At 44.7% G+C, this 60,948-nt stretch overlaps 1 protein-coding gene and 1 long non-coding RNA gene across 2 annotated transcripts; one reads left to right on the top strand and one right to left on the bottom strand.

The window, feature by feature from the left end:
- The first annotated feature begins 285 nt into the window (after nucleotides 1-285).
- On the top strand, nucleotides 286-38,932 carry LOC308579448. The gene is made up of 4 exons (XR_014004486.1): nucleotides 286-356; nucleotides 8,159-8,282; nucleotides 36,365-36,576; nucleotides 38,367-38,932. It is a non-coding gene; the product is annotated as an uncharacterized lncRNA (long non-coding RNA).
- LOC308578916 (uncharacterized protein) lies at nucleotides 31,971-33,739 on the bottom strand. The gene is made up of 3 exons (XM_081179508.1): nucleotides 33,164-33,739; nucleotides 32,713-32,821; nucleotides 31,971-32,269 (listed from the first exon to the last, which is right to left on the bottom strand). The coding sequence occupies exons 1-3, from the start codon at nucleotides 33,572-33,574 to the stop codon at nucleotides 32,166-32,168; spliced, it is 624 nt and encodes a 207-aa protein (XP_081035634.1). The 5' UTR covers nucleotides 33,575-33,739; the 3' UTR covers nucleotides 31,971-32,165.
- Nucleotides 38,933-60,948: the final 22,016 nt, after the last annotated feature.

The raw sequence follows: 60,948 nt of genomic DNA, 5'->3' as shown, positions 1-60,948 counted from the left end.
GAAATGTGTCGTTGGGGGTGGCTACAAATAACAGGACAGGACAAATAACCCCCCCAAAAACACCTAGGTCTCCCCCAACGAACAATTGAGACTAGCTCCCCTAAATCTAAAAGATGGATCAAACTGCAGGGAGAGCAGCTAATCATCCACAAACACACACACACACAAGAAAACCCTTTTGCTCCTCCTTCAGCTGCTGCCCTGCAAGCTCTGATAAGCTCCTCCCACAGCATTTCTTAGTGCAGAAAGTACTGATCTCATGTGTAAATATCTTTCCTATTCTTATTCTGTTTAATTCTAGAAGCTACTAGAAGCTTCTCTGTGAGAGAAGCAGAGGCAGAAGGTTCTAGATTCAGGTAGGTAGCCGTGTTGGTCTGAGGCAGTGTGTATATATATGTAATGAGTGTGGGGTTGCTCGTGCATAAGTTACCGCCACTCCTGGCTGTGTTGCCTTGTTAAACCTTTCTGTCTGGACAGCCTTTCACTTTGTGGCTGCCTCAGTCGCTAGCAGAATCCGTCAGTGGGCATTTCTTAAACCTTTTCCAACATAAAAGTTGTTTGACACCCAGTCTCCTCCTACTCTCTCTGCGTGGAAGTCTTCTGCGCAGGGGGGGCGTGGGTAGCGGAGGACCCGTGCTCTCCCCGCTGGTGTCCGGTGAAGAGTCCTGAAGCCCTCTCGCCGATTCCCCCATCAGCCCCTCTATATCCCTGGTGTTGTGCTGATTTGCTTCCCCATCTGCGGAGCTGCCTCTCTCCCTGCTGGGCCCTTCTCCAGCATCATTTGAGAGCCTTCCCTCCGCCTCTAGCTCCGATGTCAGTTCCCTGACATCCACCTCCCCCCCAGGACCCCCTCCACCCCCGGCCCAACCTGTTGACCCAACTTCGTCCCTTTCTTCGGCTGACGATGCGGGGAACCCACGGAAGGAGCTGTCACCATCCTCTGAGGATTCAAAACCCGCTTCTCACCTGCTCTGATCCCTTCCCGTGGGGTGGGCCTCCCAGTCTGATTCTTCTTCCCCCGAAGCCTCTTCTCCCTCCCCTTCAGAGACAGAAAACCCCACAAAATCCTCTTCATCGTCTGTGGTTCCAAATTGCTCCTTCCAGAATCTCGCTAGTGGTTTGGGTTTGTCCGGGAACAAGCAGTGGAATTCCTCCACCAGATACCCGTCAGTGATTGCCTCCGCGGGAACCCACGTGTTTTCCGACCCGGGTTCTCCCTCCCAAGCCACCAAGTACTCCACCTGGCGTCCTCGCCACCTTGAATCAAGTATTTCCGTGGCCAAGTTGTGGTGCTCCCTCTCTTCTTCCTGCGGGTGTGTGGTCACTTCTCCCTCTCGCCCCGGGAATCCCCGTCCTTCCCTGTACGGTGAGAGTAGGGACCTATGGAACACCGGGTGTATCTTCATGCTGTTAGGCAATATGAGCTTGAATGCCACGGGGTTCACCGGCTGTGTTACCTCAAACGGTCCCAGCCGCCTGGGCTGCAACTTCTTGCACCCCCCCTTAAAAGGTAACCCTTGGGTTGACAACCACACTCGATCTCCCACCCGTATGGTCTCCCCTTCCCTACGGCGCTTGTCTGCCTGCCTTTTGTAAATTTCCTTGGCCCGCTCCAAGTTCATCTTAAGTTGCTGGTGCAGGGCTTCCATTTCTTCCGCAAACTGCTCTGCCGCCGGTACGCTCCAACCTTCCTCCCCACTCCCCGGGAAGGCCCTGGGGTGACACCCATAATTGGCCATGAACGGGCTCATTCCTGTGGACACATGTTCAGCGTTATTGTACGCAAATTCAGCCAGCGCTAGTTTCTCTACCCAATCGTTCTGCCTCTCGCTGACGTAGCAGCGTAGGTATTGTGGAGTATACTGTTCGCTCTTTCTGCTTGCCCGTTGGTTTCCGGGTGTCTCGCCGTTGAGAAGCCCACTTCGACCTGCAGCAAGCTCATGAGCTTCCTCCAGAAACGGGAAGTAAATCGTTTCCCGCGGTCGGAGATAACCCTCGAAGGAGCCCCATGCAACCTGAAAACGTGATCTACAAACAACCTGGCTGTTTCCTCTGCCGTGACCGCATGTGAGCAAGCTATAAAATGGCACATTTTTGTTGGTAGATTGACCACTACCATGACCGCTGTCTTCCCCCGGGACTTGGGCAAATCGGTCATAAAATCAATGGATACCACCTCCCAAGGTTTCCCCGGCGTGGGTAAGGGTTCCAGTAATCCTGCTGGGGCGGTCCGCTCCCCCTTTGCCCTTTGGCAGCAGTCGCAACCCCGTACATATTCCTGTACATCCTCCCTCACCCTGGGCCACCAGAACTGCCTGGTGACGAGCATCATGGTTTTGTGCTGTCCAAAGTGCCCCGCTGTGGGGTTGTCGTGGAGTTGTTTGAGTACCTTCCCCCGTAGGGTCTCCCCCGGTACATACAGCTTCCCCTTTATAGTACAGCACCCCTTCCTTCTCCTCAAACCCTCCTTGGGTTTCTCTTCCGTCTCGGAGTTCCCGGATTTTAGTTTGTGCGAACACGTCGTTTCTAGTAAGTCCGGCCAGTTCTCGTTTCCCCACCAAGGTTCCCCCACACCCCCATCGGTCCTTGGGGATCATGTGTCGTATCTCCGGCGGCCCCTCTCCTTCCATATACTCCGGCTTCCGGGAGAGAGCATCTGCTCTCACGTTTTCCTCTCCTGGCACGTATCGGATTTCAAAGGAAAACTTGGAGAACTCTTGTGCCCATCGAATCTGTCTCTGGTTGAGCACTCGTGCGGTCCTCCAGTATTCCTTTTTTTAAAAAAAAATATTTTATTCAATTTTCAAACATAGAATAGAAAATCACATAACAAACACACAAAATCCCTTCACCAAAGAAATAACAAACGAAAAAACATACAATTACACCAACGAACAATGTAAAAAAAGAAAAAAGAAAAAAAGCACAACTGTTCATAACGTTTTTAATGTAACTAACTGGACTTCCTCACATCTCCCTACCCTGCATTCTCTGTAATAAAAGTGCCAGCAAATTATTACCTTGTTTCTTTTCTTGTTTTGTACTTCTCAAATGTTATATTTCTAGACTTAAAGTATTTTTTGTCAATTAGTTGTAACTTAGATTAAACATAATATTGCTTTAAGCTTCGACCTTTTCTTACATATCACTTAATTTTCTATATCTTACAATCAAGTTACTGGAACCATATTTTTCTGAATCGTGCAATTTCTTAACATTCATACAGTTTGTACTGTTTTTGTAGATAGTCCTTAAACTTTTTCCAATCCTCTTCCACTGTTTCTTCTCCCAAATCTCGGATTCTGCCAGTCATTTCGGCCAGTTCCATATAATCCATCAGTTCCATATAATCCATCAGTTGCGTCTGCCACTCTTCAACAAAAGACGGCTACGCAGTTCTTGTACAGCAGGGACCCCAACACATGGTGCATGAAAGCTTGAAAACAGGCGGAGCCCGACCGTGATCCAAAAGGCATAACTAGGTACTCAAAGGCCCCCAGGGGTGTGAACATTGTGGTCTTTCATTCATCCCCCTCCCTCATCCTAATCAAATTGTAGGCTCCCCTGAGGTCCAGCTTGGTAAAAATCTTTCCCTGCCTCACCCGTGTTAAAATGTCGTCAATCCTGGGCATTGGGAAGGTCACGGGTTCTGTTACCAAATTTAACGCCCTAAAATCTACGATCAATCTGGGCTGGTTGGTCCCTTTTTTGTCCACAAAGAACACCGGACTGCCCCCCACCGCCTTTGATTCCCTTATGAACCCCCTCTTCAGGTTCTTGTCAATAAACTCCCGCAACTCCTTCATCTCCCTGTCCGACATGGCATACAGTTTACCCACCGGTAGCTGCGCCCCAGGGAGCAAGTTGATTTGGCAGTCAAAGGGCCTATGTGGGGGTAGTCTATCTGCCTCCTTCTCGCTGAAGACCTCCTGCAGGTCAGCATATTGTGGTGGCACCTCCCCTTTCGGCTCCACAGCTATCCCAGCCACCCTGGCCACGGTCATCCTTGGGGTTTCTCCCCCTAGACAGTGTTCCAAGCAGTAAGCGGACCCAAAGGTGACCGTTCTCTGATGCCATGCCACCACTGGATCATGTTGTGCTAGCCAGCTCATCCCTAATATTATTGGGGGCCCTGCCAGTGAGGCTACGTGAAAGGCGATGGTCTCTGTGTGCCTGGAAACCCTCATTCTCATTGGTGGGGTCTGGTGCGTCACTTCCCCTCCCAGAAGCTCCCTGCCATCAATGGTGGTCACTTGCAAGGGAAAATCCAGGGGCAGCAGGTGGAGCTGGAGCTCTAGTGCAAAGTCCTTGCTGAAGAAATTGCAGGAACTGCCTGAATCCAACAGCCCTTTCACCTTGACTGGGTGCCCATTCGGGAGTTCTAGCACCACCTCTATGGCTATAGCCGCCCTGGGGGGGTCTGGTTTGGGCACTTCTATTGGTTGCTGGCCTGGCTGCTGTGCCCGCTGAGTGGCAGCCAAGCTTTGGTGTTTCCCTGCTTCTTTACCATCTCCTCCTCACCCCCTGCAGCTCCCACCATCCCTTGCCAGGCCTTTCTTTGCGGGCAGACCCTGGCAAAATGTCCTGGCCGCTGGCAGAGAAAACACTTCTTGGTGGTTTTCCCATCGTTTCCCTCTCTCTTGCGACCTTCACTGGAGTTTGAAATCTCCCGTGCGCACGCCCCATCTATTTCCATGGGCTCCGCCGGTGGGGAAGGCTGCCTTGTTATTTCAGGCATGCGGTAGTCATGGTAATGTTCCCCTCTCCCTTCCCGCTTCTCCTGGGCAGGCGCTTCCTGTCTTACACCAATTGCAAGCACAGCCTTGGTCAGCTGATCCATCGACTGCGGGTGGGGTGCGCGGGAAAGCTCGTCCTTCACCGTTGGGGACAACCCCTCCTCGAACAACATTTGAATGGGTTCAGAGTCCAATTACCACCCTAGCCAGTGGACTAACATGGCCAAGCGTGACCAGTAGTCTCTAACTGACTGGTTCCCCTGTTTGCAGCCCATCAGTTCCTGCCGAGTCACACTTTGCTGTACATCACTGGAATACATTGCATCCATCGCCTGGAAGAATTTCCTCAGGTCTTTCAAGGCGGCATTCTGCGTTGCCATTAGGGGCCTGATCCATTTCCTGGCCCCGTCCTGCAGATGTCCTGCAATATAGGCCACCCGTTCCCCATCGTCTGCAAAATCATTATGCTGCAGTTCCAAAGCGTACTCTATTTCCGTCCGGAACGCGCTGTAGTCCTGGGGCTTCCCCCCAAAGTTGTGCACCAGTCCTGGTACCTTCCTTGCTGTGGGGGTGGGTCTGACCTGTGCATCGTGAGTCCGCCTTTCTTCCAGCTGCGCCGTCAGAAGAGCCACATGCTGTTCCAAATCTCGGTTCCTCTCCACCAGATTTTGCACTCCAGCTGCTCCCTCCATGGCGCCGGTTTCTACGGTTTGGCTCATGATGCTGCCTGCCTGCCGCTGCACACAAGCAACGTCAAGGACTGACGGATTGCTGTAATGAGTGTGGGGTTGCTCGTGCGTAAGTTACTGTCACTCCTGGCTGTGTTGCCTTGTTAAATCTTTCTGTCTGGACAGCCCTTCACTTTGTGGCTGCCTCAGTCGCTAGCAGAATCCGTCAGTGGGCATTTCTTAAACCTTTTCCAACATAAAAGTTGTTTGACGCCAAGTCTCCTCCTACTCTCCCTGCGCGGAAGTCTTCTGCGCAGGGAGGGCGTGGGTAGTGGAGGACCCGTGCTCTCCCCGCTGGTGTCCGGTGAAGAGTCCTGGAGCCCTCTATCCGATTCCCCCATCTGCCCCCCTTTATCCCTGGTGTTGCGCTGATTTGCTTCCCCATCTGCTGAGCTGCCTCTCTCCCTGCTGGGCCCTTCTCCAGCATCATTTGACAGCCTTCCCTCCGCCTCTAGCTCCGATGTCAGTTCCCTGACAATATACGTGTGTGTGTGTGTGTGTGTGTGTGTGTGTGTATTTCTCCAGTAGCACCTTAGAGACCAACTAAGTTTGTTCTTGGTATGAGCTTTTGTGTGCATACACACTTCTTCAGATACACTGAAACAGAACTCACCAGACATTTATATACAGTGAGAGGGTGGGGAGGGGCCCCACCGTATGCCAACATCTTCATGGCAGATTTGGAACAACACTTCCTAAACTCCTACCCACTCAAACCTCTCTTGTACCTGCGATACATTGATGATATTTTTATTATCTGGACACATGGTCAGCAGACCCTGGACACCTTCCACCAGACATTCAATGACCTTCACCCCACCACCAACCTAACAATTCATTGCAATTCCAATCTATGCAAGAAATACATTTTCTGGATGCTACTATAAAAATACAGGGTGGGTGCATAGACACCACCTTATACCAAAAACCAACTGACTGACAAACATATCTACATGCTTCCAGCTACCATCCCAAACATACCAAACAATCAGTTGTATATAGCCAGACTCTTATGTTACAGCAGCATCTGTTCCAACTCTACAGACAGGGATTCTCACCTAAGAGATCTATAGCAAACCTTCTTGGAACTAAAATATCCGCCCAATGAAGTTAAACAACAGATCAACAAACAGACTGATACCCAGAGAGAACTTGCAAGACAGATCCCAAAGAGAAAATAACATAACATCACTGGTAATCACATACAGCTCCTAAGTTAAAACAGTTCAATGCATCATCAGAGATTTACAACCTTTCCTAGACAACGACCGTTCTCTTTCCCAAGCTCTGGGAGGAAGACCTTTCATTGCCTGCAGACAGCTACCCAATCTTAAACAACTCCTCACCCACAATAATACAACAACCAGACTTAACATGGACACTGGTACCAGAGCCTGCAATAAACCCAGATGCCAACTTTGCTGCCACATACACCCAGACAACACCATCACTGGACCCAACAACATCAAACATACCATCTCAGGCCTATTGAATGGCTCATCTTCTAACACTGTGTATGCCATCAAATGCCAGCAGTGCCCTTCAGCTCTCTATATTGGACAAACAGGCCAAACCCTGCACCAAGGGATAAATGGACATAAATCTGACATCAGGAATCACAAGACAGAGAAACCAGTAGGAGAAGACTTCAGTCTCCCAGGTCATTCTATACAAGATCTCAAAGTAGCTGTAATGTTACAAAAGAATTTCAGAAATAGACTGGAAAGAGAAGTTGCTGAATTGCAACTTATTACCAAACTTAAAACCATGGAGAGACCTGGTCTGAATAGAGACATTGGATTCTTATCTCATTATACATGATAAAGCTATTTTTAGCCATCTCACCCCTTGCTTTTTCCTGTAAGACCAATTGTCATTAACAGTCATCAACAGGTTTACCACACCTATCAGCCAATCACCCATTCCCACCACCCTTCTGAGCAATACCCCTCCCCACCCTCTCACTATATATAAGGGTCTGGTGACTTATGTTTCAGTGTATCTGAAGAAGTGTGCATGCACACGAAAGCTCATACCAATCACAAACTTAGTTGGTCTTTTAGGAATTATAACAAATGACATCCCTAAAGACACGAAGATAATTTTTTTATATGCAACAGCCACCGCAAGGTTACTGATTGCAAAAAATTGGAAATCAGAAGAAGTACCAACATTGAAGGAATGGCAACATTTTTTTTTTAAATGATTGAATTAGCAAAAATGACGGCAACAATTAGAATGCAATCTAATCAAAATCACAAACAGGAATGGAAATGTGTAGAAGAATATATGACCAAAAGATGCACCAACAAGAATTTATTGATATGTATAAACTGATTTCACAAAGTTAAGTTAGGTTAAGTCAAGCAGATATATAAGAATGAATGTTTAATTATTAAGATACAAAAATACAATCTCAATAATAAAGTTACAAAATAATAGTGAGGAAGTCACGCACGGATGGAGGGAAGAGACAGGGCAAGAAATAAAGCAAAAGAAATGGAAGAATGTTGGTACATAATAAAATGTGAAAATGCGAATTTACAAATTTAATGTATGTGTATCACTATGTATTTCAACATTAATAATAAATAAATAATAATTAAAAAATAATATTAAAAAAGAAGAATGATCCATATGGATGATGTTGCATTGCACACCGTGCTTGAATCTCAATCTCTCTATACTAAACAGACTGAGTACTGGCCAGAAGATGAAGATGAGCTGAATATATCTGAGGAAACTGAAGAACTGCTCCTAGAATTGAAAGAAGAAATCTTGGAACTGGAGGATAAAAGCAATGGAAGAAGAACGCAAGGTGTGCTTTTATTTACCTTATACTCTGATTTTTCTCAGGACTGCGAGAGGACACAAAACAGACAGTCCGTTGATGCATATCTTTTGAGGATTTGCTTAATGTGACTTTCACTGGGGTTGGCTCTTGTGTGAAAGAAGCTAGTCCCGTTAAACATAGTGATGGGTGCCAGGCCCAGATGTTGTAGGGTGTGTGTGACTGATGCTCAAAAGAGCGGCCCAGCTCCCCCTCCTTTGAAGTCTACCAAATGCAAAAACTACCTCATGTTGTTTCTTTGCCCCACTCCATTTTTGTTTGCTGGCGATTGAGAAAGTGGGCAAACTGGATGCTGGTGGGGGAAAAAGAGGAAATATGTGATTCCCGTGTTCATTTTCAGGGCGGGCGAGCAGAGACACATGCCCTCCCTATGAAATCCTGGAGAGCTGCTGTGAGTCACTGTCTGCAATTCTGAGCTAGAAGGATCAGTGACCTGACTTGGTTTAAAGCAGGTTCCTATGCTCCCATGTGAAATAATGGCTTCATGTTGCAGGAAACTCTTAACTGATGGCAGCTCGGTGCCACATGTACACATAGAAAATGTGATTTTATAACAATGTGCGAAATGGCATTGAGTTGCTTTCTAATTAAGAAGTGTACAGATGTAAATGGATTGCTGTTAAATCCATTCTTTGGCTTGAAATTGGAACTCTTTGCAATGTCATTAGAGGCTGGGAGTACAAATAGTGGGTCATTGTGTCTCCCCCTGATCACCTGTATTGTTGTTAGGTCATCCTCTCTTTTTAAAAGCTGAGCTTTCTGAGAAATATTTTGAGTTGCCATGAACAAGGCTAGGTAGCTCAGTTGGTTAGAACGTGGTGCTGGCAGTGCTACGGTTTCAGGTTTGATCCCAGTAAGGGACAGCGGCATATTCCTACATTGTAGGGGGTTGGACTAGATGATTCTTGGGGTCCCACTCCCTTCCAACCCTATGATTCTATGAGATCTATGAAGCACCTTTCAGATCAGGGGTTGGGAGCCTCTGGGCTGTGGGCCCAATGTGGCCAACCAGGACTTCACATGTGGTGAAGACCCACCTGTCTTGCATCATACATTCAGGGGATACCACTTTTTGCTCCTGATGCTGTTCTCTGAAAACTGGAGGTTTAAAGAACAATGTGGGGCTGTTATAAAGTCTTTTCCCAAACAAAGCCCCTCACGAAGTCTCTGCTTGAAAGAGGTTTCAGGAGCAGCAGGGAGGTGTTTGAGGGAAAGGGCTTTCAAACAGCCTCATGCTGCTGCTGCTTCATTGCAAGTTGGAGTGCTTAACGCAATACTGAAGAAACTACACCTAGGAAGCAGTGCAGGATGCATTCAAAGGGCCGCCTGAAAGTTCTTTGCTGTGCTTCGAAGTCCCAAAGATCAGGACTTGAAAACATCATGGTGGCATTACGTCAGGTCTTCCCCAACTCTGTTCTGGACTCTGGTTTAGTAACTTGAGGGAAGTGGTTGTCCACAGCATGGTCACACACCTGTTCAATGACAATTCCAATTGTCATCAGTGATGCCTCCAACTTCTGTTCATTTCTCAAACTAGAGTCTGAAGCTGAAAATCCAAGAGCAGGAAAATGCCATGAGTGAATTAAGAAATTTCCAGGAGAAAATAAGGCTAGCCCTTTTGGCAATACAGTGGTACCTCGGGTTGAGAACTTAATTCATTCCAGAGGTCCGTACTTAACCTGAAACTGTTCTTAACCTGAAGTACCACTTTAGCTAATGGCACCTCCTGCTGCTGCTGCGCGATTTCTGTTCTCATCCTGAAGCAAAGTTCTTAACCCGAGGTAATATTTCTGGGTCAGTGGAGTCTGTAACCTGAAGCGTATGTAACCCAAGGTACCACTGTAGAGCTTAAAGTGCAAGCGTGCATGAATGAATTTTGGGGCTGTGTTAATGGAGATGGAGAACTCCTTAAAAACTCTACTCTCAGATCAACAAACTCTCAAGGTATGCACTGACTTCCTAAGAGAGCCGTTTCATGTTTTCCTGCTTTCTATTGCAGGTGGAAGTGAAGCTTCTCCAAAGGACCTAATATTGGGTTACAACATTTTATGTTCCCTCTACTCACCTTTTCCCCAATCTGCTCCAGGCAACATGCATGTCTTCCTCCACCTCCGTTTTATCCTCACAGATAGTAAGTGGCCCAAGGTGACCCTGTGAGCTTCATGGCTAAGTGGGGGTTTGAACCTTGATCTCCCTGGTCCAAAGCCAGCACTCAAACCCAGGCATTGGGAACCTCTGCCCCGCAGGGCAGATCAGACCCAGCAGGGCTCCCAGGTTGGCCCTAAAGGCTGTCTTTCCCCAAGCCATGCCACCTGTCCCACACCCAATGTCATATGTGATACTGGATGGGGGGGGGGGGCAGACAGACGCAGCCAGAAAAGAACCAGCCAGAAGCTCAAACTGTGTTCCTGGTTGTTCTTTGAGAGTGCCGCTCGGCAAGACTTCCGGGTCAGCGCCATCGGCGAATGGCGGAGTTCCTCTGATTGCAGGAACGAGCTCCGTGGAAATTGGGTCTTCCCGCCGCGGCGAATGCGGGGACCCGCTAGAAATCCCAGGCGGAGGAAGCCTGGGAATGTGGGGTTCGGCAGGGCACCAGGAGCGCCCCCCTACGCACTGGGAACCCCATTTTGGGGCTCCGGAGTGAAGTGGGGTGAGCAGCGCGGTGCTGCGAACTGATTGCTATTTTTACGGAGTGAAGCTGCACAGCCATTGCCGGAGAGCGCTGACTTTTTCCTGTGGACAATTGGATTTAAAACAAGTACCCGTGAGTAGAAACGGAAAATTGGATCAAGAAATATCTTAATTTGGCACCGAAGCGGGAAGGTTCAAAACAGGAGGTCCGCCTTCCGCTTTCTGTATATAGACTAAAGCAAAAACTTTGTAAGCTAAAGCCTGGAAAGCCGTTAAAAAAGTCTAAATTTCCTTCATCTATAATTACTGAAACCCCCTTGGAAGTAGGAGAAAAGGGGGGAGAACTTTGTTTAACCCCTGCAGGAGAGGGAGTGAAGAAGGATAAGTTTCCACCATCTCTAACCTGGAAACAGGGTGTCAGAGACAGAAATAGTTGGAGAGGTTCATTGACTGTGAATGGAATACTTTGACAGATAGCTAAAGAAGAGAAATAAACTGATTCCAATGTTGCCTTTTGCATTCTAAAGAAACAAAATATCTGAAAAATATCTGAAAAATGAAAGTAATTTTCCTTTGTTGGACTTGCCTTTAAAAAAATGGATACAAATAGAAATTGTCTCCGCTAGAGGGAGCATGTTAAATTGTTCCTGCAGTCTACGTGAGGAATCAACAGCTGTGAGATTAAGATTGACCACAGACTTGACATGAATGAGCCAACAGTGTGACGCGGCAGCTAAAAAAGCCAATGCAATTCTGGGCTGCATCAATAGGAGTATAGCATCTAGATCAAGGGAAGTAATAGTGCCACTGTATTCTGCTCTGGTCAGACCTCACCTAGAGTACTGTGTCCAGTTCTGGGCACCACAATTCAAGAAGGACACAGACAAACTGGAACGTGTCCAGAGGAGGGCAACCAAAATGGTCAAAGGCCTGGAAACGATGCCTTATGAGGAACGGCTAAGGGAGCTGGGCATGTTTAGCCTGGAGAAGAGGAGGTTAAGGGGTGATATGATAGCCATGTTCAAATATATAAAAGGATGTCACATAGCGGAGGGAGAAAGGTTGTTTTCTGCTGCTCCAGAGAAGCGGACACGGAGCAATGGATCCAAACTACAAGAAAGAAGATTCCACCTAAACATTAGGAAGAACTTCCTGACAGTAAGAGCTGTTTGACAGTGGAATTTGCTGCCAAGGAGTGTGGTGGAGTCTCCTACTTTGGAGGTCTTTAAGCAGAGGCTTGACAACCATATGTCAGGAGTGCTCTGATGGTGTTTCCTGCTTGGCAGGGGGTTGGACTCGATGGCCCTTGTGGTCTCTTCCAACTCTATGATTCTATGATTCTATTCTATGATTCTATGATTCTATGATTCTAAGATCGTGGGACCAGTCTTTTCTGACCTTGACTAAAGATGAGCTGGGAGGAAGACTGGGTGCTTGCTTTATGCAAGACAAGTGCCTTGCTGGAACAGATGCACGAGAAGATGGATTTGATGAATGAGAAAATGGACTTGATGACTGTTGTGGTTAACAACTCTGGACAAACAGGGAACATTGATACAGAAACCATTCAGGGACCAACTCATGAACCTGTACTGATTGGGCAAGTGCAGAAAATAATGGAGGAGGATGTGGTTGCACCTCAAATAATACAAATGGAGAAACCCGAGACCCTACAGGAGCATAAGCTGCTGCCATTGAAGATGGAAGTTGGATTGGGCCAGGGGGAGTCTGGAGCTGAGGAGGTTCCTAATTTTGGAGAGACCTTGAAATATGTTTTTAACTACTTTTTGGATTATACTGATGACTGTGGGGAGTGGGACTGTGGGGAATGGGTGGGTTTGATGAAGGGAGATGGAGATAATTTTGGGTTGGAACCCCCCAGAGACCTCAATGAGAAAGGAAAGAAATTAAGAAAGAGACCAACAAATGACAAGGAAAAGGGCACGTATAAACAACAACAAGAAGATCTGCAGAAGGGACATGGAAGAGACTTAAGGGCCTCGGACATAAGACTTCCAGGTTGATGGACTAGATGGAATGGACAGTAAGGACTGACACGACCCGAGACCAGGAACAAGAGACGGTGGATGAAGATTGGAAGAAAATTTATAAAGAATTTTTTTTATTTGGGGAATTAGCCTAAAATCAATGAATATTAAGGAAAATGTTGGAATGAAACTATATGACTCTAACAGAAATGATATCAGGAGCTATGCATATTTGAGCATTAAGATTCAAGCTTTAAGGTATTTTAGGGTAAGATAAGGTTAAATAAATTAAGGTAATTTAAATAACAGAATATGGGGAAAGATGGGAAGGATTTGTTGAGTAAACTATTAGGTTAAAATGTTAAGATAAATTATTTAACAAAAATTGAGAAAGATGGAAAGAATTTGCTGAAATAACTAATTAAACTAGAATACAAAAAGGGAGGTGTGAGGAGGTCAATGAAACAAGCAAATGGAAGTTAAAGATATGTAATTTGGGATTTGTTTTTTTCCCCTTTTTTGTTGCATTGCTGTATTGGTTTTTATGTTTTGTTTTTTTTTCTTCTTCTTTATGTATTGTAGTGTTGTTTTTTTATTTTTTTCTCTTTTTTCTATTATTCTGAAACTATTAATAAATATTATTATTATTTTTTTTAAAAAGAGAGTGCCGCTCAGCAAGCCCCACTGGCATCAGTGGCACTCAGGAATTCTCCCATTGGCTTTGTCCAATTGCAGGCATGGTTTTGAATTCATTTTTGCTCTGTGGGCAAAGTTTTTCATAATGACCGTCAGGTGATTGACAGGTAGGTGGCTTCATCCATCCAGCAGAGCCACCTGTACTCTAACCAACAAATTTAAATGACACAAGTTCAGCTCATTGCCATTTTGAATTAGTACATCTTATGAGCTTCAATTATCACAGCAATTAATGGTGTGTGTTGTGCTATGCTTTATACAAAGGCCCAGAGGCCTCTACCCACAAATGGTCATTCTCTTCTGAACAATGGTTTTGCCTTCCGGCTGTATCTAATAATTACAGATGTCTTGAAAACGTGTACTTGGTTGCAGCCATTTTTATTTAAACAGCTCTATAAGACTCACTTTTTCCCTCCTAAAAAGTAAGGGGAAATGTGTGTGCGTCTTATGGAGCGAATGCAGGCTGTGCAGCTATCCCAGAAGCCAGAACAGCAAGAGGGATTGCTGCTTTCACTGCGCAGTGATCCCTCTTGCTGTTCTGGCTTCTGAGATTCAGAATATTTTTTTCTTGTTTTCCTCCTCCAAAAACTAGGTGCGTCTTGTGGTCTGGTGCGTCTTATAGAGCGAAAAATACGATATTTTTTCCTCCAACAGACACAAAGTCTTCAGTGTCCAGTCCACTAACGCAGCAACAGACAAGTTTTAAGCAGCAATTTTGATATTTTGTGGACCCTGTGGGCAAGCCTATAAGGATGACTTGTTCACTTTTTCACTTCTGCACACTTATTTAAAAGAATAAATAAAAAACATTTGCACAGATATTTCTGTTGTTGAAACGGAAGTCATCTTTCTAAAGTTTGATGGTATAGAGATAAATTGAGATGTGTGTGAGCTCATCATGACAAGCTGTAGTTGATCCCTGAGCTGGCAAAAGCTGGTACAGTGGTACCTCGGGTTAAGAACTTAATTCGTTCTGGAGGTCTGTTCTTAACCTGAAACTGTTCTTAACCTGAAGCATCACTTTAGCTAATGGGGCCTCCTGCTGCCGCCGCACTGCTGCTGCTTGATTTCTGTTCTCATCCTGAAGCAAAGTTCTTAACCTCAAGCACTATTTCTGGGTTAGCAGAGTCTGTAACTTGAAGCGTCTGTAACCTGAGGTACCACTGTATAGTGGTCAGCATGCTGGAATTTGGATCAGATGGCTTGGATTTGGGTTATTATGATTACAGCCCTGTGCACTGTTCCGTGGAGAGTTAGCTCCATTTAACTCGGTGCTTGCTTCTGAATAACATAGGCTCAGCTTGTAGAGCTTTAAACAAAGGTCTTCAGCCAGCAAGCAGTCTTGCAAAGTGTTAAATGGTTAGCATGAAGCAGAAATCCCGTTAAAGGAAGTCTCTAGCCTCTGCTCAAATATTTTCCCATTTCCTCTATGCTAGCTTTGAAAGCCTTGTTATCACCTCAGTCACTTGCCACAGCAAGGAGAATCCATCAGTTTCCCCTGCCAGTTCATGCAAGAGACGGTCTTGAGTATCCCAGCATCCCCTTCACAAAGAGGAGTTCCATGCGTGCGCATTGATGAACGCATAGGGCCCTTCACATAGCTGAGATGGGACTGAGCTATCCAGCACGATCCCCTCATGTATTCTCAAGTGAACCCCCTCCCCTATTACATGGCAGGTATTAGCCTCTTGTGCATCCTACAAACACTTTTCCTGATGGTAGAAAGCTGTTGTCCTGAGTGTTTGTCTGGAATGACAGCTCCACTGATACTGGTTCATCCTTCCTCTAAAGAAGTAAAAATATGTGAAGTCTAAATCTGAGATAAGACAGGCAACTCAAGGTTACCAAGTGGTGAGTTACACAGCACATGTTCGCTTCCAGGGTCTCGTTGGTAAGCCCGCCATAGACAAAACATATGCATATTTTTTTAAGTTTCTAGATCAGTGGTTTCCAAACTTCCATGGATCACTTGAAAATTGCTGATGGTCTTTGTGGACCATTTAATGGCTTTTCTGCCTGTTGTAGCAATTGTAACATTCTGCGATGAGACAATGTATGATCTTTAATTGCATTTTTATTGTTGCTTTTATTTCTTGTGTTTCATTGTACTACAGTTTGCATTCCATAGAACTCAAATAAACTACAGTATGAGAAATAAAAGAAGCAACAACAATTACAATTAAAAAATTAAGTGAATATTAAGGCACACCATCTGAATGAAGCTTATGGACCACAGTTTGGGAACCTCTGTTCTAGATAATAATGTATGACTGTAAATTACTGATAAAAAATGGAAGCAAGGCCTAAGTAAGATTTTAATTTGGTGTGCAGATGGGCACTGGCAAAATATATGTGGATGTTTGCCTAAATGTATGCAAGTTGTGGAATCTGCTTGTTTCCTTGTGAGGTAAATGAGTTTAGCCTGGTATAGAAATAAGCTTCTTTTTTTTCTGACGGTTTACACAACCCTCATCATGGTCAGCATTCCCTAAGATTCACCTTGGTATAGCTGGCAACTGCCAATAAAATTAAATAAAAATAAAAATTGGTAGACGTAGCACTTCCTCAGTCATGTCCTTCCCAAAGCCAGTATTGTGGAGCTTGCACATCCATATAATATTTCCTTTTTAGAAGTCATTCAATGCAGTGGGCAGTATTCAACTGAAGGTGTGAGTGGAGCAATTTCAGATTGCGCCATGGGCTCCACCTGCCCTCCCCAAATTTGCTCCGGGTGGTTGAGGGAGCCACTAGAACAGGTTTAGGGGGTGCTGTGTTGAATACAAGCCAGTGCAATTTTATCCAATTCATTTGTGTTACACGACCAGCTCTACTGAACAATTGTAATGTTTTTTTATGCTCCTGGTTGGATCATCCCCCCCCCCCAACACTTTTACAGTCAGTTAAAACATTTGCTCCTGTAATGGTAGGATTCTATTTTTTTTTAAAGAAAAGTTGTAGGTTTTTCCACAGGATTCCCCAAAGTTCCCCCAGGAACAAGTCCCAACTTCTTCAGCTTCTTTTCTACAGCAGAATTTCATCCCTTGCTTGAAAACTCACCCAAACTTTGCTTTCTGGTGGGGAGAATATTGCCACTAGGAGGAGCTTGGAGGGTCTTCTGGGCTGGTGATGGGGTGCATGTGCAGGACCAAGGGTTGGGCATGGATGGTTTGGAAACACAATGGCAGCCCAACCCTCACCTCCTATAATGGCTTTGTAACACAGAGTGGCCCGAGCTGCAAAACATATAAGGAAAAAGTATGTTGGCTTATATTACATATGTATGTTCTGTATTATTATTTTAATACTATTGTTAAAACGTTGTCATGGCCCTTGGGTAGAACAATAAACTTATAACACTTGAACCACTTCACTATCATCTAAGTGTTCAACCATAGCAGTTATGGCTTCTGCAATGCATAGAAGGAGCATTAAGCACATAGCAAAAGTCAACCACAGTAAAAGTAGCTAAGTTTCCCTGTTGCAGCAGAATTGTATTGGGGTGTGTGTGTGTTGAAGCACATAGCCTCAGACTTTGCAAAATTTACCTGTAGGCAAATGATCACCCTCCCAAAATTAACCTTCCTTTTCAAATCCTCCCAATCTGGATTCCCCTAGCCCAACTTCACAAATGGCAGAAAAAATTTGCACCTACCCGGTAATTCAAAAATATACACTCAAACCCCTCTCACACAAAAGAATAATTCTCATTACAGCCGCCAACTACACCTTAAGCCACCCCAAACCTCTCTCACCACCAAGGAAATACAACAAGTGAATAGTAACACATACAAGTAACGCTGACACCCCCCAAGTTGAATAATAGAAGCATAACCACCCGACCACACACCCCTTGCCATTCCCCCTCCCCCTTTCCCCCTTTTTTCTTCCTCTTCCTAATTGTTTAAACCAATTCATGAACCAATAACTTATACATTGACCACTAATAATGACATATATGTTGTAGATATTTTTCCACATTTATGGTGCTATTTTTTTTAAAGTTTTCCAATTTAATAATCCAATAAAAGCCGCATTAAAATATTACAAATTACAATACAATACAATAAAAAAATTCCAAATATAAATGCCAAATTTTATATCTTTGGGTGACTTCCCATGCTCTGAATTTTGCAAAGTGCTGATATTATGCTATTTTTGTGATATACAAATGACATGATAAATCTTGGTATACTTATTTGTATAACATTATTCTTGTTTATAAAACCCAATAAAAAATCAAAAGCAAAACATGGGGGAGGTGGAGAATCTGTCTCTCTAGCAATGATGAAGATGGGTGGGGCAGGGGAGGATGGAATTTCCACACAGTGCAGCTTCACCCAGCGTGGCTGAATTGTAGAGTTTAAAAAATGCAGCTGCCACAATTACCTGCTTTGTAGAGTTCCCAAAAGCAAAAGAAAAGGAGGAGGACTCTCTTCACTCATGGACTTTCTGGTGACATGCATAAACTATGGCTGCTGCTTGATTCCTGGTATTTTCAGCTATTTGTTTAAAGAGACAGCTTGAGGCAGTATATACCCTTCAGGCTGAAGGAAACTCTTAGGCAGATTAGTTGTAAGCTGTGAAGCACCCAGCTGGGAGCAGCCTTAACAAACACAAACCTTTGCAATGCTACCAGTAGGAGTTCTCATCTCTCTCTCTCAATTTGTTTCCCCCTCTTTAAATAAGCCACCCAGGTCCCCCCCCTATAATCAGATTCTGGCAGACTGCACACAGACTTTGCAATAAAAAAGCCACAGAGAGAAAATGAAATATGGATCTATTATTTTTATGTTTATTTCCCCCCTCTGTACTGATGAGAAGTAAGGCAACCCATTCATTGAGGATAATGCGAGGAGCTGTTACACATCTCCAGCAGTAAACAAAATTCAGTTAATGAGTGGCATTCAAGTTTTCATTAGTTTTCTTGAGTATAATGCTTGCACTTTTCTGATGCTTCTTTCACACTACAGCAACTCTTGCTTTACGGAATTGTGGCTTTTCTGGCTGAGAGAGCAGCATGTGGCGCTCTCATTCAACCAGTGGCTATGGTGACACAGCCATAAGCCCCATTGGACCCCTGCCCTTTCCACACATGTGGGATTCTGTCTCCCCCTCACCATTACCCTCTCCCCCCCAGGAAAGGGCAGGAAAGAACTGTCTGCTCATCTACTGCCCTCACTTTACTCTGCCCTCATCTACTGCCCTCACTATCCTCACTTTACTCCTGTGATTTTCCAGATTTTTTGGGGAGGGGGAAACTGTTAACAGATTCCCCCCCCCCAGAATAAAACACCATGGAAGTGGGCATCAGATTTCCATTAGTGGAAGTGGCTTTTATGCCTTGCGAAAGCTCCGATATAATCTGGAAATCAGCAGTGAAACCTTGGGGAGATGACTGCTGCCTTCATCGTCATTGGTTGCTGGGAGACTAGAAATCTGGGAGTACCAGGTTGTATTCATAATGAAAAAAAGAACAAAACCTGTGAAAAGATCCCTTGTACTCTCTTCTTCATGTTCCTCACAGTCCCTCTCCTGCAACAGCTTCTTATTAGGCTTCCAAGGGCAGGAGGTGTTCAGAGTTGATTTGGGAGGGGAGGGGGATAGAGGAAGAAAGATGTTAAAGTACCTACAGAGGTGGCATTGAAGGGCAACTCAGAAGACACAAACCAAGTTGCGATTAAGAGAACTTTAATAAACATTGGCTTTTGAAGTATGTCTCTAAGCTCACAAAGAGTAAGGGGGGGCGCAAAGAAACCACTATTTGTTATTTCCTTTGCACACCCACACCCAGGTCTGAAAACCATTCCTTAACTTTCTTTAAAAACCTTTGAATCTCAAAATGTTTTGTACACTGGTGCAGTCAGGCCCATTCAGAACAGAAGCCATTGTAAGCAACACAAAAGATTGAATTAGCTGGTCATAGAATTATAGTATTGCAGCTGGGACACCAAGGGTCATCTATTCCAGCCCCCGCAGTGCAGGAATCTCAGTCTCAATCTCATCCCTGACAGATGGCCACTGCTTAGAAACCTCTACTGAAGGAGAGTCCACCACCTTCCAAGGTAGTCCACGCCACTGTCAAACAGAACTTGCCATCAGAACGTTCTTCCCAATGTTTAGTTGGAATCTCCTTTCTTGTTATCTGGGTGCTCCCCTCTGGAGCAGGAGAAAACAAGCTTGCTTCCTCTTCCACATGATGGCCCTTCAGATCTTTGAAGATTGCTCTCATATCACCTCTTTGTCTTCTCTTTCCAAGGCTAAACAAATGTACCCACTTCCCTCAACTGTTCATCCTAAGGCACTTCATGATCTTGGTCACTCTTCTCTGAGACTTTGATCTTCTCTGTTGCAGTTCTTGAACAGCACACAAAACCACTGGCAACAAGGAATCTTTTCTTTAAGTGTGTGGGACAACACCAGTTCCCCTCGTCATGCTTCTTTGTTGTGCCCATGCACACATTTTTATTATGACACTGTTTGTTAAATGCCGATTGCGTAGTTTTGATCACAAAGCTGTGCAATATTTGCAAGTGTTCCTCTACCAGATGAAAAATACTGTAGGTCCATGTTGCACTTGAGGGAAGAAACCCACAGTTTATCAGCTGCCTGCTCCACATTTCTCGGAGAAGCTTACAAGAGAAGCTCAAGGTTATATGCAGACAAAACAAGCAACTTCTCTTTGAAGTGAAGATGCTTCTTTTTTTTATATATAAAAATTATTTTTGCGTTTTCCATTTTACACAGACAAGTGAAATAAAAACATAAATATATAAACCTCCTTCCCCATTGTGGATCATAATAAGATGCTTCTTATTCATTATTTGGGGGGATAACTTTTATTAGGCTTTCAAGAATAAGAAGGTGCATAAGAAGCAGATGCCTGCCTGTGGAATGAAATGTTGTTGTTTAGTCGTTTAGTCGTGTCCGACTCTTCGTGACCCCATGGACCAGAGCACGCCAGGCACTCCTGTCTTCCACTGTCTCCCGCAGTTTGGTCCAACTCATGCTGGTCGCTTCGAGAACACTGTCCCACCATCTCGTCCTCTGTCGTCCCCTTCTCCTTGCGCCCTCCATCTTTCCCAACATCAGGGTCTTTTCCAGGGAGTCTTCTCTTCTCATGAGGTGGCCAAAGTATTGGAGCCTCAGCTTCACAATCTGTCCTTCCAGTGAGCACTCAGGGCTGATTTCCTTAAGAATGGATACATTTGATCTTCTTGCAGTCCATGGGACTCTCAAGAGTCTCCTCCAGCACCATAATTAAAAAGCATCAATTCTTCGGCGATCAGCCTTCTTTATGGTCCAGCTCTCACTTCCATACATCACTACTGGGAAAACCATGGCTTTTACTATACGGACCTTTGTTGGCAAGGTGATGTCTCTGCTTTTTAAGATGTTGTCTAGGTTTGCCATCACCTTTCTCCCAAGGAGCAGGCGTCTTTTAATTTTGTGACTGCTGTCACCATCTGCAGTGATCATGGAGCCCAAGAAAGTAAAATCTCTCACTGCCTCCATTTCTTCCCCTTCTATTTGCCAGGAGGTGATGGGACCAGTGGCCATGATCTTCGTTTTTTTGATGTTGAGCTTCAGACCATATTTTGCGCTCTCCTCTTTCACCCTCATTAAAAGGTTCTTTAAATCCTCTTCACTTTCTGCCATCAAGGTTGTGTCATCTGCATATCGGAGGCTGTTGCTATTTCTTCTGGCAATCTTAATTCCGACTTGGGATTCATCCAGCCCACCTTTCGCATGATGAATTCTGCATATAAGTTAAATAAGCAGGGAGACAATATACAGCCTTGCCGTAATCCTTTCCCAATTTTGAACCAATCAGTTGTTCCAGATCCAGTTCTAACTGTAGCTTCTTGTCCCAAATAGAGATTTCTCAGGAGACAGATGAGGTGACCAGGCACTCCCATTTCTTTAAGAACTTGCCATAGTTTGCTGTGGTTGACACAGTCAAATACTTTTGCCTAGTCAATGAAACAGAAGTAGATGTCTTTCTGGAACTCTCTAGCTTTCTCCATAATCCAGTGCATGTTTGCAATTTGGTCTCTGGTTCCTCTGCCCCTTCGAAATCCAGCTTGCACTTCTGGGAGTTTTCGGTCCACATACTGCTTAAGCCTGCCTTGTAGAATTTTAAGCATAACCTTGCTAGCATGTGAAATGAGTGCAATTGTGCGGTAGTTGGAGCATTCTTTGGCACTGCCCTTCTTTGGGTTGGGATGTAGACTGATCTTCTCCAATTCTCTGGCCACTGCTGAGTTTTCCAAATTTGCTGGCATATTGAGTGTAGCACCTTAACAGCATCATCTTTTAAAATTTTAAATAGTTCAGCTGGAATATCATCACTTCCACTGGCCTTGTTATTAGCAGTGCTTTCTAAGGCCCATTTGACTTCAGTGGAATGAAACAGTCTGTTGCAATTGCATTACACTGTGATACTTTGGCAAACTCCGCAAACACAGAACCAATATAACAAATAAACTAGGTAACTAACTGAAATAAAATCAAATTTCCCCTATGTCCTCCAAACCAACATAATGTTTGGGTCCCAAGTGTTTCCTTCTCATTTATCAGTCATACCTTGGGTTACAGACGGTTCAGGTTGCCTTTTTTTTTGGTTATGGACCGCCGAAACCCAGAAGTACGGGTTACTTCCGGGTTTCGGTGGTCGTGATGCGCAGAAGCACTAAATCACGCTTTGTGCATGTGCAGAAGCGCTGAATCGCAACCCGCATGTGCGCAGACGTGCTGCTGCGGGTTGCAAACGTGCATCCCACACAGATACGGTCACAACCCGAACATCCACTGTACTCTAACCACTGCACCACATTGGCTTAGAGGGTAAAGGTATCTTAAAAGTTAGTCATCATCATCATCACCATCATACTTTTATTATTTGTACCCCACCCATCTGACTGGGCTGCCTCAGCCACTATGGGCAGCTTCCAACATATAATAAAACATAATAAAACATCAACCATTAAAAACTTCCCTGAACAGGCTGCCTTCAGATGTCTTCTAAAAGTCAGATACTGCAGTTGTTATATACTGTAGTTACTTCTCTCCTTGACATCTGATGGGAGGGGGTTCCACAGGGAGGGAGCTACCACTGAGAAGGCCCTCTGCCTGGTTCCCTGCAAGCTCACTTCTCACAGGGAGGGAACCACCAGAAGGCCATCGGAGCTGGACCTCAGTGTCTGAGCTGAATGATGGGGGTGGAGATGCTCTTTCAGGTAAACAGAGGTGAGTGAGATTAATGGACAAATAAAGTACAATCATGATGGCAAGGAAACTTCATAGAAAACAGAAAGAATGTATGTATTTCATTTCACTTTTAATTTGTATACCACCTTTCTATATTACTATACACTATACTATACTATAGGGACGCGGGTGGCGCTGTGGGTAAAACCACAGTGCCTAGGGCTTGCCGATCGTATGGTCGGCTGTTCGAATCCCCGGGGCGGGGTGAGCTCCTGTCTTTCGGTCCCAGCTCCTGCCTACCTAGCAGTTCGAAAGCACCCCTAAGTGCAAGTAGATAAATAGGTACCGCTTTATAGCGGGAAGGTAAACGGCGTTTCCGTGTGCTGTGCTGGTGCTGGCTCGCTAGAGCAGCTTCATCACGCTGGCCACGTGACCTGGAAGTGTCTCCGGACAGTGCTGGCCCCCAGCCTCTTAAGTGAGATGGGTGCACAACCCTAGAGTCGGACACGACTGGCCCGTACGGGCAGGGGTACCTTTACCTTTTTATACTATACTATACTATACTATACTATACTATACTATACTATACTATACTATACTATACTATACTATACTGTTGACAGTAACAGTAAAGACCTTATAACAACAAAGACCTTATAACAATCTGATCCAAAACAAAAATGTCATAATAAAAACATAATTTTAAAATAAACAACTTATATCAAAGTGATATTCAATAATCCATTAGTATATAATAGTACACAATAAAATTAAATATCAGCAAATAACAATTAAACAGAAATTCACCACTAACAATTACAACAAATAATTTCTAAACTATAATAAATAAGAATAGCAGCAAGTCACAGAGCAGACACCTTGCTACTCAAGACCCTTTTCACTGAAGATGCCCAGAGGTAAGTCTTCTGCCTGTAAGACATGTACGCTTCCTACCAATGAGCTATGATCATGCCACGGTCTTCCAAAGCCGAAGCTTCTTATTCCTCCCACCATGTGACTATACATTGGTACCTCGGGTTAAGTACTTAATTCGTTCTGGAGGTCCGTTCTTAACCTGAAACCGTTCTTAACCTGAGGCACCACTTTAGCTAATGGGGCCTCCCGCTGCTGCCAATGCATGATTTCTGTTCTCATCCTGAGGCAAGGTTCTGACTTAACCCGAGGTATTACTTCCAGGTTAGTGGAGTCTGTACCCAAAGTGTTTGTAACCCGAGGTACCACTGTACCCAGGTGCCTTCTCAGTCTGGCACAGACTGCATCTGGTGCATCTGGTGCTTTGCCTCTCGCTTCTGCTCTTATTTCCCAGTGCACCTTTACCTGTGACATCCCACCCAGCTGCCAGGTGGTCTCCTGCAACCCCTCTCCTTATTTCTGTCCCTCCTTATGCATGGGGTTCTGGAGCCACCGGTTCTCAGTTCCCTCATCACCCTCCAGTGCAGGCATCTCGGAATCAGTCTCCTTCCCTCTGCTGGTGCTGCGATTTGGAGTCTGCTCCTCTGCTTCTTCTTTCAGCATCTTTCACCATCTGAGGGGAAACAGGGATGTGGCTCCTCTGGCCTCTCTGCTGTGACCTGCCCCCCCCCACTTTCACTGGCACATGTCCCCCTTTCCACTAAACTCAGCAAGGCATTCAGCAAAGCATTCCCAAATGCCTTCGCCACCTTAAGGGCAGGAAGACAAGGAGCAATGCAATGTGTCGGAATGTCCTCCTGTGTCAAGGCTGCTTGACATCCTGTCACCAAACTCAGCGAGAGGAGGGGCATTCTGTAAAGTGCTCCCAATCATCTTGTCCAGTGGGGACGCGTGGTGGGTTCTGCCTGTGGCAGGGCAGGTGGGGGTCTCCTTCTTTCCACCTGAGGTGGCTGCTTCACCCCACCTCATCTGTGGGCCAGCTCTGACATCCCAGTGCCATGCATGCTGCTTTCCCCCCTTGACTTTTGTGTATTGCCGAGGCCAGAAAAACAGACAGAGTGATGATCTGTTTGGAGAGGTCAGAGGAGAGAGAGAGAAGGCCAGGAAGAGGTACAGACAAGTAGTACAGTCATAACTCGGAAGTCAAACAGAATCCATTCTAGAAGTCTGTTTGACTTCCAAAATGTTTGGAAACCAAGGCATGACTTTCTGCAGCCAATCGGAACCCGCGGAACCCGCGTCGGATGTTCGTGTTCCAAAGAACATTCGCAAACCGGAACAGTCACTTCCGGGTTTGTGGCATTTGGGAGCCAAAACGTTCAAGTCACAAGGTGTTCATCTTCCGAGATACGACTCGGGAGCTGGGCATGCTCACGGAATTCTTCACGGAAGAACCCCGACCAAACCCAAGAGGAGGCGTGTAGTGGTAATAGGGGATTCCCTACTGAGGGGAACAGAAGCAGTGATCTGTGGGCCTGATAAGATGTCTCGGGAAGTGTGCTGTCTCCCCGGGGCTAAGATCCAAGATGTAACTGAACGACTGCAAGGAATCATAAAACCCACTGACAAATACCCCTTCCTCTTGGTTCATGTGGGAACCAATGACACTGCAAGCAATAGCCTCCAGAAGATCAAAAGAGACTACGAGGCTCTCGGCAGGAAATTGAAGCAACTAAATGCACAAATTGTCATCTCGTCTGTCCTCCCAGTTGAACGACGTGGCCCAGGGAGAGAGGGGAAAATAGTGGAAGTGAACAGCTGGCTTCGCAAATGGTGTAAACAGGAACGGTTTGGATTCTTAGATCACGGACTGCAGTTTCTTGAAGATGGACTTCTGGCAAGTGATGGGCTGCACCTCACAACGGTTGGGAGAAATGTTTTTGCCAAAAATCTCAGAAACCTCATCAGGAGGGCTTTAAACTGACTAATGTGGGGGAGGGAGACAGTGCTCCTGAAGGTAGGAGTCTATCAATTAATGAAGATGATCATCCAAATGTCATAGACCAAATGGAGCAAACAGCACGCGGACCTAGTGGTGGGAGGAAAAAATCCTTAAATAAGAGACACGGGGGAATGATTAATGGACTTCAATGTCTGTACACTAATGCGCAAAGCATGGGAAATAAACAAGATGAGCTTGAGCTCTTGGTACAGCAAACTAAATATGACATAATAGGCATCACTGAAACCTGGTGGGATAAGTCCCACGATTGGAATGTAATAATGGGGGGATACAATCTATTTCAGAGAAACAGACCAGACAAGAAAGGAGGAGGAGTGGCGTTATATGTCAGGGATGTGTATACCTGTGAAGAGATCCAAGATTTAGAACCTCAAAGCCAAAGTGAGAGCATTTGGGTCAAAATTAAGGGAGAGAAGAATAACAGAGACCTCATTGTGGGAGTTTACTATAGATCCCCAAGCCAAACGGAGGACATAGATGATGCCTTCCTGGAACAGATGGCCAAGCATGCAAAAGGAAGGGAGATAGTAGTAATGGGGGACTTCAATTACCCGGATATTTGTTGGACGTCAAACTCAGCCAAGAGCATAAGGTCAAACAGATTCCTCACTGGCCTTGCAGACAACTTCATTGTCCAGAAAGTGGGAGAAGCAACAAGAGGAACAGCCATTTTAGATCTGGTCCTAACCAATGTTGATGACCTGGTTAGTGGGGTAGATGTGGAAGGATCATTAGGCGCGAGTGATCATGCTCTTCTGAAGTTTACTATACAGCGGAAAGGAGCAGCCAAGCATACTAGGACTCAATTTCTTGACTTTAAGAAAGCCGACTTCATAAAACTTAGGGAAGTGCTGGGTGAGATCCCATGGACAGCAATACTAAAAGGAAAGGGAGTTCATGATGGCTGGGAGTTTGTTAAGAGGGAGATAGTAAAAGCACAACTTCAGGCAATACCAATGAGATGGAAACATGGAAGGTGCCTAAAGAAGCCAGGGTGGCTATCTAAAGAACTTTTAACTGAATTAAGATTAAAAAAGGATGTGTACAAAAAATGGAAAAGGGGGGAAACCACCAAAGAGGAATTCAAACAAATAGCCAGCACGTGTAGACACAAAGTCAGAAAAGCTAAAGCACAGAATGAACTCAGGCTTGCTAGAGAGGTTAAAAGCAACAAAAAAGGCTTTTATGGGTATGTTCGTAGCAAAAGGAAGAACAAAGGAACAGTTGGGTCACTCAGAGGAGAAGATGGTGAAATGCAAACAGGGGACACAGAAAGGGCTGAACTCCTCAATTCCTTCTTTGCCTCAGTCTTCTCCGATAAAGAAAACAATGCCCGACCTGAAGAATTTGGAGCAAATGATTCAGCAAAGGAAACACAGCCCAGAATAACTAAGGAGATAGTACAAGAATATTTGGCTAGTTTAGATGTATTCAAGTCTCCAGGGCCAGATGAACTGCATCCAAGAGTATTAAAAGAACTGGCAGATGTGATCTCAGAACCACTGGCAGTCATCTTTGATAATTCCTGGAGAACAGGCGAAGTCCCGGCAGACTGGAGGAGGGCAAATGTTGTCCCTATTTTCAAAAAGGGGAAAAGAGAGGACCCAAATAATTACCGCCCAGTCAGTCTGACATCAATAGCAGGGAAGATTCTGGAGCAGATCATTAAGCAAACAGTCTGTGAGCACCTAGAAAGGAATGCTGTGATCACCAATAGTCAGCATGGATTTCTGAAAAATAAGTCATGTCAGACTAACCTGATTTCGTTTTTTGACAGAATTACAAGCCTGGTAGATGAAGGGAACGCAGTGGATGTAGCCTACCTTGATTTCAGCAAGGCATTTGACAAGGTGCCCCATGATATTCTTGTAAAGAAGCTGGTAAAATGCGGTCTTGACTATGCTACCACTCAGTGGATTTGTCACTGGCTGACTGACCGAACCCAAAGGGTGCTCATCAATGGTTCCTCTTCATCCTGGAGAAGAGTGACTAGTGGGGTGCCACAGGGTTCTGTCTTGGGCCCGGTCTTATTCAACATTTTTATCAACGACTTGGATGATGGACTCTAGGGCATCCTGATCAAATTTGCAGATGACACCAAACTGGGAGGGGTGGCTAACACCCCAGAGGACAGGATCACACTTCAAAACGACCTTGACAGATTAGAGAACTGGGCCAAAACAAACAAGATGAATTTTAACAGGGAGAAATGTAAAGTATTGCACTTGGGCAAAAAAAATGAGAGGCACAAATACAAGATGGGTGACACTTGGCTTGAGAGCAGTACATGTGAAAAGGATCTAGGAGTCTTGGTTGACCACAAACTTGACATGAGCCAACAGTGTGACGCGGCAGCTAAAAAAGCCAATGCAATTCTGGGCTGCATCAATAGGAGTATAGCATCTAGATCAAGGGAAGTAATAGTGCCACTGTATTCTGCTCTGGTCAGACCACACCTGGAGTACTGTGTCCAGTTCTGGGCACCACAATTCAAGAAGGACACTGACAAACTGGAACGTGTCCAGAGGAGGGCAACCAAAATGGTCAAAGGCCTGGAAACGATGCCTTATGAGGAACGATGCCTTGCCAGAGGTTTGGTTTGGGGCTGTTTGAGACCTATCCCAGGGTCTCACAAATTTCAATTGCTTTACCCAGGCTCGCTTCTTAGCCAGAGGCCACACTGGTAAAGCAAACTTGGTGGTGCTTTAACGGCAGAATAAACCACCCTCCCTTGCCCCAGGACAAGCCAACCATTCTACAGCTTGAGGCAAGGGCCAGTTTCTTGCTACTATAGCACTTTTAAATGATGGTGCATTGCACAGCATTACAAATAGCAAGGCATACTTGAAATCTTTACTACAATGGCCCTGCTGCTCTTCACTCTACTTAACACTTTCACATTTTTTGCAAGCTGTATAAATTTACTGTTTAATGGTTAGGGAACAATAATTCTTCTTATGATGGGAAATATTTCAAGTCTACCCTATGCAGCCTGATGATGATGCTGATGCTAATAATAATAATAATAATAATAATAATAATAATAATAATAATAATAATAATATGCCACCCATCTGACGAGGTTGCCCCCAGCCACTCTGGGCAGCTCCCAACAAAAAATAATAAAAGCACAATATGACATCACACATTAAAAACTTCCCTGAACAAACCCATCCTTGACAGGGAAAAGTAGCAAAATGCAACACTGACTTGCAAAATGATGCAGTTTCCCTGCCATGGCTTATTTGTTGATCCCTTTAGGTCTTAGGAGGTGAAAAAGCCAAACAGGCTGCTGCTGCTTTTTTCACCTCTTGCATTCAAATAGGCATCCCGTTCCCTACTGAAAACCTAACAACCTGTGAGAGTGAATGGAATCACCTGCTGCTGCTGCTGCTGCTGCTGCTGCTCCTCCCAGTCACATATCACCCAGTGCAGCAAAGAGAGATCAGTGCAACAGAAATTAAGACGGGGCCTGGATTTGGCTAGTGAACTGCCCCAGAAAGAAATTGGGAGCTCACAACCCTGTTCTTGACCAATGTTAGGATGGAGAGGGAAGTCTCAGGCAGATGATGACAAGAAGCAGAACCCACTTCTCTTTCAAAAGCTGCGGCTGTGAAACTGACGCTTGTCAACAGAGGGTCCCTACGTTTCCGTGCGCTGCGCTGGTGCCGGCTCACCAGAGCAGCTTCATCACGCTGGCCACGTGACCCGGAAGTGTCTTCGGACAGCGCTGGCCCCTGGCCTCTTAAGTGAGATGGGCGCACAACCCTAGAGTCGGACACGACTGGCCCATACAGGCAGGGGTACCTTACTCAGGATGCCTGGTGAACTTTTGCTTTTGCTGTATTGCTTTCCAGAGTAGGGAGCCTTATCCTGCTGGGAAGGAAGCAAGAGAGAGCTCCCAGCTAAGAGCGCCCTTGAGCGTATATGATGTGGTTGCCTGTGGAGCCAGAGGAGGGAACAACAGGCTCAGCAGCTGGCAAGGCCAGAGCGTGGGTGAGATGTATGCCAGATCTTTATCTGCTGTCAAAGCACTCTGCAAAATAAGCTAATTAAGAGCCCCTTGCTCCAAGCTGGGGGTGCATCTTTTTGTGGAAAGCACATGCCAGGGGCAGACATTGGTAATATGGCATTCAGAGCGAGGAGAAAATTTGCCTCCCCATCCTTATTTTCACTATAATTTCTTTTGGTGCAGTTAATTTTAATGGATCTTCTCAGTGGATACCCATATAAATATAGACTTCTATTATTATTATTATTATTATTATTATTATTATTATTATTATTATTATTATTATTATTATACTCCACCTCTGCTTGGCACCCTGTGCAGTGGAACTCCCCACACCACCCTAAATCTGGCACTGAACATGCTCCCCCTCCTCCCCCAGCCCCAGGTTATTAAAAAGGTGCAATAAACTCAGGCTTTACTTTAGTTTTGTTGGCAGTCCTCTCCTTCTTGTGCCCCATTCTTCTTCCCTTGACTCTTTTAACTCTCCCAAATAAAAAAATCAGGGACATATTTCTCCTCCCCCCTAAGATGTTATTAAAACCTTTTCATAATACATTAAAAGAAACGGATCTAAGTAAAAACTAAAACAGAAAAAGAAAATCAACTTGGGAAACAGAGTAATAGCAGTGAGCTAATGAGTAGCGCTAGGAGCAGGTGGCACTGTGGTCTCAGCCACTGAGCCTCTTGGGCTTGCCAATCGGAAGGTCGGAGGTTCGAATCCCCACAACAGAGTGAGCTCCCGTTGCTCTGTCCCTGCTCCTGCCAACCTAGCGGTTCGAAAGCATGTCAAAGTGCAAGTAGATAAATAGGTCCCGCTGGAGCAGAAAGGTAAATGGCGTTTCCGTGCACTCTGGTTTCCGTCACAGTGTTTGGTTGTTCCAGAAGTGGTTTAGTCCTGCTGGCCACATGACCTGGAAAGCTGTCTGTGGACAAATGCCAGCTCCCTCAGCCTGAAAGCGAGATGAGTGACGCCAGAGTGGACTTAACCATCCAGGGCTTTGACTGGACTTAACCATCCAGGGCTCCTTTACCTTTTACCTAATGAGCAGCAGCTGTTTATCTACCCCAGTGGTTTCCAAACTTTTTTCAAAGAGGGCCAGATTTGATGAAGTGAAGGGCTGTGGGGGTTGACCAAAGCACCAACCAAGTTGTTGACCTTTTTTAAGAACGTAGGTAAATTTAGGACTGAGCTTTTTTTAGGATTGAAGTTGTTGAAGTTTTTTTAGGATTGTACCCCAGGAAATAAACTGCCACAGGGACCGGATTTAACCGACCGGCAGGCTGGATTAGGCCCCCAAAACAGACTTTGGACATGCCTGATCTACACCATACTGCAAAAAATTGCTTTAACACTTTGTCATGCCCCTTTCTGCAGAATGATAGGAAGACTTTCTTGTGCAAAGCAGGTTACTCCTCTTTGGACTGCGAAATCCTTGGAATTTCAGCAAAAGCTCAATGATTACACTATGCATGTAGGAGGGGGTAGATAAGGACTGTGGTGCCAGATTCCATAACAACTCTATTCTGGGCTTTGTCCTTAATTTAGCTAAATCTTTTCAATATGAGAGCCACGACAAATTCCAGGTGACTAGGAGCCAAGGAGATCTCACAGGTAGGAGACATCGCATACAGAAACAGTTCAATACCTAGGGGAACATTTGATATTTCCTCTTTGTGATGGAGGGGGAAGCGTTATGGGCAATTTTGTAGAATCATACAGAATTCCAACTCCGTTAAATACTTGGGAAGCTAAGAGTCTAAATTTGGGGGGTGGGGAAGAAACTTCAACAGGATAATAATAATAATAATAATAATAATAATAATAATAATAATAATAATAATAATAATTTATTATTTGTACCCTGCCCATCTGGCTGGGTTTCCCCAGCCACTCTGGGCGGCTTCCAACAAAGATGAAAAATACACTAAAATGTCACATATTAAAAACTTCCCTGAACAGGGCTGCCTTCAGATGTCTTCTGAATGTCAGGTAGTTGTTTATCGCTTTGACATCTGATGGGAGGGCGTTCCACAGGGCGCGCGCCACTACCGAGATCGTGAGAAAACTGCTGTGGACAGCTATGCCAAGATTACAATAAAAAGGTGAAGTAGGACGGGCAAAAGAAACAGTAGTTTATTAGAAGGAATAATAATAATAATAATAATAATAATAATAATAATAATAATAATAATAACAACAACAACAACAACAACAGTAGTTTATTAGAAGGAAGTTAAAGCCAACTCCTGCTGATGTTAGTTCTATCATGTCGCATTCAAACTGTTAAGACATATTCACAGAATGTTCTCAGAAACTTTATTTAAAGCAAATACATATATTGCTGTTAATCTTTTTAAATGATCTAATGAAATATGTAGAAATACATAGACAGCAGTATTCTCCCAATCTCCGGTTTTCTTTATTTCTCCTTCTGTGGGGGCTCCTTCTCTCCCATCTCTCCCATCTCTCCCTTCTCTTCCTTCTCTTCCTTCTCTTCCTTCTCTTCTTCATCTGAAGCAAAAGCTGAGGGAAAAGTCAAATAACCACCAGTTAAAATTGGTACGTGATACATGTGCTGCATTTTCATTATGCCGTGTGTTCATTCTTTTTGGCAAAAAAATGGGCACGCAAGGAAGACAGGAAATCTGGGCCACAAGGAGGCAGCAAACCTTTGTGCCCTTCAGAGGCACACGCACAGTCTGCTATGGCCTCTTGCGTGGGGGAACAACACCCCTGCCAAGACGTCCGCCCAGCAAAGGCAACCCTGGCAAGGTCTGCCTCCTCCCCACAAAGGCGTCTTGAGCTGTGCTCCACACTGGGGGTGGGAGCGGGGGCTGTAGCCCTCACACTCCCATAAGCCCCTGCCAACATGGCCAGCAGTCATTATGGAGGATGGGACTTGTAGCCCAACAAAATTTGAAGGGCCACATCCCCTGGATTTGCAAATACAGGATTCTCAAAATTACCTTCTAGCTCCATCAGCTGTTTCCTTCTGAGAAGTATTTCATTCTTCTTATACAGTCTGTCCAGCACCCTCTCAAGTCGTTTGATTGCCCTCTTCAGTGCCTCATATTCCTGGAGAGGACGGGATTGGGAAACATTTACACCAGAAGTAGACATTAAATTGACTGGCAGCCTCTTGGGAAAGAGTGGATTGCACCTGTCTGCACAAGCCACAGGCTGGACTCAGTTTTGCACTCTTAGAGCTGTTGCCTAAAGCAACAGAGAGCTATGGTTTTCACTCAGAAAGTTCTGCAAAGTTCAGTTATTTAAATCAGTTCGCCTTCTTGCCTTTCACCTTACAACATCTTTCCCCAGCCCGGTGCCCTCCAGGTATAATGCCCACCTTGAGCTGGAGAGACTCAAGGTGGGCATTACAGCCTAACACCCCTTTCCTCCCTCTCCCTCTGTACTTACCCTGGTTGGAAACTGGCCACCAGTAGCCGAAGCAGCTCCGCCCGGAGATGTTTTCTTCTCCGAGGGCAGAGCCATCTTCAGAGCCGAAGCAGCTCCGCCCGGAGATGTTTTCTTCTCCGAGGGCAGAGCCATCTTCAGAGCCGAAGCCGCGGCGACAAAAACCGTCTCCAGCCCGGACCCTGCAGTACGCTGAGGGCAGACGGAGAAGCGTGGCAGCTTCGCGCCTCCGCGAAACTTTTCCCGGGACCCCGACTCTTCCGGCCCAGCGGCAGCAGCGCCTTCCACGGCAGGAGTGGGAGCGGGTAATGGGGGCGCGGAGGGCGAAAGGCTCGAGGGTGGCCAAGGAGGCAGAGAAGAATCAGGGACGTCCGACTCGGAGCCTGGGTTCTCGGGCGAAGTGTTCCGTTGCATCCTGCAGGCGCGGCAGCTGTCCCGGCGGCAAGTCCTCTCTCTGTTGTAGCTGCCTCTGCTTAGGAGCCCAGCAAGCGCTCTCCTGGATTGCTCTGAGGTCCGCGCACAACTGCCGCGAGCAGAGATCCCCACCGCTCTTTAAGTCAGCGGAGCCGTCGGGGAAAGGTGGAGCTCGCGGTGCAGCGGCCGCCAATGAGAGGAGAAAGTGGGCTGTTCTCCCTCCCTCCCACCGCCCCTCCCTCCCACCGTCCCTTCTTGGCGCATCTGGATCGCAAGAAAACTATTAGTAGATAGGTAGCCGTGTTGGTCTGCCATAGTCAAAATAAAAAAATTCCTTCCAGTAGCACCTTAAAGACCAACTAAGTTAGTTCTTGGTATGAGCTTTCGTGTGCATGCACACTTCTTCAGATACACTGAAACAGAAGTTGCCAGATCCTTCTATATAGTGAGAAGGTGGGGAGGGGTGTTACTCAGAAGGGAGGGTGCGAATGGGAGATTGGCAGATAGCTGAGAGAGCCTCTTGACGACTCTTAACGACTGTAATAGGTCTTACAGGAAAAGGCAAGGGGTGGGAAGGTGAGAAATGGTTTAGTCATGTATAGTGAGATAAGAATCCAATGTCTTTGTTCAGTCCAGGTCTTTTCATGGTTTTAAGAAAACTATTGTTACTTAAAGGCAGAAAATGGATATGATTACTTTTCCAGTGCAGGCCTGGAAAGGGGCGGCGTGCGTGCTGCAGCTTTGCTTTGTTTCCCTGCTGGTTACAAGGCGCAGTGGACTACGATAAAGCGCCATTAACATATACATATACATACATATATATTATTAAAATTTCTGTTTTACAATTTAAAGTACTCATTTTTACATCCTTACAATATCAATGACTCCCCTTCTCTTTCAATGGTATCATAAATCCCTGCATGTTTTACGAAAACTATACCATTCAGTATTCCATTATTACTGTACATCCATCAAAACTTATCTACACTGTTAAATTTCTCTTAATGCTGCCAGCATTTTCAGCTGTACTCAGTTATTTCCCATATATTCAATAAACGTTTTCCAACCTTCTCTAATGGGTCCATTAATTTTAATGGGTCTACTCTGAGAAAAAGCTAGTTGAAGACTTCTTTGGCGACCCGACGTATCCGAGTAAGATTGTCTTCCATAAACACGGATTTTAACGGAGTTCGTAAGTGACTGTGGAGGCCAATTCTGGATCCACACGTCCTTCCACAGTGGGGACATAGGTTTCTGGGCGGGAGTTGACCATGGTGAGGGTTTGCCAAGCGTGCCTTCCTCTTCGCCCGTTTCTCACTTGTGTCCTGAGTTCGAGTGTCTTCAAAGTCCAGGACGCCTTTGGTAAAGGCTGTTCTCCAACTGGAGCGCTCGCAGGCCAGTGCTTCCCCACTGATGGTGTTTATACTTTTTTTAGATTTGCCATGAGACAGTCTTTAAACCTCTTTTGTTGACCACCAGCATTATGCTTTCCCTTTTTAAGTTCGGAATAGAGTAGTTGCTTTGGAAGAAGATCATCATTGTTTCCTAGTTCTGCTGGATCTCTCAGCGGCCTTTGATACAATCGACCGTCTAGAAGGGCTGGGAGCTGGGGGCACTGTTATACAGTGGTTCCGCTCCTTCCTCCTGGGCCGTGTTCAGAAAGTGGGGGGGGGGGGTGAGTGTTCAGACCCCTGGGCTCTCACTTGTGGGGTGCCTCAGGGTTCTGTCCTCTCCCCCATGCTTTTTAACATCTACATGAAGCCACTGGGAGAGATCATCAGGAGGTTTGGGTTGGGTGTTCATCAGTATGCAGATGACACCCAGCTCTACCTCTCTTTCAAATCAGAACCAGTGAAGGCGGTGAAGGTCCTGTGTGAGTGCCTGGAGGCAGTTGGAGGATGGATGGTGGCTAATGGATTGAGGTTGAATCCTGACAAGACAGAAGTACTGTTTTTGGGGAACGGGGCGGGCTGGTGTGGAGGACTCCCTGGTCCTGAATAGGGGAACTGTGCCCCTGAAGGACCAGGTGCGCAGCCTGGGAGTCATTTTGGACTCACAGCTGTCCATGGAGGCGCAGGTCAATTCTATATCCAGGGCAGCTGTTTACCAACTCCACCTGGTATGCAGGCTGAGACCCTATCTGCCTGCGGACTGCCTCGCCAGAGTGGTGCATGCTCTGGTTATCTCCCGCTTGGACTACTGCAATACGCTCTACGTGGGGCTACCTTTGAAGGTGACTCGGAAACTACAACTAATCCAGAATGCGGCAGCTAGACTGGTGACTGGGGGCGGCCGCCGAGACCACATAACACCGGTCTTGAAAGACCTACATTGGCTCCCAGTACGTTTCCGAGCACAATTCAAAGTGCTGGTCTTGACCTTTAAAGCCCTAAACGGCCTCGGCCCAGTATACCTGAAGGAGCGTCTCCACCCCCATCGTTCTGCCCGGACGCTGAGGTCCAGCGCCAAGGGCCTTCTGGCGGTTCCCTCATTGCGATAAGCAAAGCTACAGGGAACCAGGCAGAGGGCCTTCTCGGTAGTGGCACCCGCCCTGTGCAACGCCCTCCCATCAGATGTCAAAGCGATAAACAACTACCTGACATTCAGAAGACATCTGAAGGCAGCCCTGTTCATCATCTGAAGGCAGCCCTGTGTGATATTTTAGTGTTTTTTGGTTTCTATGGAAGCCGCCCAGAGTGGCTGGGGAAACCCAGCCAGATGGGCAGGGTACAAATAATAAATTATTATTATTATTATTATTATTATTATTATTATTATTATTATTATTAGGCATCCCCACAACATGACCAGTCCAACAAAGATGATGTTGAAGAATCATTGCTTCAATACGGGTGATCTTTGCTTCTTGCAGTACACTGGCATTAGTTCGCCTGTCTTCCCAAGTGATGTGTAAAATTTTTCAGAGACATTGTTGATGGAATCTTTCGAGGAGTTGGAGATGGCGTTTATAAGTGGTCCATGTTTCACAAGCAGACAGTAAGGTTGGGAGTACAATATCTTTGTAAACAAGCATTTTGGTTTCCCTGCAAATGTCCCGGTCCTCAAACACTCTGCACTTCAACACATTCTCAGCAACGTTATTTTGTCCCTTTACACGGGCGTAGCAAGGGGGGCAGGGAGGGGCAGCTGCCCTCCATAATCAATAAAAAATCAATAAAAATGCCCAGCAAACTGAGGTTCATCCCCCCTAGCAAAAGACCTGCCCCCCCCAAAATCCTGGCTATGCCCATGTTCCTTCAGCTTCTCAAATTTATTTATTTATTTATTTTAAAATCCTGGGTGCAGCTAGCCCATTACAGTTTAGACTGTAATTTTATGTAAAGTAACAGGAAACTAAAATAGGACCTATTTAGTTTTACACAGTAAAGGGATGTTACCATGTGGAAGATGTGGGGAAAGGCAGATACTCTTTTTTTAAAGCAGCAAACTTGAAAATAGGTGTGCAGAGTCACCCAACAATAGGAACCAACTCTTGGGGGTTAAGGTCCCTTTGCCCCCCCCATATTTGAGGGGGCTGCTCCCCCCCCCGATTTAATGGGCATTGCGATTCAGATGGTGTTCATCTGCACGTCTTGTGATCAATTATGCAGGATGGGGCTTACCTGCCCCCCCAATTTTTTTTCAAGATGGCACCTCTGCACCCAACGAAGACAGCAGAAAAAGATGAAAAATGTTAAGATGTGTATTCATCTCTATTAAATAACAGAATCATAGAATCATAGAATCATAGAGTTGGAAGAGACCACAAGGGCCATCGAGTCCAACCCCCTGCCAAGCAGGAAACACCATCAGAGCACTCCTGACATATGGTTGTCAAGCCTCTGCTTAAAGACCTCCAAAGTAGGAGACTCCACCACACTCCTTGGCAGCAAATTCCACTGTCGAACAGCTCTTACTGTCAGGAAGTTCTTCCTAATGTTTAGGTGGAATCTTCTTTCTTGTAGTTTGGATCCATTGCTCCGTGTCCGCTTCTCTGGAGCAGCAGAAAACAACCTTTCTCCCTCCTCTATGTGACATCCTTTTATATATTTGAACATGGCTATCATATCACCCCTTAACCTCCTCTTCTCCAGGCTAAACATGCCCAGCTCCCTTAGCCGTTCCTCATAAGGCATCGTTTCCAGGCCTTTGACCATTTTGGTTGCCCTCCTCTGGACACGTTCCAGTTTGTCAGTGTCCTTCTTGAATTGTGGTGCCCAGAACTGGACACAGTACTCTAGGTGAGGTCTGACCAGAGCAGAATACAGTGGCACTATTACTTCCCTTGATCTAGATGCTATACTCCTATTGATGCAGCCCAGAATTGCATTGGCTTTTTTAGCTGCCGCGTCACACTGCTGGCTCATGTCAAGTTTATGGTCAACCAAGACTCCTAGATCCTTTTCACATGTACTGCTCTCAAGCCAGGTGTCCCCCATCTTGTATTTGTGCCTCTCATTTTTTTTGCCCAAGTGTAATACTTTACATTTCTCCCTGTTAAAATTCATCTTGTTTGTTTTGGCCCAGTTCTCTAATCTGTCAAGGTCGTTTTGAAGTGTGTTCCTGTCCTCTGGGGTGTTAGCCACCCCTCCCAGTTTGGTGTCATCTGCAAATTTGATCAGGATGCCCTTGAGTCCATCATCCAAGTCGTTGATAAAGATGTTGAATAAGATAGTAATGTTTCTTTTGAAATATGTACTGTATGTATCATTGATGAGAAAACATTGCAATGAGTTGTTTTGATAGTGTAAAAATGTGCAACAGTTTCCTCAGCTGTGTTTGTTTGCTACAGATATCAAGGTGGGGGCACAATGGTTAGAGTGTCTGACTAGGACCTGGGAGAGCAGGGCTTGCATCCCCACTCAGCCATGGAGCTCCTGTCGCCATCTCTTAGCCTAACCTACCTCACAGGGTTGTTGCGAGGATGAAATGGGGAGGAGGAGAACCAGGTTGCCCCCCCAGCTGGAACTCACCAGAACTCAGTTCCAGCACATCTCAGGTAAGCACCATTGCCATTATAAGAGAACAAGGGAGGCATCCAGTTACCCCGTGGATGGATTGTGTATATCCATAACCTCTTGCCTGAAACATGCAGAATTTTATGTCCCAGTTCTTTCTCTCTTCCAAGACACACTTGTACTGCTCACCCCAAATAGTGCAAACTGTAGAATTTTGTGATTACAGTCACTTTATTACTTGGGTTGATACCCCTCTCTTCCGCCCCCCCCCCTTGCAGGTCACAGGTTCCCCAGTCCCCCCTTCCAGGGATGCTTGTAGCTCTTACGTTTTAGATTGCAAATGTCTCAGTGAAGACTAAGAGAGACATATTTGGCAGTGCCAACTATGCATGTCTGTTGGGATGGATTCGTATTAAAATCGTATGATCTAGTCCCATGTGGGTCCTATAAGGAATAAATATGTTCCCATTTCATTTATGCAATAGCTTTCTGCAGAAAACCCATTGCTTAAATAAAAAAATACTTGATGCTTTCTGTACATCTATACCTCACTTCTTTCTCATTTTCTGGACCTGCTCTGGATCCCAGATGCAGCTGTAATCTTGAGGCAGTTGCACTGCAACACAGATTTTGTAGTCTCCAGCTACATACACACCATACATTTAAAGCGCGCGCGCACACACACACACACACACAGAATCCTGGGAACTGAAGTTTGCTAAGGATGCTGGTAAATGCAGCTCTGCAGTTCCATGGATTCCTGTGTGAGGCATGAATGTGCTTTAAATGTGTTTTCAATGTATGCTGTATATGCAGTGTTGGCGCAGGGGTGCTTAGTCTGTGGCCTCCGAAGCGTGGTTGGACCAGAACTCCCATCAGCCCCACAACATCTGGAGAGTCACAACATCCCCATCCCTGAGGTTTCTTTAACACCTGGTTGTTTTGACTTGTGCACACATTTTTGTTCTCCCAGTGGCCAGCCGGATGCCAGGATGGGAAGCCCACCAGCAGGACATGAGTACAACAGCACCCCACTCTTCCCCATTTGTGATTCCCTGCAACTGGTATTCTGAGGCATCCTGCTTCCAACAGCAGAGATAAGACATGGCCTTCTCTTCCAACCAGCCTCTGCTGGATTAGCCTTTTCTGCACCAGAGATCTGCCCATTTGTCCATAGTTCACGTAAAGTAAAGGGACATGGGTGACACTGTGGTCTAAACCAGTGTTTCCCAACCTTTTTTGGGCAAAGGCACACTTGTTTGATGAAAAAAATCTCGAGGCACACCACCATTACAGCCCCGTGACGTCAGCGCGCAGCGTCACGCCGGGAGGGACGCACGAAAGTGTAAGTTTCAATTTTTTCCCCTCCCCCTTGCCGGGGAACCTCCAAGCTTTGGGGGTGGGGGGGGGAGGAGGCAGCAAAGCGAGGCAGGAAGGAGAGCGCGGCTTGGCTGGGTGAGCTTTGGCAGGGGCAGGGAATGAGAGCCACGAGGCGGGCGCTGTGGACGGAGGCGCTGCCCGCCGAGCTCGCAGGCAGCCAGGCAGGCAGACGGCGAGAGCCCCGCGCTGGGCGGCCTCTCCTCGCCGCCACCGCCCCGCCTCTCGCCGCCCGACTCGCCCGCCTCCCTCCAGGCAACATCTCGCGGCACACTAGTGTGCCGCGGAACAGTGGTTGGGAAACACTGGTCTAAACCACTGAGCCTCCTGGGCTTGCTGATTAGAAGGTCGGCGGTTTGAGTCCCTGCAACGGGGTGAGTTCCCTTTGCTCTGTCCCATTTCCTGCCAACCTAGCAGTTTGAAAGTACACCAGTGTGAGTAGATAAAGAGGTACTGCTGTGGCAGGAAGGTAAACAGCATTTCCACGCACTCTGGCTTTCATCACGGTGTCCCATTGCACCAGAAGCAGTTTAGTCATGCTGGCCACATGACCCAGAAAGCTGTCTGTGGACAAACACTGGCTCCTTCAGCCTGATAAACACCATTATCCCATAGTTACCTTTGACTGGACTTAACCATCCAGGGGTACTTTACCTTTACCTTTTTTATCATAGTTCATTGTGGGGCACCCTCCATATATTTTGGACTCTCACAGTTCCCTGGTGGGACTGGTGCAAGTTACAGTCAAAAAAATCTGCAGGACACCAGGCACCAGCAAAGGCTGACCCAGGGAGAGACAGGCTTCTGATGTCCTTCACTCTGAATGAGGAAGTTAAGAGCTCTCTCCTTGAACATGCTTCAGAGCCCACCTTAGGAAGTCCAAGAACCTGAAAGAATGCCTCTCCATTTACCAGTGTATAAGAGCTTCAGAGGGTGCTCTTGCCCATGTTCTGCCATCAGGGAAACCCCACCATGGCTCATTTTGCATGCAACTGTAAGGTGGAAGCCTAGAGCAAATCTTGGTCTCAGTCGTTCTGGCTGATGGGAATCGTAGTCAAAAGCATCTAGAGGGCACTTGGTTGGCAAAGAATCAAGCAACGTCTAAAGGGTGTGGGGAGTACGCTTCAAAGAGGACTTTATTTATTTTATTTATTATTTTGACAAAGTAATAATAATAAACAAATAATAATAAAATGTGCACCCCACCCCTGAGATCATTGTATTGTATCTATCCGACCTCCCAAAATTTCAACGCCTCTTGTGATGGTTTGACCCCTTTCCGTTTTAACACTACAAATTCTACAAACACCTTCCATATCTCCTCAAAATCATTTCTCCGGCATATGCCCCATCTTACTTTAATAGCACATGTTAATTTATCATTAATAGCTACATCCCACACCTCTTTATACTATTCTTCCATTTTATATTCTGCTAGCCCCTTCCACTTCCTAGCTAGAATAATGTGTGCAGCTGTCAATAAATTTGTGAGCAAGTCCTTCCTAGCCTGCAAACCTTCCTTCCATCCCATCGTAAATTGATAATAGTGCTACCTCTGGACCTTTGGTCAGCTTTCACCCAGGGATTTCTGTTGTCTCCCCAAACACCCTTTGAAAGAGGGCTTTTGCTGGGAGACTGTCTTAAAGCACTTGTCAAAAGTCCTCTTTGAAGCATCTCTGGGTTGCTTTTTTAAGCAAGTGTTGGGGAAGAGGAGAAGGAAATCTGCTTGGTTCAGGCTGCTTTGTTCTCTCACCTGCCCTGGATGTGGTTTAGGGAAAACACCCTCATGGGCCAAGACTGCAGCGCGCCAGGATTTCAGGCATTGGTCTCCCCCGAGTCCCATGCTACCTGGAAAGGCCAAGGGCTGAACTTGTGCCCATGTGCATGCAAAACCGATGCTCTCTCACTGAGCCACGACCCTCCTGATATTACTATATTTTACATTCAACTGAGTTGTAAAGTATGGACAATCTGTGTATGGCTGTTCAGCCTTCACAGGTGCAGATAGGCTGGGACTGAGATAGCAAGTGGCTCAAGGTCACCCTGAGAGGCCCTGCTAATTCCTTTTCTCAGAAACACTGGAAATGCAGAGTGTTTCAATTTCAAGAGAGCATTGTGCAAGATCTGGCCGAAAGGCAACACAAGGAGATCTGCAATGATTGTTGCAATGCACCCCTAATGATTAATATTGTATAATTGTAAGGTTCTTGTGTTCATTTATTATTTATATATTAAACTTGTATAATGGTACGTAGAAGGTTGTATCATCTTAGAAGGGGTGTATGAGAGAGAGGAGATCCCAGCAGACTTTAGGGATGCCAAAATTATCGACCTCTTTAAAAAAAGGTGATAGAACAGATTGCAGAAACTATTGAGGCATCTTTTCATTAGCTGCGGCTGGCAAAATTCTTGCAAAGATCATAGCAAAAAGTCTCCTTACAATATTCGAAGCTACCCTTTTTAAATCCTAAAATGGTTTTCAACCTTCTAGGGGGATAGTGGACATGATTTTCACTGCTCGACAGCTTCAAGAAAAATGCAGAGAGCAAAACCAACCCTTACATATGGTGTTTATTGACCTAAGGCCTTTGACACTGTAAATCATAATGCTCTGTGGACTGTCCTAAAAATTTGCTGCCCAGATAAATTTGTGAACATCAAATATGTCAGCAACAATCACAGATAGCAATGGCTCTCAAAGTGAACCATTCACAGTGGAACCAGGTGTTAAAAAGAGTTGTGTTATTTCCCCAACTCTATTCATTTTCATTGCCATGATCCAACACTTTGTCGAAAGGAAACTCCCCTCCAGAGTAGAAATCAAATATCCAACAGATGGAAATCTCTTTAATCTGCTTAGGCTGAAAACAAAGAGCAAGGTTACTGCCACTTCCGTCATAAAGCTTCAATATGCTGTGTGTGCGCACGCTCAGAGGATGACCTCCAAATCATCCTAATTATCTTTGTAGAAGCTTACAATAAGCTTGGCCTATCGCTCAACATCCTGAAAACCAAAGTGCTGCACCACCAACAAAACAACCCCTTTTCAGCACCACAAATCCAACTCAATGGTGTAACGATGGAAAGTGTCAATCATTTCTTCTACCTGGGCAGTTATCTTTCCACAAGGGCCAACACTGATGCTGAAATCCAGCATCGCCTGAGCTCTGCGAGTGCGGCTTTCTCCCGACTGAAGTGCAGAATGTTTGAGGACTGGGACATTCGCAGGGAAACCAAAATGCCAACCTGACTGTCTGCTTGTGAAACATGGACAACTTATAAACACCATCTCCAACTCCTCGAAATATTCCATCAACAGTGTCGCTGAACAAAATTACACATCACCTGGGAAGACAGGCAAAATAATGCCATTATCCTGGAAGAAGCAAAGATCAGTGTCAAAGCAATATTCTTCAACATCGTCTTCATTGGACTGGTCCTGTTGTGCGGATGCCTGATTATTGTCTTCCAAAGTAACTGCTCTATTCCAAACTTAAAAATGGAAAGTGTAATGCTGGTGGTCAACAAAAGAGGTTTAAAGACCGTCTCTCTCTCTCTCTTTTTATTTCAATGCAAAATTATAACAAAAATTACAAACATTGAATCCAAAATAATACCATACATACAAACAAGAAAAGAAAAACAGAACACAAAAAAGGAAAACAAAAAGAACAACAAAAAAGCGCACATCTACAAATAAAACCATATCGTCATTCTAATCTAGTCATTACATACATATACACATATTGACTCCCTTCCTTTGTTCTAAGACCTCAGAATTTTTACTCTTACTAAATTGTTGTGTCTAATGTAGATTACTTCCATCATTGTACCTTTTTACACCATTTTTCTTTTTCTTTTTTTTAAAAATTTTTTTTATTGGTTTTACAACATTTTTTAGACAATACAAACAAATAAAAAGACAAACAAACATGTATAATTTCATAACCTTTTTTCCATAATCCTCCTTTCTCGGACTCCCCCATACCTCCCCTTTCTGCATCCCAATTTACAAAATTATTTCAGCAGTTTCTAAACAATTTTATCAAATATATGTCCTCTTAGTCCTTTCTTTAACTTAATCTTATGTCTCTGTATCTTTTTTTCTCTCAACACCTCGGCATTTTAGCATTCCTCAATTTTATAATAGTTCTTAAGATAAATTTTAAATTTCTTCCAGTCCTCTTCCGCAGTCTCTTTCCTCTGATCACGGATTCTGCTAGTCATCTCTGCCAGTGTCATATAGTCCATCACTTTCATCTGCCATTCTTCCACAGTGGGTAGATCTTGTGTCTTCCAATACTTTGCGATGAGTATTATTGCCGCTGTCGTAGCATACATAAAGAAAATTCTATCTTTCTTTGACACCAATTGGCCGACAATGCCCAAGAGAAAGGCCTCTGGTTTCTTAGGAAAAGTACACTTAATAACCTTTTTCATTTCATTATATATCATTTCCCAGAAAGCCTTAATCTTCGGGCACGTCCACCAAAGGTGAAAGAAGGTACCTTTGGTTTCTTTACACTTCCAACACTTATTGTCGGGCAAATGATAAATTTTTGCTAGCTTGACTGGGGTCATGTACCACCTGTAAATCATTTTCATAATGTTTTCCTTTAAGGCATTACATGCCGTAAATTTTATACCGATGTTCCACAACCATTCCCAGTCAGCAAACATAATGTTATGACCAATGTCCTGTGCCCATTTAATCATAGCCGATTTAACTGTTTCGTCTTGTGTATTCCATTTCAGCAGCAAATTATACATTTTTGACAAATTTTTAGTATTGGGTTCTAACAATTCAGTTTCTAATTTTGATTTCTCCACCTGGAAGCCAATTTTCCTATCTTGTTTATAGACCTCCATTATTTGGTAATAATGGAGCCAATCTCGTACTTTAGGTTTCAGTTTCTCATGGCTCTGTAACTTCAATTTATCTCCATCCTGTTCCAAAATTTCCCAATACTTTGGCCACTCGGCCTCCATATTGAGCTTTTTCAATGCCTTAGCCTCCAAGGGTGACAACCATCTAGGGGTTTTGTTTTCCAACAAGTCTTTGTATCTTATCCAAACATTATATAATGCTTTTCTGACAATATGATTTTTAAAGGCCCTATGCACTTTGATTTTGTCATACCATAGATATGCATGCCAACCAAACGCATTATTAAAACCTTCTAGATCCAAAATGTCTGTATTCTCGAGGAGCATCCACTCTTTCAGCCAGCAAAACGCTGCTGCTTCATAGTACAATTTTAAGTCCGGCAGGGCAAATCCCCCTCTTTCTTTTGCATCTGTCAGTATTTTAAATTTTATTCTGGGCTTTTTGCCCTGCCAGACAAATTTCGAAATGTCTTTCTGCCACCTCTTGAAACAGTCCATCTTGTCCAAAATCTGCAAGGTTTGAAACAAAAATAACATTCTAGGCAATATTCATCTTGATAACTGCCATTCGGCCTAACATTGACAATTTCAAATTTGACCATATTTCTAGATCTTTTTTGATTTCTGACCAACATTTTTCATAATTGTCTTTATACAAATTTAAATTTTTAGATGTCAAGTAAACCCCTAGGTATTTCACCTTCTTAACCACTGCCATTTTTCTTTTTCTTTAACCCTGTAAAGCATCATTCATTACATACCGATATACTTACTCCAGAACAATGTTTTTTCATATACTCTTTAGCACATCCCCATTCTTTTAACAATTTCTGGTCCGATTGTCCCCTTATGAATGCTGTGAGTCTTGCCAACAGGGGGATACTGTATATAGTTTTCACTCAGGTCTGTAGATAGTTTTCACTCAGGTCCGCGGCAGTTAGTTTAGGCGGGAACTCTGAGCTGTTGTGGTTACAATGTTGACAGCCGGCTGCCTATAAATACAGGCCGGCTGAGCTGTTCGCAGTCAGTTCTATTCCAGCTTATCTTAATAAAGAGCTACTTGAAGAAATCGCTGTGCCGGCTGCTATGTCAACCCACTACTTAACACTTAGCTTATGTCTCTTTCTCTCACCTTGGAAGGAAATGGGTAACCAAGTCTTTGTTATATTCTCTCTACATGTGGACTTCAACATTTGAGGAGGTCTGAGCTGGTTGCTCCAGCCAGCCTCATGGCTTTAACTTGCCTCTTTTTATGGAAGGCAATCTTTGTTGTTTATGGAAGACAATCTTACTCGGCTACGAGTGATCACCAAAGAAGAGGAAGAAGAAAAAGAAAGTGTTCATTTATTATTTATATATTAATCTTGTATAATCTTATAATGTTGTGTTATCTTAGAAGGGGTGTGGTTGTGACTATCGTAAAGGGAGCCTGCACTTCTGAATTTGGCATCACACTACTGCAAGTTAGAAAGGATGAGAAGACAAAGCAGAGGCAAAACAAGTCTTTCTTTTACCCGGCTCAAAGACTCAGTTTGTACCCTGCCCCACTTTGTAGCCCAATCTAACCAGAAGTCCAACCTAGTTCAATGGAGTCTACTCAAAAATAGTGTCAAAGTAAAGTATTTTCTAATATGTATAGAATCGTAAAATGTTCTAAGAAATCAGTACTGTACAAGAAACCAAATCAGCTATAATTGATGTGCATGGCCAAGAAAACAAAATTATAAAATCTTATTTACTTTAACCTGATTTCAGTAAAGTACATAGAAAAAGTCTACTTTCTTTCATCCTGCTCCCCAAAATCACAGGCCACCAATCTTGAAGTTTGAATCAAAGGCTTTTTGGGAAGTCCAAATAGTTTTCTAAAAGCACTATCTATATCACACTGAAACCAAGGACAGCATTCCAATTTATCTTTACAGGAATTAATAACATCTCATTACTCAAAAGGCTTATATCAACCAATCTTCTTATCTAATGTTACTGTTGGGAAACAAGAACACAAACATAATAAGAACCCGTTTAATCAGGCCGATGTCCCATCTAGTCCAGCATCCTGTCTCCCAGTGGCCAACCAGGTGCCGCCCTGTAAGCAGGACATCAACGCACTCTGATAATGCTAGAAAACCAGCTACAAATGTTCTAAATATTCCTGGGTAGCGACATCTTCCAGCAACCCCAATAATAAAATCCACCATGTCCAACACAGAATTGACTCTGTCTGTCTGTCTGTCTGTCTGTCTGTCTGTCTGTCTGTCTATCTATCTATCTATCTATCTATCTATCTATCTATCTATCCATCCATCCATCCATCCATCCAGTGCTTTTTTCTGCAGGGACGTAGGGGCATGCATACCCCTAAACATTTTGTGAATCTAAGTTTGGCCTCATTGAGGGGCAGTATTTCAATATGAGTAGGAAAATGAGAGTACCCCAAAACATTTTTTAAAGAAAAAAAGCACTGTATCTATTTTTTAAAAAACCTATAAGCTATTTTTCAACCCCAGCAGAGACCTCCAGAGCAAGCAAGACAAAAGCTTTCACTGTAAGGAAAGTTTTTAGTTCTAGAGCCACCCACCCCAACAAAAAAATGGAAAAAGATCAACAATTTACTGTATCAACTCTTGGTTATCAGGCATGGACAAGGCATTTAAAGATTTAGAGGAATAAATTAAAGGAAATAAAGATATGGATCACTTAATATTTTAATATATAAAAGAACCATTTAAAAGCAACTAGGGTAGATGTAAAAATTGAAGAATATTTTGTATATCTACAGAATAGTGATTCTCAAAAACCCCTTAAGTGAACTTTACTCTTACGCAGTCCTTGCTGAGAAACAAGATAAGAGAAAACAATAATATAGAAACAGGCATTTTTACACCTATCTTTAAACTGCTCAGCTAATGTTACTGGAACACTGTTGTGTCTAGGCGATTTCTTCTCAGGGAGTGGTGCATAATAGAACTCAGGCAAAAATATACTTTGGTACAAATTGCTATTAACCATCCAACGGAATACATGCGGGAGAACAATAAAATCTGTGGCTGGATGACGAGTTTGGAATGCCAATTGGAGCAACCACTTTTAAGAGGGAACTATTATTCCTCCCCACGCCGGAACGAATACTGTCCACACAAACAAAAATGTTTTTATATATTTTTTCCTTAGGCACCATTATTTTGTCATATTTTGTTATTTTGGAAGAATGGCAGACGCAACTGATAGACTACATGGAACTTGCTGAAATGACTGGCAGAATTTGAGACCTGGGAGAAGAGACAGTGGAAGAGGACTGGAAAAAATTTAAAGACTATTTACAAAAACTTTATAAGCTGTATGAATGCTAAGAGAATGCATGATAGAAAACAACATGGCATCAGTAATTTAGTTGTATGATGTATGAATATGTGATGATTAAGAAAAGGATGAAATTTGAAGTAATATTATTTTTAAGTTAAACAGTTTAGGACATGATGAAATATTGAAAATTTGGGACATAATATCTGAGAATTATAAAATAAGAATTGAAATAAGGTAATAATTTGCTGCTTATAACTATATGACTGAGAACGCAGGAAAGGGTGATGTGAGGAAGTCCAAAGATCATGAAAATAAGATTGAAGGATAAATTGATTTTGTTGTACTTTTTCCTTTCATGTTATTTTTATTTTTTAAATTTTCTCTGTTGTCTTTTTTATGGTGTATGGTGATGGTATTTTATATGTTTGTTGGTTTGTTTTTCTATTGTTTAAAAAACTGGTAATAAATATTTTATTTAAAAAAAAATATTTTGTCACCGCACCTCCTCCACCAGGGTGGGGAAGACATAGGCACGACCTCCGCTGTGAGCAGCCCCGAGACTCGCCCTGACACTGGCTGCCCGTGCACCCACCCACCCACCCACCCACCCACCAGGGTCTCGCTTCTTGGCCCCCTTTGCACGTGGCAGCAAAGCACAGGACCGGGCAAGGGAGGCTGCTGCAGCTGAGACACTCGCCTGTGAGGCCGGCCAGGCAGCTCGTCTAGGCGTGAACACGAGCGCACGCAGTGCAGGACGAATGAAAGAGGAGAACGCCAAGGCTCTGTTCCTCCCCTCCGCGAAGGCAAGTTTTTTTTTAAAAAAAATTAATGTTTCATTATTTTATATATACAGTGGTACCTCGGGTTAAGTACTTAATTCGTTCTGGAGGTCCGTTCTTAACCTGAAACTGTTCTTAACCTGAGGCACCACTTTAGCTAATGGGGCCTCCTGCTGCTGCCGCACTGCAAGAGCACGATTTCTGTTCTCATCCTGAAGCAAAGTTCTTAACCTGAAGCATGATTTCTGGGTTAGCAGAGTCTGTAACCTGAAGCGTATGTAACCTGTGGTACCACTCTATCCTCTGGAAGCTGCCCAGAGTGGCTGCGGCAGCCCAAGCGGGGTATAAATAATAAAATTGTTGTTGTTGTTGTTGAATAGGGTTCCCTATTTTCATGGGAGGGTCGGCAGTGGCTGTGCATTTTGCGCCCGGGCCCCGCATTGGCCCCGCATTAGCGCTCTAGTTGGTGGTAGCAGTATTGGACGATGTCGTCTTCACCCCTCCAAGCAGAGACATTAAACAAGACGAAAAGAATCTCAAATGGAGTTAGTGCTGGGGATGTTTCTGAGATAGAGAAGGTGAGTGGGAGCACCTCAGGCCTATTTAATGAGGTCTCCTGGCATAATTTAGCTAATGTGGGGTCCCCCCGTGTAGATGTAGCGGGGGGGGGGCGCTGACTCCCTAGGGCCTAGAGAAAGCAAAACAATAGAAATAACTGACGAATCATGTCGGTTTGTCACCCCCCAAAGTCCTGCCCCCCCAAGAAAAATCCTGTCTATGCCCATATTCCGTCCCCTTAAAAATCAGTTAACCCTTCCAGCTTTCCCAGAATATATTTAGGGCCTTTAAGAGTCCCTTAACAACAGAGACAGTAAAGTGGGTTCCTTGATCTCCATCTAAACTGCCTGGAACTCCAGGGGGACTTCCGGAGGCGGCGCGAAACTGTAATGGCGGTCCTCTTCGTTCTCTGAAGAGGGGCTCCGCGGAAAAGGGTCGTTCGCTGCGGCATAGCGACGACCCATCAAGAAAAACCACGGGTAGAGTGAGCCCGTGGCCGTGGGACTCGGCGGGCACCAGAAGCTACCCCGAAATCACAGAAGGAACCCCGTAAGGAGATCCGGAGTGAAGGAGGGGGAGCGGTGCTGTGAGTTCATCGCTCTTTCCGCGGAAGCGAAGCCGCGCGGCTGTTGCAGATGAGCGCTGACCTTTCTTCCTAAAAATCAACATCAAGCTGCAAGCAACATACCCGTGAGTAAGGGGTTTAAAATTGGCAAAGAATCTGTTAAATTTGGCTGAAACCGGGAGACGAGAAAAGGGAAGTCCGTCTCCCGGCATTGCTGGCAAGATCAAAGCAAAGTTTTAAGAAGCGGAAAGCGCTTAAAAGGCGACTGTGGGAAGTTTTAACTTTCGTGCACTAATGGACCTGCTTTCTCATAAACGGAAAGTAGAAATCGTTACTGATTAAAAGAGACTTTAAGTTGGGACTTTCCTCCTATTTTTCTTCTGGGTTGCAATTTCAAAAAGCCAGATCGTCGGGCTGCCGGGGAGGAGAGACTGTGTTAAACTGCGGATACAGTTACTGAAACTTTTTGGAGTTTAACTGATACTTTTGAGCAGAAAAGACTGGATGTGACATTGTTACAGGCACCTTCTATGAAACTTTGTTGAACTTTAAAAAGTGCTTTGGGGAACTTTTGGTCTGTGAAGGGACTATTGGACTTTCTAAACTGAACTAACTTGGAACTTTAATGGCGGAATACTTCCTTCTTTGTCTTTGAAATTTGGTGGCACTCCCCCTACAGGGCTTCGGGATTATAAAAACCTGGGAACTGACTTTTGTTTTGACTTTCCCTTTACTGGCTGTTTATAACTGGATCTGTCTTTCCCATGGAACAATAGACAATCTGACCTTGAACACTGACAGATGTGTAATGAGTGGTGCAGGGAGAACAAGAGCGTCTAAAGCTAAGGAATCTAAAGAGGCTAAGGAAAAAGAAAAAGAAAGAAAACCAGTACAATTTGTACAATCAACTCTGACCCAAGGACGCCGATCGTCGGTTCCAGCTGTACTGGTTGCACAAAAGGTGGAAGCTGAAACAACCGAGAAGTCCATTGAGGAAGATATGGCAGCAGGTGGATCAGATGTAGTTTTGAAACAAATATTGGAGCAATTGTCAAAGTTAAACCAAAAGGTGGACGACCAGTCTTTGAAAATAGATAAAGCGACGTCTTCGATTCAAAAATTGACTGAACAAGTTTCCCAGCATACACAAGCAATAGAGAAATTGCAAGGAGCAACAGCTGAAAATCGGGAATTAGCTGGGGAAGCTATTCAGAAAGTGGGAGTTTTACAAAAGGAGGTTGAGGAAATAAAAGGAGAAGTTAAGCCTCTGCACAAACAGGTGGGAGAACAACAAGCCTACCTGTCAATGGTGGAACTGAAGAATCGTGAGAGCAACATCAAATTGAGAGGCATCCCAGAACTTGAGCAAGGAGATCTGATTGGATATTTGACACAAGAATTTTCTAAGTTCTGGGGTATAAAGGAAGACACAGACTTCAAGATTGTCTCGGCATTCAGACTGGGAAGATTGGTAAGGAAGGACAGAGCCAGAGACTGTTTGATAATTTTAAGATCAAAGGAAGAGAGAGACAAGATCCTAGGCCTTCACTTTAAAAAAGCAATTGAAATACAAAACAAAAGGGTGGAAATTTATAGAGATATACCGAGACAGCTGTTGGACCTCAGAGCCACCTATACAGAATTGGCAAAACTGCTGAGACACAACGCAATACGCTATAGGTGGGAGTTCCCACAAGGATTATCTTTTACTTACAGAGAAAAGAAGGTAAAAATTAGAACACCTGAAGACAACCAGAAGTTCCTTCACGACCACGGGGAAGATCTTCAAAAAGGAGCAACTTGGCCCCCACTTCTACCTATACCAGCACCACCTGGAGGTGGGCCAACGCCTACACCCTCGGGATCTGAGGAAAAGGAAGACACCCCATCTTAAGATCAACATAAATACAACAGGATGTCCCTGCAGCTACTTAGTTGGAATATAAATGGCGGGAATTCTCCGGAAAAAAGGAGGAGGATATTTCATATCCTAAAAAAAGAACAATTGGATGTAATATGTCTTCAAGAAACACATGTGACTAGGCTCCACAGGAAAGTATTAATTAACAAAAGACTAGGTCAAGAATTTATCTCATCGGACAAAGTCAAAAAAAGAGGCGTGGTAATATATGCAAAGGAGAACCTGTCACCAAAATTTTTATTTAAGGATGACTATGGAAGAATTCTTGCAATTGAAATTCAAACACAAGTGGAGAAAATTTTGATATTAGGAATTTACGCGCCAAATGATGGAAAATCAGAATTTTATAAGAAGCTGCATGAGACAATGCTGGATTATCTGGACTATTCTAATATTATTGTGATGGGAGACATGAATGGGGTGGTGTCAACAAATATGGACAAATCCCAAAATCAAAATTTGACAACAGACGGCAGACTTCCTAAAACGTTTTTTGAAATGACAGATAATATGGACTTGATTGACATTTGGAGGACAAAGAACCCCTTGGGCAAAGAAGGAACCTTCTTTTCTGAGGCCCATCTGTCATGGACACGAATCGACCAAATTTGGATATCTAGAGGGCTGGCACCTAAAACAAGAAAAGTGGAAATCTGCCCAAAAACCTGCTCCGACCATAACGCTTTGAAAATGGAATTGAGATTTATGCCAACCGGATCCTTCAGATGGAGGATGAATGACACCTTGTTAAGAGACCAAGAGATTGTCAAGAAGGCCCCAAAAACGCTAAAGGACTATTTTGAAATAAACTTGAATACTACGGTGGAGAAAAGAACAATCTGGGACGCAAGTAAAGCAGTTATGAGAGGGTTTTTGATACAACAGAACACAATAAAGAGAAAATTCTGGAATGGAAAAAAGGAGAAAATTTTAGAGAAAATAAGTGAAGGAGAGAAAAAGTTGAGAACCAAACCAAAGTCAAAGGAGGTGCTAAGAGAAATTAAATTCCATCAAGCACAATATTCGAAATTGATTAACCAAGAGATAGAATGGAAAATTAAACAAATGAAGCAGAGATCGTTTGAATCAGCAAATAAATGTGGAAAGCTGCTAGCTTGGCAGCTGAAAAAAGGCAAAAGTTAAACACGGTTACAAACCTAGAGATCCAAGGAAAAACAGTTCAGAAACCAGAAGAAATAAGGAAGTGCTTCCACAGATATTTTAAAGATCTCTATGCACAGGGGCCTCAGAAAGAATTGGAAATAGACCAATTTTTAAAGACAAATGGACTATCTAAAATAAGCCAAGATAAAAGATCAAATCTTAACTGCAAAATAACTCAACAGGAAATTGAAGGTGCCATTCAGAATATGCAGCTTGGCAAATCTCCAGGCCCGGATGGACTCACCTCCAAATATTATAAGACTTTGAAGGACTTTTTGATACAACCGTTGTTGGAGGTTTGCAATCAGATTATGGAAGGGAAGAGGGCACCGGAAACGTGGAAAGAGGCATTCATCACATTGATACCCAAGTCTGAATCGGAAAAGACTCAGCTTAAGAACTACCGTCCCATCTCACTCCTGAATGTGGATTACAAAATATTTGCAGACATTTTAGCAAGTAGATTTAAAAAAGTACTAAATGAAGTAATTCACAAGGACCAAGCAGGCTTTCTCCCTGGTAGACATATGTCTGATAACACCAGGAACATCATTGACATATTGGAGCTTTTGCGGATTAGGAACACAAGGGCGGTGCTAATCTTTATTGATGCGGAGAAAGCATTTGATAACATCTCTTGGATGTTCATGAAGAAAAATTTGGAAGGGATGGGAGTGGGGCGGGGGTTTGAAAATGGATTAGAGGCAATATATTCAGAACAAAAAGCAAAACTGATAGTGAACAATGTGGTGTCGGATGAACTCAAAATTGAAAAAGGGACACAACAGGGGTGCCCTTTATCCCCTCTGTTATTTATTTCTGTCCTGGAGGTGTTGCTGAACATGATTAGGGAGGACCGGTTGGTGCAGGGTATAGTGGTCGGAGCGAAACAGTACAAATTGAAAGCTTTTGCAGATGACCTAGTTTTAACATTACAGGAGCCAGAATCTAGTACAAAAAGAGTTCTTGAACTTATCTCGGAGTTTGGTCGGGTGGCGGGATTTAAGTTAAACAAACAAAAAACTAAGGTTTTGGCCAAAAACTTGACACCTACAGAAACAGAGGGGTACCAGAAAGAAACAGAACTAAGTGTGGTTAATAAAGTGAAGTACCTGGGGGTATATTTGTCCACCAAAAATTTGAACTTATTTAAAGACAATTATGAAAAATGTTGGTTGGAAATTAAAAAGGACTTGGATATTTGGTCAAGATTGAAACTTACCTTGTCAGGTCGAATTGCAGCTATAAAGATGTGTGTTTTGCCGAAAATGCTATTTTTGTTTCAAACCCTACAGGTCGTGGACAGAATGGAATGTTTTGGAAAATGGCAGAAGGATATATCTAGGTTTGTCTGGCAGGGCAAAAAGCCCCGAATAAAATTTAAAATACTAACTGACTCAAAAGAAAGAGGGGGGTTTGCCCTGCCGGACTTAAGGTTATATTACGAAGCTGCAGCCTTCTGCTGGCTGAAGGATTGGTTTTTGTTGGAGAACACCGACGTCCTAGATCTGGAAGGGTTTGACAATGCTTTTGGTTGGCATGCGTATTTGTGGTATGACAAGGTGAAAGTTCATAAATTGTTTAAAAACCATATTGTCAGAAAATCAATTTTTGCCGTCTGGATGAAATATAAGGATCTGCTAGAAAGCAAGACCCCGAGGTGGCTATCACCGATGGAGGCCAAGGTTCTTAAAAAAAGGCCCAATATGGAGGCCTACTGGCCAAAATATTGGGAATTAATTGAAAGAATTGGAGATAATTGGAAGCTACAGAGCCAGGATAAACTAAAAAGTAAGGTGCGAGATTGGTTACAATATGCTCAAATTCAAGAGGTTTTTAAATTGGATAAAAAAGTTGGTTTCCAGGTGGAGAAATCGAAACTGGAGACGGAGTTATTAGAACCAAAAACTAAGGTACTTTCGAGAATGTATAATTTGCTGCTTAAATGGAATACACAGGATGAAACAGTTAAATCTGCTATGATAAAATGGGCACAGGATGTTGGACATAACATTATGTCTGAGGACTGGGAAAGGTTGTGGAGCACCGGTATGAAATTTACGGCATGTAGTGCCCTGAAAGAAAACATTATGAAAATGGTATACCGGTGGTACATGACCCCAGCCAAATTGGCTAAGATATATCACCTGTCTGACAATAAATGCTGGAAATGTAAGGAGGCAGAAGGGACATTCTTTCACCTCTGGTGGACCTGCCCGAAAGTAAGGGCCTTCTGGGAAATGATATATAACGAATTGAAAAAGGTATTTAAATATACCTTCCCCAAGAAACCAGAGGCCTTTCTTCTGGGCATGGTGGACCGGAAGGTGTTAAAGAAGGACAGAACTTTATTTATGTATGCAACCACAGCAGCAAGAATTCTTATTGCAAAGTACTGGAAGACACAAGATTTACCCACACTGGAGGACTGGCAGACGCAGTTGATGGACTACATGGAGTTGGCAGAAATGACTGGCAGAATTCGAGATCTGAGCGAAGAAACAATGGAGGAGGACTGGAAAAAATTTAAGGACTATTTGCAAAAATATTATAAGTTGTTTGAATGTTAAGATTGTGCACGATTAGGAAATGTTATGCTTCTGCAACTTGATTAGGTGAATGATAAAGTAAGTTATGACAAAAAAAGGAGACAAATTTGAAACAAATATATTATGTTTATTGAAAAGGTATTAAAACTAAATTACAAACTTTTGAAATTGGTAACATAATAAATTCAAAGGTACAATAAGCGGTGAAATAAGGTAATAAATTGCTGACATTGTTAGATTAAAGAATGCAATGTTGGGAGAATGTGGGGAGGTCCAATGAAAATTAACTTATTGAAAGATGATTTGAAATATATTTCTTTTTTCTTTTTTTTTTCTCTATACTTTTAAAAACTGTTTCTTGTTTTTGGCTTTGTAACTTAACCTGTGAACCTATGAAAAGAAACGCAATAAAAAATTTATAAAAAAAAAAAAAAATAAACTGCCTGGAACTCCAAATCTAGGCACAAATAGGAGCTCTGATCGTTCTTTCAGCAGGGAAAATTCCCACTCACGTTGAAATCCTGTCTTATAACTAGCAGCACATATTTGAAAGCATTCACAGGTAAGAGCTCAGCAAAGTCTAGCTGTAAATTCTGCATGGAGTAATCTGCCCAGACATGGCTGCTTATCTGGGGTCTAATTTTTATTATAATAATTATGTAAAGTGGTACCTCAGGTTAAGTATTTACCGTATTTTTCGCTCTATAACACACACCTGACCATAACACGCACGTAGTTTTTAGAGGAGGAAAACAAGAAAAAAAAATATTCTAAACGAAACAGTGGATGTATGATTTTTGTGGTTCATGCTGTGGCCACAGACATGTGATCTGACAGTGAGTTTGGAGTAGCCCAATGCAAAAATCCTGAGGATCCATGTGGATCCATGCTTTGTAACCATGTTTTTGCACCACTGCGGCCCCAGGCAACAGTGGGTGCGTGATTTTTTTGGTGCAAGATGTAGCCATGGACATGCTATGTGATCTATGGTGAATTTGGGGTGCCCCAGTGCAAAAATCCTGAGGATCCATGTGGATCCGTGCTTTGTAAACACGTTTTAAGTGGGGAGGGAAGGAAAAGCACTCAAGGGACAAGGAACACACGTGGGGTGGGTGGAGAAGGATGCTGCTAATAATGAAGAAGAGGGGTATAAGAGGAGAAGGCTCCTCTCCTCTCCCACTTTGCTCCTTTAAAGAAGCAGGCTCTCTGTCCCTCTCTCCTCCCCACTCAGCGGCTCTTCTCCTGCTTTGCTGTTTCAAAGCGAGCCATGGAGGAGGGAAGGAAGGGGAACCATGGATCCTCTGCTCACGACTGCAGCAGATCCCCCACGCCACCCGCAGGCATTCGCTCCATAACACGCACAGACATTTCCCCTTACTTTCTAGGAGGAAAAAAGTGAGTGTTATGGTGCAAAAAATACGGTAATTCGTTCTGGAGGTCTGTTCTTAACCTGAAACTGTTCTTAATCTGAAGCACTACTTTAGCTAATGGGGTCTCCTGCTGCCACTGCACCGCTGGAGCACAATTTCTGTTCTCATCCTGAAGCAAAGTTCTTTTTTAAAAAAAATTTATTGGGTTTTCACAATTTACACAAACACTACACAACACAGACATACAAACACAAAGACAAACACATGTAATTTCAAATCCCTAATTTCTTAACCACTTTCCCTGACTTCCCCACACCTCCCCTTCCTGCATCCCAACTCCAATGATTAACTTAGCAAGTTCTTATCTCCAACTTTTACCTTATTAATATTTTACTTAAATCTTCTTAATTAACCAAATTTAGCTTATAAACCTCAATTAAACCAAAATACACACCCTTTATATACTTTTCTAAGGTCGACCCAGTTTCCCGTCCACGAATTTCCCAATTTTTATAATATTTACAAAACAAAATAACAGAAAACAACATATAATTATACACCCTTTGGGTTCCAAAACTCTCGCCCCCCCCTTTCCCGGTTTCGATCCCCAAAGAATATCCATCAATCCATCAGCTCTCAGCCCGGATCCCTCACGTCCGAGGCCCTCAAATCTCTTTCAGTCCCTCTCTGCCGGTTTTGTTGGTAGTCCTTTATAGTGAACATCAAATCTCGGAGAAGCTCTGTCCCGATGGGGTCTACGTTTCTTCCAACCAGACCTCCATATTCAAAAGTGGAGCCCAAATCATATTTCTTACTCCTTTTAAGTCCAAATGTCCCAAATGTCCCAAAAGCTCCAACTTTCACCTTGATCAAATTTGTAATCCATAGGTCTTCTGATCTCCCCATGGGGGGATCTCTCCAATCTTCATTCTCAGGTTCAAGCCAAATTTTCATCATCCAGGTCTTGTTTCCTTTGTAATCCATTTTTTTCAGGCCTCTCGTTGTCTTTTTCCCCCTGCAACATTTCAGCTCCTCCTTCCCACTCCTCTGAATCTGCCCATATCTCTTCTTGTTCATCTGCAAGATTTTCTTGAGTCAAGTCCTTGGCACCATCAACAAGATTATTTACTTCAGAATTCAAGGTCATAACATCTGTGGCCAGAGCTTCACTCTGATCTTGTAATTTTCCCAAGAGAGAGAACATTCTATCCAGCTCCGCCTGTATTTTTCCATCTGCAGCCATTGTAATGTCTCAGAACCCCCTCTAGAGGGATTCCGGTTACTTAGTGTTCTTTCTCCAACAGTCTGGTTACTTTGTGTCAGGGGTTCAGGAGCAGAGACGCAGAGAAGGGAGGAGACAGAGAGCGAGGGGGAGGAATACGAAGGAAAGATGAGTGGGGATGACGAACCGAGATCGCCGAGCTTATCTAGTGAGTCCGAGGATTCCCAGAGGGGAGCGCCAGCGGTCAGAGCAAGGGGGGAAAACAGGGGGACACCCCAGGAAGAAGGGTCCAGAGAGGGATCAGAGAGCAGCAGTTGGAGATCGGGACCCACGTACCCAGCCGGGAGCAGCGGGGAGGAAGGGGACCAGATATCGGGTTCCGGAGGCTTTCAGAAGGAGGGAGGACATGAGTCAGGAGTAGTCACGCCCACCTCGGGGAGCGACGAAACGATCAAGAGGAAGGTGGAGAGTTGGGCGCGCGCGCCAAGTTCAAATGTAGCGGAAGCTGGCGCAGTAAGCAGCCCAGAGAGTGAGCCAGGTCCCAAAGCCCGCCGCAAGGAGGCGGAAGGGTCAGGGGGGTCCGCGTCAGAAGAGAGTAGGAAAGAAGAGACCCCGGGGGGCAGAAGGACCCAGAGACGGAAGGAAAGGCGCAGGAGGTGGAGCAAGGCTAGGGTATTAAGCTGGTGTGCTAGAGGCGGAGACTCAGACGGGTCTTCGCCGGTCTGACCTAGAAGAAGTAGGGCTGCACATTGCAGTTTGGAAATGGAACCTGTAATCCAATAAAGACTCTTTTAACCTGAACGCTGGCTAGCGTGGTCCTATGTGAGCTGGGACTGAGTGGCAGCCCTGACAGTAAGACCCGTCTCCTTAAAGCTTCGGACACCTGATACCTCGCAGCGGAGGCAGAAGCAGCGAGAGGAGGAAATTGGTGTTAGGGAGCGAGCTCACAACGGTTGGCAGAGATGACGGAAGCAGAGAAAATTTCAGCGCTGCAACAGGCAGTGACCCAATTGAATGCGGAGGTACAGGCATCCAAGAAAAGGGAGGAGGATGCGGCAGCCGCCTACAGAGATCTCCACGCCAGGTTTGAAGCATTGGTTAAGCGTGGGCAGCCAGGACCCAGACCGGAGGGGGTTGGGTTGGCACGGAGAGCAGGAGGGCTTGTGGCTCACTTCGATGGGAATTTACAACAGTACCCCAATTTTCGAGCAGACGTAATGTGCGCACTGCAACTGCTGGCGAAAGACTTTAGGGATGAGGAAGAGAAAGTGGGGTTTATACTATCCCATTTGCATGGGGATGCGAAAGCGTGGCTACGCAATTTGTGGAGGGATAAAGATCCGGCGCTTCAGAATGCAGATGCCTTTATCAAAGCGATGGATGCGTGCTTTTTATCTACCATTGACGTGGATCTTGCCCGACAGGAGATTCATGGACTGAAACAAGGGAGGGCGAGCGTACGCCAGTATCACGCCCGCTTTTTTGCGCTGGTCAGTGCCTTAGAATGGGACCGGGATTCGCCCCCAGTCAGAGACCTCTTCTGGGAAGGTTTGAGCAGTGCTGTTAAAGACGAAATTGCGAGGGGGGAGAGGCCCCGGAGCACGCAGGAGGTGGTCCAAAGGGCGCTGACTGTGGGGGTGAGGCTGGAAGAACGTCCATGGTGCAGAGACGAAGGACGTGGAGGGCGCGAAGCAGCGAGAAGTTTCTCTTTCGTTCCCAGGGAAGCTGCGCGTGCGCAATCCACACCTCCGCCAGGAGGGGGAGTGGAACCTATGGAGGTGGGAGGCGCCAGGGCTCAGTCAGCTACCAGAGCCCCTGCACCGGCGGCAGTCAAGACTAAACCTCCTAGAGGGACCAGGAAGTGTTATATATGCGACAGCTCTCAACACTTGGCGAAAGAGTGTCCCCAGAGGAGCTCCAAGCACACTGCAGCCTCCGCAATGGTGAAAGCGGCCACGCAACACAGCGAACAACAGCAGGGAAACGACGATGTCTGGCTGGAGACAGAGGCACTGGGGCCCAGCCAGACGCATCACTGAAGCAGTCCCCAGCAATCTTGCAACCCACGGACCCCCTCCCACCCAAACCAGTAGTGCAACTCACAGCATCTCTCCAGCTGCCCGATGGCGTCACTATCGAAGTGCCGCTTTCTGTGGATTCTGGAAGCAACGCAGACTTTATAGCACAGGATTTTGTGGAGCAGCACGCTATACAGCTATTACCGGCCACTCTGCCCCTGCAAGTCGTCACAGTGGATGGTAGAGAGTTGCTGGGGGGGCAGGTGGTGAAGCAAACGCCGCCAATGGTGATGCGCCTTGGCAACCACAGGGAAGTCATCAGTTTTAACGTCACCCGCCTGTCGGACACACCCATTGTGTTGGGCATGAGTTGGCTGGACAGGCACAGTCCGACACTGGCTTGGTACCAGCGACAGCTGATCTTCGGCTCCTCTTACTGCGCAGAACACTGCATCCTGCCCGAACAGGAGGGAGAGGAGGAGGAATCACAACTGCAGTTGGGAACGTTGCAAGCAGTCCCCCACAAATACGCAGACTTTCTGGAGGTCTTCTGCGAGAAGGAGGCAGACAAGTTACCACCGCACAGGCAATATGACTGCAAGATTGACCTCCTACCAGGGGCGACGCTACCGAAGGGGAAGCTGTATTCCATGTCGGAGGATGAACTACAGGAACTCAAACAGTTCATAGATCACAATTTGGA

Source organism: Podarcis bocagei (assembly GCF_964188305.1).
Source record: "Podarcis bocagei genome assembly, chromosome: Z".
NCBI classification, from domain to species: Eukaryota; Metazoa; Chordata; class Lepidosauria; order Squamata; family Lacertidae; genus Podarcis; species Podarcis bocagei.
The sequence above is the reverse complement of the archived record's forward strand: the minus strand, read 5'-3'. Positions and strand labels throughout refer to the sequence as shown.

Coding starts and splice junctions, on each gene's coding strand:
- LOC308578916 (XM_081179508.1), bottom strand. CDS start 33,574: ATGCAACGGAACACTTCGCCCGAGAACCCAGGCTCCGAGTCGGACGTC. Junction 32,822..33,163: donor GTGGCCAGTTTCCAACCAGG/GTAAGTACAGAG, acceptor CGTCCTCTCCAG/GAATATGAGGCACTGAAGAG. Junction 32,270..32,712: donor ACAGCTGATGGAGCTAGAAG/GTAATTTTGAGA, acceptor CTTTTCCCTCAG/CTTTTGCTTCAGATGAAGAA.